Here is a 72,089-nt window from a genome sequence, read left to right on the forward strand (position 1 = left end):
ATGTCAAGCGACAAGGCACTGAGTTTGAAGGTAGGCCTTGAAATACATCCACAGGTACACCTCCAATTGACTCAAATGATGTCAATTAGCCTATCAGAAGCTTCTAAAGCCATGCCATCATCTTCTGGAATTTTCCAAGCTGTTTAAAGGCACAGTCAACTTAATGTATGTAAACTTCTGACCCACTGGAAATGTGATACAGTGAATTATAAGTGACATAATCTGTCTGTAAACAATTGTTGGAAAAATGAATTGTGTCATGCACAAAGTAGATGTCCTATCCGACTTGCCAAAACTATAGTTTGTTAACAAGAACTTTGTGGAGTGGTTGAAAAACAACCAACCAAAAACAACCAACCTAAGTGTATGTAAACATCCGTATGTAAATACAAGATTAAATCAAGTATAGTCTGATAGGTGGCAATATTAGCCTATCATTTTTGAATGACATATTATCACTTGTGAATGATGCCCAGTGTAAGGCAAGAAACAATATATACCTTTTTTTTGCAACTTTTTCAAATCATAGTCCCACACCTCATGTAGCCTAGCCCATAGGCCTATATGTTTTGATAAGGTTTGTATCACAACTAAAGTGGCCAAATATCTTCTTCAAATTAAGCACGTCACTTTCGTTTATATAGATGGACCAAGGCGCAAGCGAATGTAGAGTTCCACATGCTTTGATAATAGTGAAACAAAACAATAAACAATAAACAAACAAACCGGCACTACAGAGGTGCAAAGTGCACTAACTCCAAACACAGTAACATAAACAATATCCCATAACCTACAGGTGGAAAAATGCAACTTAATTAAATTAAACCTAGAACCCCACATAGAAATAATAAACTAGACTAAAACCCCTAGTCACGCCCACGACCTACTCTACCATAGAAAATACAGGCTTTCTATGGTCAGGACGTGACAGTACCCCCCCGTAAAAAAAAAAAAGGGAGGGTTAGGGGGTGTCTAGTGGCGGTGGCGGTTCTGGTGCGGGGCGAAGTACCCGCTCGTCCACCAGCATCGGGGGCGGCTCTGGTGCGGAACGAGGTACCCGTGGACCCAGGCTGAACACTGTGCCTGGACTGGACCTAGATGCCGAGGAAGGCTCCTGCCTTGGAGCGGGACTGGACGCCGTGTCTGGACTGGGCATCGGCGCAGAGGAGGGCTCCTGCCATGGAGCTGGACTGGACGCCATGTTTGGACTGGAGACCGGGGACCGTCACCGGAAGTTCTGGACTGGGAACCGTAGTCGGAAGGTCTGGACTGGGAACTGTAGTCGGAAGCTCTGGACTGGGAACCGTAGTCGGAAGCTCTGGACTGGGAACTGTAGTCGGAAGCTCTGGACTAGGAACCGTAGTCGGAAGCTCTGGACTGGGAACCGTAGTCGGAAGCTCTGGACTGGGAACCGTAGTCGGAAGCTCTGGACTGGGAACCGTCGCAGGAAGCTTGGTGCGTGGGGCCGGCACTGGTGGTAGCGGGCTGGTGACACTCACCTGAGGGCGAGCGCGAGGAGCAGGAACAGGACGCACCTGACTGGGAAAGCGCACTTGAGGGAGAGTGCGAGGAGCAGGCACAGGACGTACCCGGACTGGGGAGACGTACTGGAGACCTGGTGCATATAGTCGTCATCAATGGTACCGGAACTTTAACACTCTTCGCACAGTAAGTGCGAGGAGCTGGCACAGGACGTACTGGGCTATGAAGGCGCACTGGAGACCTGGTGCATATAGCCGGCATCAATTGTTCTGGAACTTTAACACACTTCTCAGGACGAGTACGGGGAGCTGACTCAGGTGGCACCAAACTGACAATATGTTCCTTAGGGCAAAATCCGTGCATCCTCCACCAACTTAACAACTCTCCCATTTCTCTCTCCTCCAAATTCTCCCTCTTCTCCCAGACTGGCTCTGGTTCACTCCTCGGTTTCACCAACTGCTCCATGTGTCCCCCCCAAAAAATTATTGGGGTTTCTGTGGCCTTCCTCCCCGACTTCGTCGCTGTCCCTCCTTCGCTGCTTCCGCCTGCTTCCATGGCAGGCTCTTGTCTCCTGCCATTATTTCGTCCCAAGTCCAGGATGTTCTCTCCCTGATCTCCTCCAGAGACCAGGATACCAACTCCTCCTGGGCACGCTGCTTGGTCCTTTGTTGATGGGATATTCTGTCACGTTTGTTAGTATCGATGGACCAAGGCGCAGCGAATGTAGAGTTCCACATGCTTTAATAATAGTGAAACTAAACAAAACAAAACAATACACGAAGAAACCGTGACTACAGAGGTGCAAAGTGCACTAACTCCAAACACAGTAACATAAACAATATCCCATAATTCACAGGTGGAAAATGCAACTTAAGTATGATCCCCAATTAGAGACAATGATTACCAGCTGCCTCTAATTGGGAATCATACACAAACATTAACATAGAAAATTAAACCTAGAACCCCACATAGAAATAATAAACTAGACTAAAACCCATAGTCACGCCCCGACCTATTCTACCATCGAAAATACAGGTTTTCTATGGTCAGGACGTGACAGCACATTAATCCACTTTACAAGGGGTGCAGAACCTAACTGGCATACATACGCAGCGTGTGAGGTTTACGTTAAGGGAAGATCATTTATCATAAAAATGCACCTTTACAGTAAAAACATTACATGCATAATTGCATTTGCTGTCACTTTTGATAATGGTGTTTTCCCACTAATGGAACATTTGCTCTTATGTCGTGTGTGCATTGAGGCACTTATAATCTGAAGACACACTAATTGTTTATCTACATTTTAAGCTAAACATTCTAATCTGTTGCGTCAGACTCATTGCGTAAAAATGTTTTTGTTGATGCTAGTGGATGTATTAATTTGGAATCTATCACATCCCACAATTGTCCCAGACTATGTTTGGAATATTTCATTCTTGCACAGGATAGAATAGATCAACTTTTGTACTATGGGGGACAGTAGATTGACATAGGCTAGTGCTTTTACTGTTCGTTAAGCCTACTCATCTTGTTGGCTGATGAAAGTAAATGTGGACACATCCGATATCTTCAATATGCGCCTCTGAATTGGATAGGGACTCGCGCAGTTGCGTCCCCAATGTGTCTGTCTTCACTTGTAGCCTGTGAGAAAGACCCGATCACGTGATGGCAAGTCATGCGATTGAGAGGTGCTTCGGAACATGCAGCATGCAGGGAGAAGGGAATTAAACGATTATATTGAGCCCAAGGGCACAACGGCCACTGGCTGCAAAAGGCATGATTTTTTTAGGGGGCATTACGGCCACACAAAAGGGATGCTGCAGGGAAATTGGAGGCATTATCAAGTGCTTGTCAAATTGGGAATGAGAGACTGATGAAGTGTGTACAGCCTGCGAAAAAAAACTAAGAAGAGCTCATGCCTTTCACGCAGCCTTAGAATGTATTAAATATCAAAACATATAGCTCAAAGTTTGTTTCACAACTAAAGTTACATAAGTAACTCTAAATTAAGCATATAGGAGTACCTGTGTCTTTGTTAACCACTCAACACAGAATAGTAGCATGTGCACACTCCCTCAAGTCATTTGAAGAAAATATACTTTCTATTTTATTCAGCTTTGTACAATTGTATTCTTTATACTAGAAAATACTAGAAAATAATGCCACAGAATTCTAAGCAAATCTTGTCTGCTATATGAGTGTAGCCCACAGCCATATGGCATAGCCAGATCAGGACCTAACATAAGGACAGCTCAAAGTATGCTATAAATAGACTACATTTTCTTCATATCATGTTTCTTAAGACCTGTCTAAAATAAAAAATATAATGGATTTATTGGGAAGGTGTAGGGTATATTACATGGATTTATTAGACCTTTTAAAATGTAGATGTTCCGCACGTCTGCATCAGTGGCTTGTAGGCTATGTCTGGAAGCCAGGAGATGCAAAATATGTTTATGTTAATTAACAGTCAATTACCGTGAGATCAGCAGTTATTTAATTGACAATCACCGGCTGACAAGATTTTGTGACCGCCACAGCCCTAGTTGTAGAGATGTTTACTTTTCCTCACGTGAAGAGAGACTGGGGTGAGAATGCAGACATGCAACCTGGCATGTGAAAGAAAGACCTACAGAGACATACACACAGAGAATGTAAACATTAGACCGCAATGTCATTCTCTCATTCTCCCTCCCTCCCTCCCTCTCCTCTCTCTCTGCTCTCTCTCCTCTCTCTCCTCGCTCTTCCTCCCTCTCTCAAAAATGGTAAGAGCAGCAACAGGGTACAGTGTGGGTAATGTCACATCGACTGTGACATTTCTCTCCCCTCCATCTGTCCCCTTTCCTCTCGCAGGAGAAAAGAGCATTTGTGGCCAAACTGATGGAGTGTCAGATGTAAGTTTAGTCTGTAAGAGGTAGTGGATAACGCATTGTTAGATTAGGGTTTGACTTGGCTGAGAGTGACTGATAGATGGTCCGATATGGGTTGAGCTGAATTGGTACTTGTGTTGGCAGATAAAACTGACTGAGCTAATGTTTTTGGGTCTGGGTGACATTTTCCCTTCCTCTGATCCCGGAGCTAAAAGGCAGATGGAAGCCTTGTCAAAGCCAACATCAGATACTCCAAACAGCATGCAAACAACGAATAATTCTGCAGGGAATGATGCCAGTTATCATAGTAACTAGAGAGGCTGCATGATTAGTGTGTGTGTGTGTGTGTGTGTGTGTGTGTGTGTGTGTGTGTGTGTGTGTGTGGACTCTCCTTTGTAAAGCTCTAACAGTCACATACAACTTACAAGCATCAGCAGAATGTTGTTTATGCTGTTAAGCCTATGAGACCAGACTGTTTGTCCTTAAAATGTAGATTCTGTGTCGTGTGTCTGCAGAACAGGGACAGCTACAGTGGGTTCACTTGTTTAGCAGAGTGGCCTAAGGAGAATAGCATAGAAAAAAACTGAAGAAAACCATTAGAAATGTGGGCACTGTACTGCAAAGGGAGGAAACGTTACTTACGGACCTACAGTATGAATACATACATAAACATGTCATCTGTCCAATGATTGAAAGATATGAAAGAGGATAAAAGAGGAGAAGGGAGGAGAGGCTACATGACTAGAGAGAAGTAGAAAAGGGTGAGGCTTCCCATGCCCTCTTGCTCTTGTTTGTGGAGAAAGACTGTAACTTATCACGTTTGTCTGGTTTTAGATGTATTGTTTTATTCATGCAACTCCTGGCACGAACTAAAATGGCTACTGCAGATAGAATAATGATGGTCTAATTCCATTCCCACGCATCCATCAATGCAGTGCTTTGTAAAGCTGTCAGATGGAATGTTGATTTTTTTCATTAAAATCCATATTTGGTGTTTCTCTCTCAAAGGCGTCAGACAACATCTTTCAAAAATGATTACAGAAGCGTCAACAACAACGCTGCACACGCACTCATGCAGGACGACAGGCAGGCAGGCAGGCAGGCAGGCAGGCAGGCAGACACGCACACACACGCACACACACACACACACACACACACACACACGCACACGCACACGCACACACACACACACACACACACACACACACACACACACACACACACACACACACACACACACACACACACACACACTGCAGAGCCTGAAACAGGCCTCTGACAGCCTATAGTAAAGCTGGCCTTCAGGCATTGACACAACAGCCAAGCTGAGGAACTGAATAAATCTATTCACAAACAGTGGGTTGCCACAGACAGTGAATACTATACATTTATTGGAATTTACTCTAACAGGTGCATGTTAAGGAGTCAGTACCTGCCGACTCCAGAATGCAATACAATAGCCCTTCGATACATTTGACTTGCACCACTAAACTACCCTATTTATTCCCTGATGGAGAGTTTGCTATAGAGTAGGGAGTTCCTGAGAGTTGCTAGTTCCTAAGAGCTCCCCTGACAGTGAAGAAAACAGATTATTACTCCATATTGCACCATTTAAGCGTTTTTTGTTTTGGGCTTTTCAGATTTCTCTAGCAGCAGGCAGTGTGTCCTGGGATCAACGTCAGATATGAGAGAGAGTCAGAAAGACTGTACAGTCCTGATTCTGGCAGTGTGTTAGATGGATTCCAGAGAGAAAGAGAGGGGTGAAACGAGGAGAAGAAGTAATGAGAGAGAGAGAGAGAGAGAGAGAAGCTGAGTGAGAGATGGAGAGAGACAGTCACAGAATTTAAACAGGCTATAAAAGTAACTGAAACCTTACTCCTACATTTAATGCTACACACTACTCAAACTACTACTAATTGGTGTTGCTTGAAAGTGCTTGTGTGTGTGTGTGTGTGTGTGTGTCTGTGTGTGTGTGCCCTTGCATATGTGTGTATCACAGAGTGAGAGGTTGATGCTCATATGCTCATTATTTCCTTCCCAATTGCAGAATTCTGACCGTGTCTACTGTCTTAAAACACAGGCAGCCACAGAGAGACTCAGCAGAGAGAGACTCGGCAGAGAGAGACTCAGCAGAGAGAGACTCGGCAGAGAGAGACTCAGCAGAGAGAGACTTGGCAGAGAGAGAGACTCTGCAGAGAGACACTCAACAGAGAGACACAGCAGAGAGAGACTCAGCAGAAAGACACTCAACAGAGAGACTCAGCAGAGAAAGACTCAGCAGAGAGAGACTAGGCAGAGAGAGACTAGGCAGAGAGAGACTAAACAGAGATACGCAGCATAGAAAGATTCAGCAGAGAGAGACTAGGCAGAGAGACACAGCAGAGAGAGACTCAGCAGAGAGACTCAGCAGAGAGAGACACTCAGCAGAGAGAGACTTAACAGAGAGACTCAGCAGAGAAAGACTCAGCAGAGAGAGACTAGGCAGAGAGAGACTAGGCAGAGAGACTCAGCAGAGAGACGCAGCAGAGAGACACTAAACAGAGAGACTCAGCAGAGAGAGACTCGGCAGAGAGAGAAACTCAGCAGAGAGACACTCAACAGAGAGACACAGCAGAGAGAGACTCAGCAGAAATACACTCAACAGAGAGACTCAGCAGAGAAAGACTCAGCAGAGAGAGACTCAACAGAGAGACTCAGCAGAGAAAGACTCAGCAGAGAGACTAAACAGAGATACGCAGCAGAGAAAGATTCAGCAGAGAGAGACTAGGCAGAGAGACACAGCAGAGAGAGACTCAGCAGAGAGAGACACAGCAGAGAGAGACTCAGCAGAGAGAGACACTCAGCAGAGAGAGACTAAACAGAGAGACTCAGCAGAGAAAGACTCAGCAGAGAGAGACTAGGTAGAGAGAGACTAGGCAGAGAGAGACACTCAGCAGAGAGACTCAGCAGAGAGAGACACGAAACAGAGAGACTCAGCAGAGAAAGACTTAGCAGAGCAAGACTAGGCAGAGAGAGACTAGGCAGAGAGAGACACTAAGCAGAGAGACTCAGCAGAGAGAGACTCAGCAGAGAAAGACTTAGCAGAGCAAGACTAGGCAGAGAGAGACTAGGCAGAGAGAGACACTAAGCAGAGAGACTCAGCAGAGAGAGACTCAGCAGAACTACTCAGCAGAGAGAGACTAGGCAGAGAGAGACACTCAGCAGAGAGACTCAGCAGAGACACTCAGCAGAGAGAGACTCTGCAGAGAGACACTCAGCAGAGAGAGACACTAAACAGAGAGACTCATAAGAGAGGGACTCAGCAGAGAGAGACTCAGCAGAGAGACACTCAGCAGAGAGACACTCAGCAGAGAGGGACTCAGCAGAGAGACACTCAGCAGAGAGGGACTCAGCAGAGAGACACTCAGCAGAGAGAGGGATTCAACACATGGTAATTCCACAACCCAGTGTGACAGATGAATGTGACAGAAAAGGAAAGAGAGAGCAGTGGTGTGTATTCATGGAGCCAAGGGTAGCAAGGCTTCCCCAAAACATGTACCAAAAAAACACACCGTAATGTATCTTTCATCTCTCTGTGTTTTCATAATATCACAACACACTGAATGTACACTACATGACCAAAGGTATGTGGACACCTGCTCGTCAAACATCTCCTTCCAAATCATGGCCATTAATAGGAAAGAGCCTTCCCCAAACTATTCCCACAAAATTGGAAGCACCGAATCGTCTATTGTAGGCTGTAGAGTTCAAATTTCCCTTCACTGGAACTAAGGGTGCCTAGTCCGAACCATGGAAAACAGCCCCAGACCATTATTCCTCCTCTACCAAACATTACAGTTGGCATTATGCATTTGGGTAGGTAGAGTTCTCCTGGCATCTGCCAAACCCAGATTTGTCCATCGGACTGCCAGAAGTGTGATTCATCACTCCAGAGAAGATGTTTCCACTGCTCCAGAGTCCAATGGCGGTGAGATTTACACCACTCCAGCCGATGCTTGGCATTGAGCATGGTGATCTTAGGCTTGTGTGCGGCTGCTCGGCCATGGAAACCCATTTTATGAAGCTCCCGATGAACAGTTCCTGTGATGACGTTGCTTCCAGAGGCAGTTTGGAACTCGGTAGTGAGTGTTGCCACCGAGGACAGACCATTTTTACGTGCTACGTGCTTCATCACTCGGCGGTCCCGTTCTATGAGCATTTCTGGCCTTCCACTTGGCGGCTGAGCCATTGTTGCTCCTAGACATTTCCACTTCACCATAACAGCACTTACAGTTGCCTGGGCAGCTCAAGCAGGGCAGAAATTTGACAAACTGACTTGTTGGAAAGGTGGCATCCTATGATGGTGATACGTTGAAAGTCACTGAGCTTTTCAGTAAGGCCATTCTACTGCCAATGTTTGTCTATGGAGATTGCACGTCTGTGTGCTTGATTTTATACACCTTTTAGCAATGGGTGTGGCTGAAATAGCAGAATCCACTCATTTGAAGTGGTGTCCACATACAAATCAAATCAAATCAAATGTATTTATATAGCCCTTCATACATCAGCTGATATCTCAAAGTGCTCTACAGAAACCCATCCTAAAACCCCAAACAGCAAGCAATGCAGGTGTAGAAGCACGGTGGCTAGGAAAAACTCCTTAGAAAGGCCAAAACCTAGGAAGAAACCTAGAGAGGAACCAGGCTATGTGGGGTGGCCAGTCCTCTTCTGGCTGTGCCGGGTGGAGATTATAACAGAACACGGCCAAGATGTTCAAATGTTCATAAATGACCAGCATGGTCGAATAATAATAAGGCAGAACAGTTGAAACTGGAGCAGCAGCATGGCCAGGTGGACTGGGGACAGCAAGGAGTCATCATGTCAGGTAGTCCTGGGTCATGGTCCTAGGGCTCAGGTCCTCCGAGAGAGAGAGAGAGAGAGAGAGAGAAAGAGAGAATTAGAGAACGCACACTTAGATTCACACAGGACACCGAATAGGACAGGAGAGGTACTCCAGATATAACAAACTGACACTAGCCCCCCGACACATTAACTACTGCAGCATAAATACACACCTTTGTATATATAGTGTATCTCACCAGGGAAAGCACCTGAGCGAGCGAAACAGCAACCCTTTGTCTCTGCATATGTACGCCATCTGTCTTATGCCGTCTGGTCATAAAGAGTATGACATTGTTACCGTCCGTGGCATTGAATGCAATGGAAGCCAGCGAGCATTTGGCCTCCCTTGATCATTTTATTTGAAAATAATAGCCAATCAGCGATGAGCTCAACTGTGAATGGTCCTGGTGCACCAAAAAAAGTGTAATGGGAAGCCAGTTTGGATTTGTCTTCACTCCTATCACAGAGAAATACATAATCGATAGAAACAACTTGAATTGTTGCATCTCGTTGTGTCGTTGTCCTCCGGTGGCTAGCTAGCTAGCTAAAAATAGCCCTTTCCTAAATTAGCCATGGATGGAGATAGAGATTTGGACTTGTGGCCATTCTGACCAAACCATAAAATACATTGTGCCCCTGGACTGAGAGGATGGAAGTTCAATATGTAGCTAGATGTATATAGCTAATGTTAACTAGCTGACGTTGCCCATGAGTTAGGCTAGCGAGCAAGCACTTTAGCCAGGTAGCCCAGGACAACAAAAAATTAAAGAGTGTACTGTATGACAGTCATATACTGTTTCTTCAACATGAAAGAGAGGAGGATGGCATTGACGTCTCAGGGTGAGTCAACATGTTTTTATACTTGCACAGACACACACACACACACACACACACACACACACACACACACACACACACACACACACACACACACACACACACACACACACAAACACAAACACACACACAAACACAAATCAGAACCATGGACAGCCACATCACATTTAGCTTACGTTGATTGGACTAAATCATTTTTGGTATCTTTTAGTTGTTACTGTATTAGACTAAGCATAGGTGATTTGCTAATGTTGAGGTTGAAATGGTGCTGCAATAGTGGAGGCAGCTTCTGTTATATTTGCAGTGGTTCTAAATCAATAGTTGTTTAGTAGTCTGAAAATGTAGGAAACATGAACTGTCTTGACCATGCTGTAGGTCATGTAACTGATTGTTACATACAATATACTTTGTGGACTTCACTGGACAGAGGTTGCTCTCCGGTTTTGTGATGAAACAAAGGTGTGGTTGAATTTATTCTGTCACTGAGTGTTCTTATTGTCTCTGCCTTTAGGCCTGTATATCATGGAGGCAAGGCATGTGAACTAACAGGTTATAGAGCAAACAACGCAGTTATTACAACACAGGTTGTAATATGGTCCCCCCCGGCTGGCTTCCTCAGTGATTTTACCACACACCGAGAGAGAGAGAGAGAGAGAGAGAGATAGAGAAAGAGAGAGAGAGAGAGAGAGAGAGAGAGAGAGAGAGAGAGAGAGAGAGAGAGAGAGAGACTCTCGTTACAGAGCTGCCAGTGTCCTTCTGGGTAGTCACTGTGGGTGGGGGTTTGATCAAACACTGTTAGAGAATACTCTGAAATCACAGGGTGTCCTATGCCCATACACAAGCACAAGTACACAGAAAACACACACCCAGACAAAAATATACACATAAGCAAACTCAAAATAGACACACACACAAAGGCTCACTTTTTAGATTGGTAAATGAGTCTAGCGGCCAGCTATCTAAACTTGTAGTTAGCATGGTCAAATTACCGACCGGGGTGGGGCCCATTGATCATTAGTTATCATATTAAAAACTGCAAACATTTGCCTCCACAATATGACAAAATGAGTAGAATTGCATGAAATTAGTTATAAAATTGCTAAATCTTCTGTGCGCCCTCATCAAAGTTGCCCATCCCTAATCCAGACTATTCAAATACAGTGTGACCCAGAACGGACTGCTAGTTTTTGAAATACTGCTAGTTTTTTACTAAACTGCTGTTTTCGCAAGCATGCTCGCTAACGCCTTGATCACACCGATAGTGTCATTGTACAAAATAGTACGCAGCATCATCGGGATATGTGTGAAACAAAAGTTCAACATTCACCTTCTGCTACCATTTCTGTCAAGCTGTCTAGGCCCCGGTGCATAACTGATCAAGAGGACAAGTACAAACGCTGGGATGCTGGTGTTTTAGGCAGAGTTGCAAAGAAAAAGTGATATCTCAGATTGGCCAATAAAAATAAAAGATGAAGATGGGCAAAAGAACACAGACACTGGACAGAGGCACTGTCCTGTGGGTTGCCTCTTCACTGTTGAGACTGGTGTTTTGCGGGTACTATTTAATGAAGCTGACCCCAAACTTTTGAACGGTATATTTTACTTTATTATTTTATTATCATTTTACCATCCCTCCCCCAATTTGCGTAAACTAATGGACAACAACACGTAGAATTCTACTTCTAGCTTATACATGCTATATATATTTTTCGGACACAATATATTTTACAATAGCTATATTTTGTTGGTTTTTAGTCCCATCCTTCAGCTCCACTCAACCCCTCCCATCTATCTCTGTATACCATCCAGTTTTGATTTCTATTTGCCATATATTTTTCAACTGTGCTGTGATGTTTCGCAAAAGTTATGAACCTTTCTATTCTCATGGATTCTACATATTGTAAATTAAAAATGAACATTATTGCTTAGAGTATTATTATATTATTGATCGATTGACTATTACTTTTTAAATCACCCAGCAGTGATATTTGCAGAGGGGGACATAACTTGGCAGGGGCTCTGGGGGCCCTCCCATTTTTGGGGGCATATAAAGCACATTTCCTGAATTTCTACACAACAGAGTAAAGAGGCCATTGTTTCTCCCTGTCCTATTGAAAAACCTACACTCCCGGTTGATATATTATTGAATATACAGTATATTTTAAAACAACCTGAGGATTGATTATAAAAAACATTTGACATGTTTCATGTTTCTGTGGACATTATGGATATTATTTGGAATTTTCGTCTGCGTTGTCGTGACCGCTCTTTCCTGTGGATTTCTGAACATAACGCGACAAACAAACGGAGGTATTTTGGATATAAAAATAATCTTTATGGAACAAAAGGAACATTTGTTGTGTAACTGGGAGTCTCGTGAGTGAAAACATCTGAAGATCATCAAAGGTAAACGATTGATTTGATTGCTTTTCTGATTTTCGTGACCAAGCTACCTGATACTAAGTGTACTTAATGTTTTGTCATGCAATCGATAAACTTACACAAACGCTTGGATTGCTTTCGCTGTAAGGCATAATTTCAAAATCTGAGACGACAGGTGGATTAACAAAAGGCTAAGCTGTGTTTTGCAATATTGCACTTGGGATTTCATGAATATGAATATTTTTAGTCATATTATTTGACTGTGGCGCTATGTTATTCAGCGGTTGCTGTTGACAATTATCCCGCTTAAGGGATGGGTAGCGTCAAGAAGTTAATCTGCAGTAATTTATGTCTGACATTATGAACATGATTGGGCATTCTAACATATCTGTATCCATTCAACATCATCAATAGCATCTCCCAGGTTTTCCTCACATTTTTTTTGTAAATCTTTTGTGTCATCGGGAAAAGCCTCTATCAAACGTTGATACAGTTTAGAGATAAACTTTTGCGGTTGGTCAGACTGCCTTAACCTCTTGAACCTCTGGGGGCAGTATTTCATTTTTGGATGAAAAATGTTCCCGTTTTAAACAAGATATTTTGTCACGAAAAGATGCTCGACTATGCATATAATTGACAGCTTTGGAAAGAAAACACTCTGACGTTTTCAAAACTGCAAAGATATTGTCTGTGAGTGCCACAGAACTAATGCTACAGGCGAAACCAAGATGAAATTTCATACAGGAAGTGAGACAGATTTTGGAGGCGCTGTGTTCCAATGTCTCCTTGTATGGCTGTGAATGCGCAAGGAATGAGCCTACACTTTCTGTCGTTTCCCCAAGGTGTTTGCAGCATTATGACGTATTTGTAGGCATATCATTGGAAAATTGACCATAAGAGACTACATTTACCAGGTGTCCGCTTGGTGTCCTCCGTCGAAACTATTGCGTAATCTCCAGGTGCGTGCATTTTTCCATTTTGAACAGAGGAGAAACCAAACTGCAACGAGTGATTTATCATCGAATAGATATGTGAAAAACACCTTGAGGATTGATTCTAAACAACATGTGCCATGTTTCTGTCGATATTTCGAGTTAATTTGGAAAAAAGTTTGCGTTGTAATGACTGAATTTTTGTTTTTTTTTCTTAGCCAAACGTGATGAACAAAACGGAGCGATTTCTCCTACACAAATAATCTTTTTGGAAAAACGGAACATTTGCTATCTAACTGAGAGTCTCCTCATTGAAAACATCCGAAGTTCTTCAAAGGTAAATGATTTTATTTGAATGCTTTTCTTGTTTTTGTGAAAATGTTGCCTGCTGAATGCTAGGCTTAATGCTATGCTAGCTATCAATACTCTTACACAAATGCTTGTGTAGCTATGGTTGAAAAGCATTTTTTGAAAATCTGAGATGACATTGTTGTTAACAAAAGGCTAAGCTTGTGAGCCAATATATTTATTTAATTTCATTTGCGATTTTCATGAATAGTTAACGTTGCGTTATGGTAATGAGCTTGCAGCTATAATTACACTCCCGGATACGTTTTTTTTTCTTAGCCAAACGTGATGAACAAAACGGAGCGATTTCTCTGCTTCAACTTCAGTAGCCTACCTATCCTAGTTTGGCGTGAGAATTCAAGTGCTCCTAGTAATGTGTGGTCTCAATGAAATAGACTAGGCTGCCTACATGGTCGGAGAATCACATGGCAGTTAACTTAAATAGGATTAGACTAGATTAGTTTACTGCAGTGTCTGTAAATAAATATTGACAATGAAAAGAAATGGAGGGCGCTCAACCAACGTGAGTCAAAGTGCAAACAAAAAATGTGATCAGGATGGAAAAGGAAAAGGCGCACATAAATTAGGCTTTTCATTTTCAATAAGTATGGATTATCCATTTATTTGTCTGTGTCTGCAAATCGTCCTCCTCAAAGGTAGGCTATATCCTATAGGACTATGCAAAATGTAGCAAGTGTCTCTGTCATCATTCATGCTGCCTCAGTTCAGTAGCCATACCTGCGAGATCAGGTGCGCGTGTGGTCTCAATTAAATAGAGTAGGTTATGGCCTATGTATACATGAGGGGAGGTGCATGGGACAGTTTTCTTTCCAAGGAAATGTACTTCCCATGCTGGCCCAGCCAGCCTTCCAGAAGCGTTGCCTTCACACAGTCTGTCAGCCCGCTCAGTGGTGTAAGTGTAAACCTAAATCCAGTTGCTCCAAAATTCCTACCCGACCGCTCAGAGGCGTCCCTGTGGTCCTAAATGACACCGTTGCCTTGTTTTGGAAGGGGGGGGGGGTTCAAAATGTGGAGGGGACATGTCTCCCCCGTCCCCAGTGAAAGTTGCACCCATGGATCACAGCATGGAGTTGACACTGAAACCTTCACTGCACTTCATCCAGAACACAGAGGTGACAATTCCAGAATCAGACAGAGAGAGATGGAGGGAGGAGGGAAAAGAGAGAGAAAGAGACAAAGACTTGATCATGTTCTTTTCCATAAAGATTTAATTTGTACTGCCATACTGGCTAGGCCATCTGTCAATAGCTTTATTTTAACACCAACCATCATGGGGAGACATCCTCTCTAAATATATCCCTTTTCACTTCTCTATGATGTATTCTACAGTGGAAAGGATTCAGGATAAACACACACACACTGACACACGATTGACTCTGACTCTGAGAAATGGTCTGTGCATCATTTTTACTGTCAGAGCTGCCATAGCAACATTAGTGGGCAGAAGAGTTGAAAGGGAAAGTTTAGGAGTGTTTTTATTCTGAAGAATCTCCCCTTGTTATTCTACTGGGCTGTAGAGCAATGGGAGGGTTTTAACAGCAAGCATCAAAACGCACATAGAGCACAGACATGTACGTGTCAGTAGGGCAGGTTGTGTGTTCTGTTTTACATTTTCAACTTCACTTCACAGTCTATTCACAGCTTATTATCATACCTTTTTACTCTACTCTATCTTATAAGCTGCACACATCTTTTTACCTAGCGTAACTTTTACCCTTACATTCTCACCCTACTTTTTACAGGCTGGTACACACTCATTTGATTTGCCAGGAACATCTCCTGTAATGTAAGAACCTGGTGTCTGAGTCCTTTTTCTCAAAAGTGCGAGAGCAGTAAGTGATGGAGTCTATTCCCTCCCACACTGCCACACAGCTGTGCTGTGTTAAACAGTGATAGGCTGAATGCAGAGAGAGAGGGAGAGGGAAGGATGGAGAGAGAGAGAGAGCAGTCCCATGCTGATAGTCTTCCTCTGTAGGTGATGTTCTCATCCCCTTACCTCCGGCATTCCACTGTGCAGGAGCAGCATCTGCTAGAAGTCTCAGCACTCTCAGAAATTCACACACGTACTGTACACACACACATACAAACAGAAAGATGATGCTGAAGCATTCCTCTCGGGTAAAGGTACACCAGACAGCTCCCAGGCATAGTGCAGAATATTTCTAAGATGCTCCAAGCTCCATGTTACAATATAATTGATATAATAAAGTGATTGGTTTATTTTGTAGAATAGTGTAAATACTACAAATATTATAAATTAATATAAAGACGGTAAAGCGACTCTGCACAAAGTCTCCACTAGAGTGAGTTGTTTCACTGAGATTCAGGGCTTTATTTTCCTCTGTAATTCTGTAATTTACCTGTCTTACATCAGCATGCTTGCAATCAGATGGGAGGGGTGGGAATATTTGTGGCGTGTCCTTAAAAACATGATCTAAAGTGCACATTTCAGTCAGCGCTTGTAGGAATTTTTAACCTCTACCGGACCCATTGCATTTCTGTTCAAAATGTTGTATCAAGACTACCCAAATATGCATCATTTGTTTATTCATAACTTTTTATGTTCAACATTGTGCACTCTGCTCAAACAATAGCATGGTATTCTTTCACTGTAGTTGCTACTGTAAATTGGAGACGTAATCAAACCCACACATGCTGATGTTTCAGATACTCAACTAGTCTAAAGAAGGCCAGTTGTACTGCTTCTTTAATCAGCACAACAGTTTTCAGCTGTGCTAACATAATTGCATAATTGCATAATAGCCTTTTAAAATTATCAACTTGGATTAGCTAACACAACGTGCCATTGGAACACAGGAGTGATTGTTTCTGATAATGGGCCTATGTACGGCTATGTAGATATTCTAATAGTCTGCAATAGTCATATACAACATTAACAATGTCTACACTGTATTTCTGATCAATTTAATGTTACCTGATCACTGATAACGATGAGACAACCTATAGGGAGGAGGTCAGAAACCTGGCCGTGTGGTGCCAGGACAACTACCTCTCCCTCAACGTGATCAAGACAAAGGAGATGATTGTGGACTACAGGAAAAGGAGGACCGAGCACGCCCCCATTCTAATCGACGGGGCTGTAGTGGAGCAGGTTGAGCGCTTCAAGTTCCTTGGTGTCCACATCACCAACAAACTATCATGGTCCAAGCACACCAAGACAGTTGTGAAGAGGGCACGACAAAATATATTCCCCCTCAGGAGACTAAAAAGATTTGGCATGGGTCCTCAGAGCCTCAAAAAGTTCTACAGCTGAACCATCGAGAGCATCCTGACTGGTTGCATCACTGCCTGGTATGGCAACAGCTCGGCTTACGACCACAAGGCACAGAGGGTATTGCGTACGGCCCAGTACATCACTGGAGCCAGGCTTCCTGCCATTCAGGACCTCTATACCAGGCATGTCAGAGCTAAAAATTGTCAAGACTCCAGCAACCCTAGTCATAGACTGTTCTCTCTGCTACCGCACGACAAGCGGTACCAGAGCGCCACGTTTAGGTCGAAAAGGCTTCTCAAGAGCTTCTACCCCACAAGCCATAAGACTCCTGAAGAGCTAATCAAATGGCTACCCAGACTATTTGCATTGCCCCCTCTTTTACACTGCTGCTATTCTCTGTTTATTATCTATGCATAGTCACTAACTCTACACGTACATATTACCTCACTTACCTCGACAACCGGTACACACTGTATATAGCCTTGCTATTGTTATTTTACTGCTGCTCTTTAATTATTTACTTTAATTAATTTTCTTTTTTTCTATTTTTTTTTACCTAACACATTTTTCTTAAAACTGCATTGTTGTAAGGGCTTGTAAGTAAGCATTTCACTGTAAGGTCTACATATCAGGGCACAAGGCGAGATGCAGACACAGGAGGCAGATGGTTGGAGTTTTAGATGTTTATTGATCCAAATGGGGTAGGCAAGAGAATGGTCGTGGACAGGCAAAAGGTCAAAACCAGATCAGAGTCCAGGAGGTACAGAGTGGCAGGCAGCCTCAACGTCAAGGCAGGCAGAATGGTCAGGCAGGCCGGTACAGTGTCCAGAAACAGGCAAGGGTCAAAACCGGGAGGACTAACAAAAAGAGAATAGAAAAGCAGGAGCACAGGAAAAACACACTGGTTGACTTGGACATACAAGATGAACTGGCACAGAGAGACAGGAAACACAGGGATATATACACTGGGGAAAACAAGCGACACCTGAAGGGGGTGGAGACAATCACAAGAACAGGTGAAACAGATCAGGGTGTGACACTAAACCTGTTGTATTTGGCGAATAAGAATACGTTTATTCTAACTATATTTATTACAAACCAGATAAACACCAGCAACTTTACAAATGGTACATGTCTGACAGGAATGGTATATAAATTACTTTTGGTCTGAAATGTTTGTGATATCATAAACACTATCTTAGAGTTCGTTTAGAAGTGCTTCAAAAGTTTATTTAGCATTCCCAACTCAAACAAGTTAAGAAATAAAACCCATCCATTCTTGAGGCAAAATGTTGATGAGTACAGTACATGGCGGAATACCTTTCAACAATTCATAAATATAATATTTGTGAACAACTCGTTCATACAAAGTTAATGATCAGATTTATGATCAAAGGTTTCAGTCAGCGAGTCTGCTAGTCAGCGAGTCTGGAGCTTTGAGTCATCAGAGAACACTAACTCAATATTTTAAAGGAGAAGTAAAACTACATTAAAAAAACTGCATCCAAAAGTCTATTTTTGTCACATCTGCTCCTGCAACACCCTCTACTGCTCATCCTGTGTCTCCTTGACCCGCCGCCACTCCCCCAGTTCTCTCTCCCTCTCCCTCTCCCTCTCCCTCTCCCTCTCCCTCTCCCTCTCCCTCTCCCTCTCCCTCTCCCTCTCCCTCTCCCTCTCCCTCTCCCCTCTCTGTGTGTGTGTGTGTGTGTGTGTGTGTGTCTGTGTGATTGTGTGGGCAGAGACAGGTGTCCTGGAGTCAGAGCTGACCCCCTCCAGCTGCAACCTGTTCCATAATCAAGACCACTACAAATATACAGTCCTGCCACTTCCATACTGCCAGATCGTAATCTCTGCTCATTCCGCCCACTCTGACTCTGGTCCCTGGCTCCAGTTCAACGTCTCGTCACCCTGCTACTCTGTCCTGGATTCCCCACTCTACTACTTCCTTGGATGCCCTCTGGACCTGCTTACCCTGTCTCAACCCCTGTCGCTCCAGCCTCCGCACCTGGTTTCCTGCAACCCACCTGAGCTTCCCCTGGCCTGCACTCCATCTTCCTCATGTTTAAATACATTCCTTGGTTACTTCATCCCAGTCCTCTCGTCTGAGTCTGCTCTTGGGTTCTCCTGTTCCACTCTGTGTAAAAATGTCCATTACCCCCTAAAAACCAGCTCTGGACGGTTTACATCAAAATCAAATGTTGTTTCTGCCTTGATCTTCTTCTCTCAAAGGAGTGCCAATGTACATTTCAAGTTCTAATTCTGCGTAAAGGAAGTAAATGTAAATCCTTTTGTGTTAACAAGTAAAAATCTGCATGGAATTAAAAATCAATCACTTAAAAATGAAAAAAGTTTGAATGCTGCTCAGCTCTCCCTTATCTCCTTTCCTATTCTCTCACTTATCCCCCCTTTCCAATCTTATCATCCTTCCCCATCTCACATCCTCTCCTTTTCTCCCCTCATTTCTTCTCCTCTCTTATGTGCTCCTCCTATTTCCTTAGCTCTTCTCATCCTCTCTCTATCTCCCTCCTCACCTCTCCTCTGTTCTCATTCTTCTGGGCATGGCTTCAGTGGGTTTTCCTCCACCCACAGAGAGTTGGCTTGTTTCTTGTTTCCAGCTGAACCCCGCCTCTTCAGCTTGATTGACAGCATCATGATGACAATTGCCAGGATACAGACAAGAGGGATGAAGATGAGTATAACTAATCCAGTGGGGAATCAGACAGCAACTCAGACTCAAGTTCTGGAGAGGGAGAGAACAGAGGAAGGTAAGATAAAAACCAACACATTGTGATTCAGTTGTATTTGTATAGTCCGACATCATGGACTCATAAATTATGACATCATACCTATTGGTCGTCATACAGTGAGGTTGGCTCTGCCTGATTGGTTGGAGGTGCTACATTCCCAGTTGCCGTCATGACTGTACTTGTACTGATGCACATGGCACTGGTGAACTCCACTGTCATCCTGACGAGCTCCCTGTAGACCCAGCAGAAAGGTACGATGAGTGTTCCTGGAGAAAATCAGCCTCCCCTTCTGGGCCTGGAGCCCTTGGTTGTCATCTGGGTATTTCAGGGTGCCATCATGGCCTAGAATCACCAGGGGAACCCTGTGAGAGGAGGAGGAGCCATGCCTCATGTAGAACCAGGTGAGTGCGTAGAGAGAGGCAGGGTCACCTGAGGTCAAACTGCAGGTCAGCTCCACCCGCTTCCCCTCTCTAACCTCCATGTCCAGATCTGTCTTGTTAACACTGAGGTCACTCACTGGGAGAGAGAGACATAGAGACAGAAAGAGAGAGACTCAAGACAGAGAAACTGCAAATTAGCACAACAAGATACTCTATAGATCTGATATACATTGCATGTTCTTCTACCGATGCAGTATTTTGTTGCCTTGTCATCAGGATAATTCACCCGTCTCTTGTAGGCGGAGTTCCATAGCTGCAGAAGAGGACATGAGCTTGTACCATACGCCGTGAGGATCCTGTAGCCACTCCTCCACCACACAGTAGTACCTCCCCCTGTCCCAGCTACGGGCTTGTCGGATGGTTAGTTCGAAGCTCCACCTCTCACGTCTTCTCATACTGATTCGCTGTTCTGTGCCTAATTCCGCCCCTAGTGTTATCACTGCATCGCGGTCTGAGCTGAGGACGGTCTGGTTCCCCACCCCCTTCTTCTGGGCCAACCAGGTGACAGCGAAGCGGGATGAGTTAGAAGTTGCCTTGACAACGGAGCATTCCGTCTGTATGACTGCGTTGATGCTCTGATCCAGAGGGGAGGGGCTAGAGGACAGGGCAAGTACACCCTCTGGAAGCGAGAGAGAGAGAGATAAAGAAAGTGTGATGGAGGCTGAGACCCTAACCCCAGGTTGACCTGTAACCTTTGACCTTACCTACCTGGAGTCTGGACCAACACAGCCAGCAGGTTGGAGTTCTGCGGATTCCTGTGTCTCCCTTGCAGGAACACTGAGATCACACACTGATAGCACCCTGCCTCCCTGCGGCTTGCTCTGATGATGCGGAGGATGTGATGCACCTCCCCCTTGCTGGTGGTCACCCTCAACTGGTAGTTACTCTGGTCGCCGCGCCACATGATGTCACCAGTGTGCAACAGTGTCAGGATGTTGTCCGGGGCCGACCCCCCCTCGCGCTGCAGGCTCCACGTCACAGTGATCGGGAGGGAGGGCCCTCGAACCCGACACACACCAGCTCCACCTCAAACCCCCCTGTCACCTCAATACTGCGACTCTTCAGGTCCACCCTTATCAGAGACTCTGCAGGCCGAGGACAATGCTGACATATCACTGATGACAACTGTCAGGTTTTTTAGGGCCAACTCTACTAGTGGCTGTAAGGGCAAGGAGATTCAATCGAATCCATCTGACATGTGAGACAACAGTGGTCAGCCATAAAGTTATTGATTTCTTCACAGATGATGTGGGAGCTGAAAGCTTACCTCATGCTACATGTCTCAGTTAATATACCAACACTGTCTCCAATAACTTGAAGAATTAATCTGTGCCGAGTTAAATTAAATATGAATGGAAATCAATGAGGCCAACAAATGTTTAGTTTTCACTTTTCTGTTATGTTTGTCCACCAGACACTCTCTCTCTCTCTCTCTCTCTCTCTCTCTCTCTCTCTCTCTCTCTCTCTCTCTCTCTCTCCCTCCACGATGCAGTCTTGTGATTGGCTGCTGGTTTTCTTGGCATTACCATTGGTTTCCGTGGTCCACTCGGATACAGTCCACTGATAGGCTCCTGCGTCAGAGGGCTTAACCTCACTCAGCTCTAGGGTGAATGTGTCTGCTGTGGGACGCATGGTATGAACGTTTCGCTGCCCCAACTCTGCCCCCGGTTTCATCACACCCATCCGGCTTAGGTTGGTGACATTACTGAAGGTGCCCATTGTCGTGGAGGCTGATCTGTATTTCCAGGTGACGGAGAGCTGACCCTTGACCCCGCTCACTCTACAGGCGAGTTGTAGCTCGTCCCCTTCGTCAACGCTCACCTTCTGGTTCTCCATGGCAACGGCCAAACCTCTCACTGAGAACTGAAAAAAAGAAGGTGCTGAGTGTGAGAAGTGTTTGTGTGGTACATGTGTAATAACAGAGGTCAGAGTCAGGTCAATGCACAAACTAAAGTTATTGAGGATATTGAGGTTCTGTTGTTGCTTGATGTAGCAGCCATTTGGGAAGCTGATGAAACACCTACAGCATTACATTGGGTGCATTTATAGTGTATCGGTTTTGTCAAGTCGCCTTTCAAAGTCAAAATGTGTTGCATTATGGGGATAAAACTTCTCCCACCTGTGCCTACATGTCAACTGCTTGAACTTCACAAAAACCATGTGATCAGTTGACAGCAAGTTTCTGCAGCTGCTCTTAACCAACTGCATCCTGTACACAGCCCATCCTGTACACAGCCCATCTGTAAACAGCACACCCAACTACCTCATCCCCATATTGTTATTTTTTTGTTGTTGCTCTTTTGCACCCCAGTATCTCTACTTGCACATCATCATCTTTACATCTATCACTCCAGTGTTAATGCTAAATTGTAATTATTTTGCCTCTATGGCCTATTTATTGCCTTACCTCCCTAATCTTACTATATTTGCACACACTACATAGATTTTTCTATTGTGTTATTGACTGTACGCTTGTTTGTTCCATGTGTAACTCTGTGTTGTTGTATGTGTCGCACTGCTTTGCTCTATCTTGGCCAGGTCACAGTCGTAACTGGGAACTTGTTCTCAACTGGTCTACCTGTTTTTTACATTTTTAAAATTTATTTCACCTTTATTTAACCAGGTAGGCTAGTTGAGTACAAGTTCTCATTTTTAACCACGACCTGGCCAAGATAAAGCAAAGCAGTGCGACAAAAACAACAACACAGAGTTGCACATGGAATAAACAAACGTACAGTCAATATAAATAAAGGTGACATAAAATAAAATAAATAAAAATCCTGCAGCCATCGCCTGCACTGTGGGAAGCTCTATTGTCAACCAATTATTACAGTGTTTTTGCTGGACTCACACAAACGTTACCAAAGACGTGGCTGGAACTGGAACTAACTTTGCAGCAATTTCATGTATACAGTGGGTATATACAAATGAATGAATATTTGATACCTGTACAGTACAGTTTGTCAGTGTGTGATACGAAGGCTCTAAACTGGTTATTTCGACATTGTAGAGAAAAACCTTCATAAACAAAGACAGCTACGTGTGTTCACACCGCCATATTGATCTGAGCCTTGCTGTTTGAAAACCACTACAGTGGATGCATCTCCCCTGTCGACGTCTGTCTGTACTCATCTTCAATAGCTTTACAACGCAAACACACCCTCTAACTCTGACTCAAGGCCTGATGACTCATCTGTAGTTCTGATTTGGATTTGCGTCTTACAAGATTACTCACTTGTAGCTTTGATTCTGATTGGCTTCTTACTAGATTACTCACCTGTAGATTTGATTCTGCTCAGTGTCAGGTCACACACCTATAGCTCTGAAGGTGATAGGCTCGGTGGTTGACTCCTGGCTGGGTCCATGTGTGAAGACCCCGTTCCTATCCCTCTCCTGTGACCAGGCCCTGCAGTGGTACACTCCCTAGTCCTGGGTTCTGACGGGCCGCAGGGTAAGCAGGTGTGTCTTCTCCTCCGTCCGCACAGTTCTCAGCTCGCCCCCGCTCTCTCTCCCACCGTACTTCGGCCCCACAGACAGGACGCCAGTTGGCCCAATCTGGGCCAGTTCCTGGTTGTCTTTGACCCAGGCCACAGAGAGAAAATGTCCTGCAAGGCCCTAGGCATCCACAATACACTGCATGGCCAGCTCCTCCTCCTCCTGGAGCTGTGCTTTGAGCACGGTCATAAGTACCACCATAGAGCCAGAACCCTGGTCGGGAGCCGCCTCTGACAGAGAGAGACAGAATTTCACTCACAACTACTTCTCAGACAGAAAGGAAACTCATCACTCATAATCACCTCTGAGACACAGGAAACCCTAAAACAGAATTTAGTTACAGGAAATCGGACAAAAGCAGGACTGGACATTCGTGTATAAGTCCTCTTAACCCATAATTCCTCTGAGCCAAGCACAAGCACAAAAGCATTGCATGGATGTGTAAACATAATTGGGTCCAAGGCTAAGGCTGGGAAGCAAAAAACACACTGAGGTGTTTCTCACCTATGGCTTTGACCTCCCAATGTGGTTGCCTGTGCGTCTTTATGGGAGATTGGGTACCAGCTCAGGTCTGGGTCTTGGATCCACTCCTGGGCATGGCAGTAGATCCTCCCTGCATCGGACAGCTCAATCCTGGCCATCTTCAGCCTGTATGTGACCTCCTCCAGCTTGTCCAGACCAATGAACCCTGCCTGGTACCGTCCCTCAAACCCCTGACCCAGACTCACCGTCAAATCACAGTCCAGAGAGATGATGGGGCGGGGCAAGGCCTCCCCGTCTCCATGGAGATACCAGGTGACGGACAGGTGGGTGTGCTGGAAGGTGTTGCTGGAAGCGAGGCATTGCAGGGTTAGGGCACCCCCCTCTGATAGGCTGAAGGAAGCGGGGCCAGTGTAGGAGGTGGTCAAGGTGTCCTTGATCCCTATGGAAACAGGACTTGAGGGATGGATATCAACACTACAGTAGGCAGGGGTTAATGTGATTGTCAGATTAAGTTCAAGTAACCAGAGTTAGTTAAGTAATGGTTTGTGAATTATACAGATATGGCAGACAAAGAAGGTATTGTCATTTAGGCAGTAAAAAATAACATTACCCTTCAATGTGGCATTAGCATTGTACGTCCCGTTATATTCTAACTCTGAGTTTGGGGTGTGGCACTCATACTCGCCCTCGTCCCCCTCCTCCAGACTCTTCATGTGGAAGAGGACCGAGGTCACTGACCGGCACTCCAGAGTGATGCCACCGCCCCTGACGCGGACGCCGTACACTGCCATGGCATAGTTGTTGTTGTCTGTGCTGATGATCTGGATTTCACAGGTGGGTCTGTTTGGCTTGTAGATGGAGATTCTGAAGTCCTGCCGGGCTGCCTGCCGGGTTAGAGAAACCACTCACGTTGCAGGACATGAAGAAAGGGTAGCCAATCACACGATACAGAGGGCCAGACTGCACCTCCACAAGCACTGTAGCCCCGCCTAGATGGAGAACATAAGAAAAAAGAGGAAGATGATATTCTCAGACAAGTATTTCTGGCTTCAAGCGTTTTTCATGGTTTCAGTCTGCACTGTCCTCCTCTTGTCAATAAACTAAGAAAACTGCATTCATTTCGCCAAAGTTATGTCTCAACTGTAGTAGTTTGAGAACAGACACAGCTCCAGCTCAGACTAAAACCTGCTGTAGAGGAGGTTTGAATGTGCTGCAAATCAAAATGTGTAATAACTGCTGCAACATTGCCATCTGACAGAAATCATCTTCCAGGGTTGTGTTCAATTAATTGTTTTCATAGCGCCTGTTTGATGAAAGCAGAAACATCATGTGACTCATTCCCAGTAGACGTTGGCTGTTATGCCAAGGCTATTTCATAACATTTCATCAGCAGACCAGCCATGTAGAAAACAGGTTTTAGAAACACTGATTTAGAACTGTGGCCATTTCAACAGTCCACCCCATCATCTGATAAAAGGACACTAAAATGCAACTCAACACTTTTCACTTTGCTAATAGTAAAAGAGAACTGACAATCTGCACAAACTTTTGTTTCTTTAATATGCATATACATTTTTCACAAATTGATACAGGGGACTGTATAAAATGTTACATATTACATTTCTATGTACTTTAATGTGCATAATGTTCTTCTTTATTTTGCAAACTAAAAGGTAACCCTGGGTGGAGGGGTGTGTACACCTGATGGTACTCTTACCCCATTGGATGAGTCCACTCAAGAAGAACAGGAGACTGGTCCTCCACTGGTACTGCTTGACGCAACCCATCCTGCCCCAAATTGACCAACACGCCAGGCCAAACTACACACCAAGCACACAGCTGTATCAACTACACACCAGTAGAAGTTATCTGAAGTCAGACACCACCGCCGTACCTAATCTGTCTGTCTGTCTGTCTGTCTGTCTGTCTGTCTGTCTGTCTGTCTGTCTGTCTGTCTGTCTGTCTGTCTGTCTGTCTGTCTGTCTGTCTGTCTGTCTGTCTGTCTGTCTGTCTGTCTGTCTGTCTGGCTGGCTGTCTGTCTGTCTGTCTGTCTGTCTGTCTGTCTGTCTGTCTGTCTGTAATATGTGGGTTCTTGTAATATTGCTTTTTCTTCTTCCTAAAGACAGACTAAGAAGAAGCAAAATATGTGGTTAGAGGGACAACTGAAATGAACAGAACACGCAGGCACTATGGGGACAGATACAATGGAAACACATGCATATTAAACGGGCATACTACTGTAAGTGTGTGTGTGTGTGCCTGTCTGTGTGTGTGTGTGTGTGTGTGTGTGTGTGTGTGTGTGTGTGTGTGTATGTGTGTATGTGTGTGTGTGTGTGTGTGTGTGTGTGTGTGTGTGTGTGTGTGTGTGTGTGTGTGTGTGTGTGTGTGTGTGTGTGTGTGTGTGTGTGCGTGTGCGTGTTCGTGTGCGTGTGCGTGTGTGTGTGTGTGCGCACACCTGTGTTCTATATGCCGTCTGAGTCTTATCACAAAGGCTCAGAATAACATTACAGAGAGAAGATGCCTATATCAATCCATTACAGCCCCATTGTAAACCAATCTCAGTATTATTATTGCACCTGTGTCTCAGCATGAAATGATCCAAAACTGTCATCACATCAACATTGATCTGACACTGCCATCTAGTGGAAAACGGGAAAACACATTGTGAGAAAACGGCATGATGATACGACATACTACGACATGCTACTATAGTTTAGTGAGCTTGGGCTGCATGGCTAAGTAGTGCAACTGTGTGGACTTGAACTATTACTGCAGCTGCTACTATTCAGACTGCCTCAATGCTGAATGAGACAATAACTTACTTGTTCACAAGGGTCATGAAATGGAAGATAGGCCCTGCACAGATTATTACATCTATAATGAAACAGTAAAACCACAGGGGGGATATGGCAAAGGGTACAACGCAAAGCAGAGTGCGTGCATGCATGTGTGTGCGTGCATGTTTGTGTGCGTGTATGTGTGTGTGCGCGTGCATGTGTGTGTACATGTATGTGTGTGTGCGTTTGTGTGTGCTAGGTAGAGTAAGAGAGTGTGGAGTTGTCCAACTGCCAGTTCTAGGAATTGGCAGTTGAGGAAGGGATCTAGAACAGGAACGATGTTTCATCATGTACCACATAACATCCACCAATCACAAAGCACCAGCACCAGGAACGGGAAGTATTACAGAGGACCTGACAGGAAGAGATGATAAACACACTCACACACACTGTTAAGTTCTGTGCTGTGGTGAATGTGCGTTCAAGGGCTGGTGTGTATTGTCTCCATTCTCTGGGAAAAGTATGCAAAGTTGTGTGTTGAGTGTGTCCCGCAGTATGTGCGTGTCTGCGGAGATAGGAGTTTGTGTTGTGTGTTGTTAATGGGGCTCTCATTGTGAGGATGAGTGACTCGCTGGAGAGGACCACCGACACCCCTCTGCCTGGGCCCTCAGAGAAAACCCCCAGAGAGGGCTCTGACCCTGGCGAAGAGGGTGGAGGGGGTGATGGAAGTGGGATGCGTTGGGAAGATGGAGGCCTGTCTGTGGAGCTTCAGAGGGGGATGGAGACGCTTCGTGTGAGTGGAGAGCTGACCGACGTGACTCTGCGAGTTCAGGAACAGGACTTCCCCTGCCACAGAGCTGTACTCGCCGCCGCCAGCCACTACTATAGGTACATACACACACACTCTCTTCCATAGCTGTAGAATGACCTCAGATGTTTATTTCACAACTTTGTCAAGCTATAATGCTTAGAGAACATTATGTGTGTGTCCAGGGCGATGTTCTGCAGTGGTCTGAGAGAGAGTCATGAGAAGCAGGTGGAGATTAAAGGGGTGGACAGTGAGACCATGAAGACTCTACTGGACTACACCTATACCAGCCGAGCCACCATCACACACACCAACGTCCAGAGAACACTGGAGGCCGCCAGCCTGTTCCAGGTGAGTCTACTAATGCTAGCGTAACGCTGTGTAAACTCTATATAAATACTGTATAAACACTATTAAAAACTGGGTGGTTCGAGCCCTGAATGCTGATTGCATGACAGCTGTGGTATATCATACCACGGGTATGACGAAACATTTATTTTTACTGCACTAATTACGTAGGTAACCAGTTTATAATAGCAATAAGGCACCTCGGGGGTTTGTGGTATATGGGCAATGTTCCCCGGCTAAGGGCTGTATCCAGGTACTCCACATTGAGTCTAACTAAGAACAGCCCTTAGCTGTGGTATATTGGCCATATACCACACCCCCTCTGGCCTTATTGCTTAACTGAAACACCAGAGAAATGCAGCAGAAACAAATCATATTTCAGCCTTTTTCCTTCATCTTTGTCATTTTATCTCTCCTCCTCGTGTCTATCCTCTGTTTCTGTCAACTCATAACACAACCTTAGGGACTTTTAAATAGGTGAGTGTTGAATATGTAAATCCCGGTCTTCCTCCTTTTGGAAATAGTGCATACAGTCACAAACTTCATCATATTTCCTACTTATTTGTCATCAGACAGAAGATGACTCTGAATCAGGTGACAGTTGAGACAGGGAAGTGAAAGTCATTCTTGTTGTTTACTCTCAGGATCTGTTTTCCACTCAGGCCAGAATTAGGCTCACAGCTGGATGACAGGGTGTGTGGGTGTATGTGTGTGTGTGTGTGTGCGTGTATGCATGACCGTATGCATGAGAGTGTCGATTGAAGTCAGACAAAAGTGAATTAGATTAAGTTCGATAAAAAATATTGTCTGTCATCTTTATTTCATCTCTTGCCTCTCTGTCTGTCTCCCCTCTCTGTCTGTCTCCCCTCTCTGTCTGTCTCCCCTCTCTGTCTCCATCTTCTCTCTCCAGTTTCCTCGTGTAGTGGAGGCCTGTGCAGGGTTCCTGGCTGACTCTCTCCAGCCAGAGAGCTGTGTAGGTGTACTGCGTCTGGCTGAGGCCCACTCATTGCATGCACTGAGAGACAGGGTCCAGGACTACCTGGTTTCAGAGTTCTCCAGAGTGGTTCAGCATGAGGAGTACCTGGAACTGCCAGCGGGGGCGCTGCAGAACGCTCTGAAGAGAGATGACCTGGGAGTGACACGGGAGGAGAGTGTGTTTGAGGTGTAGTATACATTTCATTACCTTAAAAAAGCCATCACTTTCTTGCCTTTCACAAGATTTTTCATTTACTTTATGAGGAATGCAAAAATCCATCCATCCATCCAATATTTACTCTACTATAGGCTCTGATGCGCTGGGTGCGAGCAAAGGAGGAGGAGAGATGCCTCCTACTAGCTGGTCTTCTGTCATACGTGCGTCTGCCACTGCTGGAGCCGGCTTACTTCCTGGAAACGGTGGAGGCCGACCAGCTGATTCGCCGCTGTGACGAGGCCTTCACCCTACTGCAGGAGGCCCGCACCTACCACCTGTCAGGCAACGAGGTGTGTGTGTGATCATACTGGTACCCTGTTTGTGTTTATAAATGTTAGTTTTGGGTTGGTGTGTATGTGATTTTTGATGTGTCTCTGTCCGTGTGTGTCTGAGTGTGTGTGTAGGTGGTCACGGAGCGTACCAAGCCTCGTTTACAGCACTACCTATCTGAGGTGTTCATGATCATCGGTGGCTGCACCAAAGAGGAGCGCTTCGTTGCCACTGTGACCTGCCTTGACCCTCTGCGCCGCAGCCGTCTGGAAGTCGCCAAGCTGCCAATCACAGAGATGGAGGAGGAGTCCCACAACCGGAAGTGGGTGGAGTTTGCTTGTGTCACCTTCCGGAATGAGGTGTTCATATCCGGTGAGTGATGCAGCTAGTTTAGTTAAATTCACATCTGAGCATTTGTCCCTGAGAGCATCTTTACTAAGATGGAGCGACGATATTGCTGGAGGCCATTGTGTGGGATGTTTGCACAATCAGCTGTGGTTTCCTGGGTGAGAGTGCTGTATTTATTGGATTTCTGTTCATGGGAGGGGTTAGTACCATAGAGAATGATAGAGGACTCTTCTTTGTATCTGTCCCATTATGGCATCTTTGACCGCATAGGAAGCGCCATGGAGGCCATCTCCATTTTGAAGTCGTCAATTTTCTTCTTCTACTACTTCTATGAGTTGGTAAATGAACTGTAAGGGTGCATACTGTCACCAGGAGTGTGTTGTTTGAACAGGATTAAAGCCAAGTTTGGTTATTTACTGACACCATCAGTTATGGAATGTTCGCTCACAAATATAATTAATTGGCTGATCCCTCCTGATGACCTGAATGGAATTATGTGATTATTTCTTAACCCATAGGTTAAGGAAGTCCCACCCAGTTGATTATTTCAAAATGGTGACGTCCTCAATGGTGCTGCCCATGCTTAAACTGTTTTTGGGGATCTAGAGTCCTCTATCATTCTCTATGGTTAGCACTCAATGGCTATGTTTCATTCCAAAAAGTTGACTACCCCAATCTTGCATCCTATCTTCCCTCACTTTCTTCTCCTTGTGGATCTGAGAAAAGGGGTAAATGTAAGCAATAGCTCCACTTAGTTTCTGATTCTTTACTTATTATATCCATCCAGTCCTATCAGATCTATGAAGGAGACAGAGCAAGCACAATACGGGGTGCTAACTTTTTGGAATAAATCCAGAACAGCTGTGGTATTCCTCATTCACACACCATTGGGATTGTACACAGCCCCATATCCAGAGACAATGAGACATGAATCATTTTAGAATACCAAGGTGCCTTTTTTCCTAAGGCAAGTGCCGCTCTATTTTGTTCCCTCTTCTAAGTGAAATGTCACAGACACCTAGGTTAAGTCCTAACATTAGGGCCGTGCACAAACCTTTCACGCGGCAGGTGCTTAAACTGAAAAAAGGGCATATGTGTGGATATTTTAGTATATAGTGGTTAGCTAGAGTCTAGACTACCTGTGTTGCTGGTGCCGACTGAGGAAGGGATGGAGTTGGGTCGGAGCGAGGGTCATTGATGCAGCCGCTCCTCTCTGTCTTTCTGCCTCTCTCTGGGGCGTGTATCGACCAAACAGACTGAATATTGATGATGAAGTAAATCAAGTGTTATCAAGTGTTAATCAAATGTTATGCTGCTGTGGCAGTACTGTTGATATTTAAACTATAGCTAGCTACACACACTCTACCGGAGATCGAATCTCAAGCCATGCATGTTTGTACACCGGGCAGGCACAATCTTAGTACAGGGCAGACTGGGAAAAATGTGCAACCTCTGTACTGGCCAGACCAATAGGCTCAACCAACGGACGAGGTAGGGGTGGGGGTTGGCAAGCTTGACGGCGTCACGGCGACTTGCGGACAATGGGTTTAGAACAACAATGACAAAACAATGATCCCACTTCCCAAAAGGGGACTTGGCGAGTGAGATGGCAAAGGTTAATGTGCCTGCCTAACGTGACTTTTCCCTGCCAAATTCCCCTCCCTTACTTCAACAAACCATGGTTGTTCTTATAGGTCAACTGCTGTTTCTTTTTCACTCTCACTATTATCTTGTTGCTGCAGGAGGAAAAGAGACACAGCACGAGGCGTGGAAGTACAACGGTGCCCTGGACAGGTGGATCCCCATTGAGCCCCTGGTGACTGGGCGCTGGAGACACAAGATGGCGGTTCACGGGGGGAAGGTGTATGCCCTGGGGGGGTTCGATGGGACTCAGAGACTCACCAGCGTGGAAGCCTACGACACATTTCACAACCGCTGGACACCGGTCAGTCAGTCTGTCTGTATGTATTATATGGTGTGATCACTCCAGTCATTCTGCATTGGAGCGACTGTCTGATGAGACATGTTGTTACACAAGATATCTGACAAATAGAGTTTCATAAGACACACACATAAACTGCTCTGATACATGTTCCAGGCCCCGCCCCTCCTGTTGGGCGTCAGCTCATTCGCTGCAGCAAGCTTCAATAAGTGGATCTTTGTGATCGGGGGAGGGCCCAACGGGAAGCTGGCCACTGATAGGCTGCAGTGCTGGGAGCCAGGGACTGAGAGCTGGGGCCTGCGGTCGCCCATGCCCATCGAGGCTAAATGTACTAATGCTGTCACCTTCAGGGAACGCATCTATGTAGTTGGTCAGTGGATTAAACCTGTTCTACTCTCAGTTCACCTGTGCAATCATATTGAGTGTGTTTGTGTGTGTGTCCATTTGTGTGTCAGTGTGTGTGTATCTGTTGTAACAATCCTCCTCTCTTCCCAGGCGGTGCCATGCATGCTCTGTACTGCTACTCCCCCCAGTCAGACAGCTGGTCTATGGTGACCCGGCTGGGCGAGAGGGCGAGCTGCGCCATCGCAGCCTGTAACAACAAACTATTCATCACTGGTGGGCGTGACGACAAGAACCAGGTCATCTCCACGGTGATGTGCTGGGACCCAGTCACAACCACAATGACAGAGGAATGTGTGTTACCGCTTGGTGTCTCTCACCACGGAAGCGTCACACTCCACAAGTCCTACACGCACATACACAGGATAGCACCTGCAACCGTGTCGGTGTGACAGAGAGCTGGGAATATGTGTGTGAGAATGAATGTGCGGAGAAAAACATAGGTGGATGAGGAGCATGGACTGTGTGTGGGTGTCGGCTTTTTTACTTAATGTAAGTTGTCTGTGAAATAACTAAATGTAATGCTGAGTTTAGTCTCATAACATTTTTAAAAGTGTAATATCACATACAAACCGGTACCACTAAATACATCTAAAAATGACATTTGCATGAGTTGACTTTCTATCTGTATTGTGGGAGTGTTCTGTCAGAACACAGAGGCATCTATTCATGTGCTGAATTCACACCCAACCCACGGTTTTCACACCCACATTACCCAATTATAACCTCTCTGTCTTTCACAGCAGATGTACAGTTTGTGGTTATTATGGTTTCATAGCTACCTTGAATCTACGCACTCTTTCTCTTCTCTCACTAACACTTCTCTTTTCCTACTAGCACTGACTTTACTGATATTACTTAATTGAGGAGAAATGTGACAGTGATATGTGGTTTTCTCACCTAGCTATCTTAAAATGAATGTAGGGATCATAAAACGTATTTACCTCATGTAACATTAGACTTGAATTTTCATGCCAATTTTCGTGCCCGGGTTACCTGGGAGAAAATTAATTATTCTCGGGATGGAACATTTGTAAAATCCAAGGAAAATATTCAACCCTAATATGAACCATGAGGGGCAGGCATAAGTGACACTGGACTAGCACAGACACCACAGTCTTTAAGGTGTCTATAGCTAGGTTTCCATCCAATTGGCAACAGATTTCTATGCAAATATTCTCAAATTTGCATATAAACAAAATATGAGCATGTCAGGGTTTCCTTTAAGAACATTTGGCGCCGAACAATGTGACAACGAAGATTTTAATTTACCAGACATTTGAGAAATGTACTGGACATCCATATTCAGATCCGACTTGGCGCAGGCAGCACCATCTATAAATTGGCCAAATGAGCCACATTTAGAACCTAAATGTCCTTAAAAACAGCCTATAAGAAATTACAAAAACACTGTGTCTTGTGTTTAGATGTGTAGCATATGCAAAGCTTTACAGACTATTTTTGTTAGTGTTTTTTATAATACTTTCCTAAAAAAATGATTGTTTACCTCAGGTTCCGCTGTTGAGATTTGAGCACTAAATGCTTCAGGGCATTGCATGAATATACTGCAGACCTATAGACTTAGGTGTCCACTGTATGATATTAATATAAAAGATATAGCCTATGTAAAGGAATAGAAGCTTAGGACTATCCCCAGAGAGATAGAGAGATAGGAAGAGAAGTTTTAGGCCTATCCCCAGAGAGATAGAGAGATAGGAAGAGAAGTTTAGGCCTATCCCCAAAGCGATAGAGAGATAGGAAGAGACGTTTAGGCCTATCCCCAGAGAGATAGAGAGATAGGAAGAGAAGTTTTAGGCCTATCCCCAGAGAGATAGAGAGATAGGAAGAGAAGTTTAGGCCTATCCCCAAAGCGATAGAGAGATAGGAAGAGACGTTTAGGCCTATCCCCAGGGCAATAGAGAGATAGAGATATGGTATTGGCATGTGGCTCTAGCCAACGGCTTGAAGATACATTGCAGGCATAGCCTACTACATGAGATTATTATGGACAAAAGTGCAAGATAATTTTTTTTGGTCAAACGGCGGCCAAGCATCGATCGTCATGTCACCAGAATAAGACCCTCCACATTTATTGAAAGGAGCATCAACCTCCTCACTGTGCACTTTCACCACCCTGTGAAGTTCATCATAACTTATTTCATCTGTAGCCTAATAAACTGCATGCTAATGTGGTGACATTTTTCATCTGACATATTGGGTACTTTACTCACATAAAAAGGTTGAATTGAAAACGGGTTAATGTCAAGACTTTTTGAGGATGCTGGAATAATATTTCAGATGAACTTGTGCAAGCCTACAGGATATTTTTTTATATAGCCTCTTCAGAATAAAACATTGTGACTGGTTGTGTTTATGCCACATATAAAAGGAAATACATTTAAAAAGTTCAAAAGTAAAATTATAAATATTTAGGTTATATTGAAGTGTTAGATTCTAGGTGCGCGAGGAATAGCCACTCGGATTGGAGAGGAGGATGAGCATGTGTTAAGATTTCCTGAATAACTGGGCCTGCCGTGAGCACACTGCATGTGGACACATTAGGACGACTTGGGAGAATGATGATCTGAAACAGACAGCACATTCAGTATCAGAAGAAAAAATACCGCCAGACTTGTCTGCTATTATACTGTAAACTGTTGAGAGTAGACCCAACTGATCCAAATCGAATGAAATATTCAAATCACAGGGCTTTTAAGCCATTATTCAAATGGCATTTTCACTGCAGCCTAGACTAGAATTTTGTACTCACTTGAAAAAGATAATACAATTATTCATTGCATTGTGGTGTTGCAGGCTACTATAGTCTAGGTAGGGTAATTGTCCCTAACCAAGATCAATAAAGGAGATTTTCAAGCTGTGTGTTTCATATCTTCACTGTTCTTTCATGCACAATGATGCTCCTGGCATCCGCTGCCTATCAGCTTTACCTATTTGTGCTTGTCGATTCTTATTGAAAATTGATGCAGCTTTGAATGCTTTTATGTGTGGTATGATCGCTAGTTATCCTATTGCAGATCTTGACAAACGATCCACCTACCACTATTGTCACTATGAAGGGTTGATAGAGTGCAGGATAGACGTTAGACTGGTAGACTATGGTGACCCGACGTATAGTAAAAGTGATAAAAAAACGTAATGCGTAAGGGAAGTACCAAAACACCTTGATTATAGGGGAGAAGCACGCAAGCAGATGAGAACATTTTAATAGGATGGAAGAAGTTATATCGTAAAAATGCAAAAGAACAAATGTTAACCAGGGAAAAAGGCACTACTCTCCCTTGTGCTCAATAAAAAGACACACAACCCTCCCCAAAGCAAAAAAATAAGTTTGACAACCCTCCCCTATTTTGGATCCCCTCTCCCCCAGTAATTTGCCATCTGTCCCTTGACGCATTCATCTTAAAGGCTCGGTGTAGTCAAAAACCCTATTTGTCTATGTTTTATATCTATTTCTACGCTATAAGGTTGGAATAATACTGTGAAATTGTGAAAATTATGATAATGTCCTTTTAGTGTAAGAGCTGTTTGAAAAGATCGCCTCAAATTTCAGCCTGTTTTAGTGGGATGGAGTTTTGGCCTGCCTGGTGACATCACCAGGCGTTACCGTTTCTTAATAGATCAATAAGAAAGAGAGTTCCAAGCCTCTCTGCCAATAACAGCTAGATAGTTTTACTCTCCACACACCCAAACAGTCCGAGCAAAATTCTTGCTTGAGAAATTGCTTTTTGCTAAGAATATGTAAATGTTTTACCATTTTCATTTAAAACAATCACAGTAAGTCAGAGGTAGCACCAATGGTCTGGGGCCTGTAGTTTTTCCTGATCTGGTAACCTAACCAGGGAAAAACTTCTGACCTTGTACGGTATGACGTGATTCATCTGTTTAATATGGGCTACGAAGGGGATTAGGTCAGATGGTTTTAAAAAACTCAGTCAAACTGTAGCAACCTTGTACTTGTACTTGTTCATATACAGTGCATTCGGAATGTATTCAGACCCCTTGAATTTGAATTTGTTACGTTACCGCCTTATTCTAAAATTGATTAAATCATGTTTTCCCCTCATCAATCTACACACAATACCCCATAATGACAAAGCAAAAATGGGCTTTTATCATTTTTAGCAAATGTATAAATTTAAAAAACTGAAATATCATATTTATATAATTATTCAGATACTTTACTCAGTACTTTGTTGAAGCACCGTCGGCAGCGATTACAGCATAAAATATTCTTGTGTATGATGCTAAAAGCTTGGCACAGCTGTATTTGGGGAGTTTCTCCCATTCTACTCTGCAGATCCTCTCAAGCTCTGTCAGGTTGGATGGGGAGCGTCGCTGCACAGCTATTTTCAGGTCTCTTCAGAAATGTCAGATCGGGTTCAAGTCCGGGCTCTGGCTGGGCCACTCAAGGACATTCAGAGACTTGTCCCAAAGCCACTCCTGTTGTCTTGGCTGTGTGCTTAGGGTCATTGTCCTGTTGGAAGGTGAACCTTTGCCCCAGTCAGAGGTCCTGCAGACGTGACGCTTGGCATTGAGGCCAAAGAGTTCAATCTTGGTTTCATCAGACCAGAGAATCTTGTTTCTCATGGTCTGAGAGTCCTTTAGGTACCTTTTGGCAAACTCCAAGTGGGCTGTCATGTGCCTTTTACTGAGGAGTGGCTTCCATCTGGCCACCCAACCATAAAGGCATGATTGGCGGAGTGCTGCAGAGATGGTTATTCTTCTGGAAGGTTCTCCCATCTCAACAGAGGAACTCTGGAGCTCTGTCAGAGTGACCAGCCAGTTCTTGGTCAACTCTCTGACCAAGGCCCTTCTCCCCCGATTGCCCAGTTTGGCAGGCCGTGCAGCTCTAGGAAGAGTCTTGGTGGTTCCAAACTTCTTCCATTAAAGAATGATGGAGGCCACTGGGTTCTTGTGGACCTTCAACGTACCGCAGACATTTTTTGGTTCCCCAGATCTGTGCCTCGACATAATCCTGTCTCTGAGCTCTACACACAATCCCTTTGATCTCATGGCTTGTTTTTTGCTCTGACATACACTGTCAACTGTGGGACATTATCAAATCAAATCAAATAAAATTTTATTTGTCACATACACATGGTTAGCAGATGTTAATGCGAGTGTAGCGAAATGCTTGTGCTTCTAGTTCCGACAATGCAGTAATAACGAACAAGTAATCTAACTAACAATTCCAAAACTACTGTCTTATACACAGTGTAAGGGGATAAAGAATATGTACATAAGGATATATGAATGAGTGATGGTACAGAGCAGCATAGGCAAGATACAGTAGATGGTATCGAGTACAGTATATATATATATGAGATGAGTATGTAAACAAAGTGGCATAGTTAAAGTGGCTAGTGATACATGTATTACATAAGGATACAGTCGATGATATAGAGTACAGTATATACGTATGCATATGAGATGAATAATGTAGGGTAAGTAACATTATATAAGGTAGCATTGTTTAAAGTGGCTAGTGATATATTTACATCATTTCCCATCAATTCCCATTATTAAAGTGGCTGGAGTTGAGTCAGTGTCAGTGTGTTGGCAGCAGCCACTCAATGTTAGTGGTGGCTGTTTAACAGTCTGATGGCCTTGAGATAGAAGCTGTTTTTCAGTCTCTCCTGTAGACAGGTGTGTGCCTTTACAAATCATGCCCAATCAATTGAATTTACCACAGGTGGACTCCAATCAACTTTTAGAAACATCTCAAGGATGATCAATGGAAACAGGATGCACCTGAGCTCATTTTCGATTCTCATAGCAAAGGGTCGGAAGACTTATTAAGTATATAAGGTATAACTGTTTTTTAGTTTCAATTCATTTCCAAAAAATACAAATAAAATGTTTTCGCTTTGTCATTATAGTGTATTGTGTGTAGATTGATGAACATTTTGTATTTAATACATTTTAGAATAAGGCTATAACAACAAAATGTGGAATGTACATTGCATTCTAAAACAGACCAGTTCTACAAAGTATGGGAACCTTATCTAAATTACCTAGAACCTGAGGTATCAGCTATTATGCTGCAAGGATTCTCTTAGAATGGCGGGGATCTATGTATTTCAGAACTACACTGTACGTTCCATGTGTGGAACCTAACCTCTTGGTTTAAACTGAGCTTTTTTGTTTAATTTCTGTTTGTAAGTTTGTTTAAAATCTATGTATTGAGAGACGCAATGATGGTGATGGGGTGAGAGAAGCACCGAGCGGGAAGAAGAAAATGGTGTACGTATGTATGGGTGTGTATATGTGTGTGTGTGCGTGCGTGTATGTATGCGTATGTGTGTGTATATGCATGGGTATATGTATGTGTGTGTATGTATGTGTATGTATGTATGTGTATATATATGCACGTAGATATGTGTAAGTGGGTGCTGCTTTTCTTGTTTTTGTTCTGTGTGCTTTGTCTCTGTTGTTGTATCTCTTAATATGGGTGAAAATTGTGAAATTCCAATAAAAATACTGTTACAAAAAAACAAAATGTGGAAAAAGTCTAGGGGTCTGAGTAGTTTCCGAATGCACTGTAAATGATATATTAAAGAAGGACTAGGGGTGTTTCCAATACACTAGCCCATTAATTCCCAACCAGGGGGTACTTGAGAAGACTCATGAGACCATAGGCCTTCTGCTAAAATGCACATGAGGGGGAACTCCGGGCAGAGCCAAATTCTGTTGGTGGTACAGTAACCCAAAAAAGGTTGGTAACCACAGCCCTAGCCTAAGCGGAGTCGCTAACATCCGGTTTTCAGGGATACAATATTTTCAACCTAGCTTCCATTTTCCATGAAAAACGGAAGTGGGGACTTCACTCTGGTGTCTTTCTACTCCTGCTACGTTAGGTTACCTATACACAGACACAGAGAAAGCAACATGATTGGACAATACAACTCAAATGGCTGAGCTTGCTTTATGCAGGTTTGCATCTTGTAGTCCTGCCATTTGTAACTGTAGGCCTAATAAAACATTTACTCAAAGTCTATATCAACTATTGTGCTTATTCATACATTCCAATTAACCTGTTTGCGATAGGCCACCTTCTCTCAATTTCTGCCTGAAAACATACCCTAATCTAACTGCCTGTAACCCATTTGAAAGGAAACACTCTGAAGTTTGTGGAAATGTGAATTGAATGTAGGACAATATAACAATAGATCTGGTAGAAGAAAATACAAGGAAATAAACAGACGTTTTCTGTTTTTTATTGTTGAAGCGTCGTCTTTCAACTGAACAAGAACAGCCAAACATTCAGATAGGATGCTGGGGATGATTTTAATGAAGACCATAAGAGGGCAACAGTATTCGAGCAAAGTTTCAGACAGATATCATCAGGAATGAGCGAGCTACATGACATTGAGCATGTAGTCACCCAGGTGTCCCACACAAGTTGCCCAAATGTACCCAAGTGGCTGAATTGGTACAGTGATACATTTTGATGCAAATAACTATATACAAAATACTAAAATGTTATTCTAACACCCCCCCCCCAAAAAAAAATATTTACATTTAAAAATATATATATATTTGAAAATGTGAAAAAATTAAAAATAACAAGGGTAACTATTTACACACTTTCAATATATAATGTACAATATTGTGAAGACCCTCAGTCCACTACACAATATTGTGCTGCTGATGCCATAGCCCATAGCAGTCTCTTTCGGGTATAAAACAGAGGGTCACTGAACAAGTGGTGCAGCAAGCTCCCAGATGAGCAGCTCCCTGAAGACTAGCTGTGAGATGGGGGGCTGTCCACAGCTCTTAGCCATTTCCTTCTGCAGGATGAAGGCATTCACCACAGCAATGTCGATAAAACAATGTCTTGTACCATTTCGTTGTCTTGTGGAGAACATTGTAGTAACCTATCAGGGCGTCTGACAGGTCCACACCTCTCATGCCCTTGTTGTAATCCTTTATAGCTGCAGGAATGGGGACATTTTTGGTGGTCCATGCCCCATTAGCGTCCTTCACACGTCTGACGACGTGATCGCCACTGAAGGACTTGTGGATAGTGGTGCACATGACCACCTCTTTGGTATCCATCCACTTCACAAAGAGCAGGCCATCTTGGTGAATCCATCTCCTGGTACCCCGATCAGCCCGCTTAGGCATTTCGTTCACCTTGGTTTTCAGAAAGCCCACTCTGTTGGTCCGAATAGTGCCACAAGCCCACACATCCAGCTTCCTCTGGTCTGTAAACAGGGTAGGGCCTATGTAGAAGTTGTCCACAAACAGTTTGTAGCCCTTCCCCAGCAGTTGAAAATCTAATAACTCCATAACGGAATCATAGCTAAGTCCCTTACCGGTCGCACAACTGCTCTTTCCCTCAACAACAAAAAAATTGCACTTGTGTGCACACGCAGAATCATCCAAAACAAAACGTTTGTAACCCCATTTAGTTGGTTTGTTACGCATGTCTTGTTTTAGGCAAAGTCTGGCCTTTGAGGCTACCATCCTCTCATCTATGGAAAGGTTCTGGGCAGGCTGAAAATAGGTTTGTTTTGGTAGAGAGTTTTTATTTTGCAGAGCCTATCAAACCTTGCTGTGCCTCGCTTCTTCTCGTTGTCCTCATCAACTTCTGGGTCACTTTCATGGTTTTTAGCTTCACAAGACCCATGTAAATGACCATTGATAGGTAACAAAAAAGATCTGACATGGAAATGGGCTTCCATGCATCTTTCTTGCCTGCCTGCTTCTTAGCCCCATACTTATTAGTGTTAGGCACCAAGGAATGAACAACTGACAAGGTGAAAAACAGCTGACAAAGTTGAATGGGGCTGTACTTTGAGGTCATGTCCAGCTAAGGTCCTGGTGGCCTTTTCAGTCTGAATGTTGGAGGAAGTGGCTCCACATACTCCTCCAGCACAGAGTGCGAATAACCCTCTGCCTCTCTGTTTGCAGGTTTGTCTCTTCCCCACCTCTGCTTCTTTGTCACTGACTTCACACCTCTAGATGGCCAGGGAGGGGTAGGTGTGGAGCCAGAGACAGCAGGGGTCCAGCTGGATGAACCAGCTTCAGTGGGAGATGGGCATTTTGGCAGTGGGGGATCCCAGTCAAAGACAGCACCATACACAGAGCAGTCTTCCCAATCAATCATATTTTTTAGACCAGAGGAAAGAGTGCCTCCTACTGGCCCTCCAACACCATTTCTAGCACATCTGGTCTCCCATCCAGGGACCAACCCTGCTTAGTTTCAGAAGCAAGCCAGCAGTGTGATGCAGGGTGGTATGCTGCTGGCATACCACATACATACATACATGCCTACATACATACATACACCCACCCACCCACCCACCCACCCACAATGTAGAGCCATGTGTACTTTACACATTGCATTACACATTTCATTACTAATTGTATTTATATATATATATGGCAAATAAAATACAAATATCTCCAAAACAACTCAAAAGAATAATATGTGATATTATTAATTTCAAACAATGGCATGAGAGGTACTTACCAGTCCAAAAGTACATCCTCTCCGTGCAAAAACATCTCTTCAGTTTGTGAGTCAAAACTGTTCTCACTATCTGACTCATCTTGAAGTAACTCAGTCACACTTTCCCTATCAATTTCGTCAATAATATCGTGTAGATCTGTATACCTAGACTTTGCCTTTGTTTTTCCAGATTTAGTCGCCATAATTCTTCAGATAAAATAGCGGAAAATGCTCTCGAAACAATACTGCTATGCGTAACCTGCGTGGCTGCTTCAGGTAAAATTTTCAATGGCGAATGACTGTCTTTATGCTCGAGTTTCAAACAAGGGCTACTCTTCCCGGATGTAACCATTACATATTGCCATGTATCTCTGTTCATTGGCTGTCTACCAAGCTAGATTTCAAGACGATCAGTGGCCATTGGGCTGAAATACAGTCAATCAACGAAGCCCTGGTCATATCATTGGTGCGCAATGAGGTTGTTGTTTGGTGTGTTCAAAGCAGTTCCTTTCGGTCAATACGTCCCGCGAAAAGAACCATGAAGTCTGGTTGTGTTACAACCAGAGGATTGCAATGAAACCAACCATGACTGGATAAACGTACGTTTAGTGTGAGTAATTACATCGAATGTTTCGTCGAAAGTTGAAGGAGACGGAATTCACAACAGAAGCCATTTACAAAATGTTTCCTGTTAGGCTATAAAAATGGATTTTATCGAACAAAATGACCCTTTATTGTGTAGCTTGGAGCTTTTGTATTGCCAAAAGAAGAAGATCTTCAAAGGTAAGTGATTTATTTTATTGCTATTTCTGACTTCTGTGACTCCTGTGCTTGGATGGAAAAAGTTTATTATGCTTTTGTAAGTGGGGCACTGTCCTCAGATAATCGCACATTGTGCTTTCACCGTAAAGCCTTTTTTGAAATCTGACACAGCGGCTTTATTAAAAAGAAGTAGCTGTATAGGCTGCTACATTTGCATCAATAGTTTGAATAAAAGAAATTGAAAACGATGTGACGCTGCCACAACTGATTGAACAGTGCTGTGGCAGCCCTGCAGAAAGGCACTTCATTGTTTGCCAGAAGTTATTTGACATTGAGAAAAAAACGTCTGATATTGGACTTTGTTAACCAGTTATGCATTAGGGGGCGCTATTAAAAATTTTGTATGAAAAACGTTCCCGTTTTAAACAAGATATTTTGTCACGAAAAGATGCTCGACTATGCATATAATTTACAGCTTTAGAAACAAAAACTCTGACGTTTCCAAAACTGCAAAGATATTGTCTGTGAGTGCCACAGAACTGAATATAAATATTCCTAGAAAATATACCTGTTCATGAAAATCACAAGTGAAATATATTGCGACACAGCTTAGCCTTTTGTTAATCACCCTGGCTTCTCAGATTTTCAAAATATGCTTAACAGCCAAGCTAGACAAGCATTTGTGTAAGTTTATCGATAGCCTAGCATAGCATTTTGTCCAGCTAGCAGCAGGTAACTTGGTCACGGAAATCAGAAAAGCAATCAAATTAAATCGTTTACCTTTGATGAGCTTCGGATGTTTTCACTCACGAGACTCCCAGTTAGATAGCCAATGTTCCTTTTTTCCAAAAATATTATTTTTGTAGGCGAAATAGCTCTGTTTGTTCTTCACGTTTGGCTGAGAAATCGCCTGGAAATTGCAGTCACGAAAACGCCGAAAAATATTCCAAATTAGCTCCGTAATATCGACAGAAACATGGCAAACATTGTTTATAATCAATCCTCAAGGTGTTTTTCCAATATCTATTCGATAATATATCCACCGGGACAATTGGTTTTTCAGTAGGACCGATTGGAATAATGGCTACCTCTGTATTTTACGCGAGAATCACTCTGGGAGCCATCAGGTGACCAGTTGCGCAATGTAGCCGCTTACGGGTATTCTTCAACATAAATGCGTAAAACTACGTCACAATGCTGTAGACACCTTGGGGACTACGGAGAAAAAGTAATCTGGTTGATAGCCCATTCACTGCTCAATAGGGACGCATTGGAACGCAGCGCTTTCAAAACATGAGGCACTTCCGGATTGGATTTTTCTCAGGCTTTCGCCTGCAATATCAGTTCTGTTATACTCACAGACAATATTTTTACAGTTTTGGAAACTTTAGAGTGTTTTCTATCCTAAGCTGTCAATTATATGCATATTCTAGCATCTTGTCCTGACAAAATATCCCGTTTACTACGGGAACGTTATTTTTCCAAAAATGAAAATACTGCCCCCTAGTCACAAAAGGTTTTAAAGACATTGTATGATCCCAAGCCCAAAACAATCCCAAATGATTGTGCCATTATCCAATAAAGCCTATGATAGGCTACTGCAAACTTCAACACAACAGAAAAACATAAAAGCCCATAGATGTAGCTATGCTATCTTGGGTAAATACATTAAAAAACCTCCAGTAAGATATTATTTTTGACTGTATTACTGTATTGTATTATACTGTATCATGTGGAATGGAATTATACCCCTCTTTCAAACGATGAACCTGGGACAGAACATGTGATGCTGGTGCAGAACATGCGGCCAACAAATTTACAATTATAGGCTGGCGAAATTTGATTAAAATTTTGAATATATAAAATGCACGTGATGTATATTGTATCATTATACAAGAGACAGAGGCTATAAATGAGTGGTGTAACTGATTCAGGTTTGTAGGCCTCCTTGCTCTGCCCACAAATTTTCTATAGATTTGAGGTCAGAGCTTTGTGATGGCCACTCCAATACCTTGACTTTGCAATGACTTTGGAAGTATGCTTGGGGTCATTGTCCATTTGGAAGACCCATTTGCGACTGATTTCTTGAGATGTTGCTTCAATATAGCCACATCATTTTCCGTCCTCATGATGCCATCTATTTTGTGAAGTGCATAAGTCAGCAAGCTTCAATAAGTGGATCTTTGCGATCGGGGGAGGGCCCAATGGGATGCTGGCCACTGATAGGCTGCAATGCTGGGAGCCAGGGACTGAGAGCTGGGGCCTGCGGTCGCCCATGCCCATCGAGGCTAAATGTACTAACGCTGTCACCTTCAGGGAATGCATCTATGTAGTTGGTCAGTGGATTAAACCTGTTCTACTCTCAGTTCACCTGTGCAATCATATTGAGTGTGTTTGTGTGTGTGTCCATTTGTGTGTCAGTGTGTGTGTATCTGTTGTAACAATCCTCCCCTCTCCCCAGGCGGTGCCATGCATGCTCTGTACTGCTACTCCCCCCAGTCAGACAGCTGGTCTATGGTGACCCGGCTGGGCGAGAGGGTGAGCTGCGCCATCGCAGCCTGTAACAACAAACTATTAATCACTGGTGGCCGTGACGACAAGAACCAGGTCATCTCCATGGTGATGTGCTGGGACCCAGTCACAACCACAATGACAGAGGAATGTGTGCTACCGCTTGGTGTCTCTCACCACGGAAGCGTCACACTCCACAAGTCCTACACGCACATACACAGGATAGCACCTGCAACCGTGTCGGTGTGACAGAGAGCTGGGACTATGTGTGTGAGAATGAATGTCCTTCCTGCAGCAAAGCACCCCCACAACATGATGCTGCCACCCCAGTGCTTCACGGTTGGGATGGTGTTCTTCGGCTTGCAAGCCTCCCCCTTTTTCCTCCAAACATAACAATGATTTTATGGCCAAATAGTTATATTTTTGTTGCATCAGACCAGAGGACATTTCTCCAAAAAGTACGATCTTTGTCCCGTGGGGCAGTTGCAAACTGAATTCACTGTATCACAATTCCATTGGGTCAGAAGTTGACATACACTAAGTTGACTGTGCCTTTAAACAGCTTGGAAAATTCCAGAAAATTATTTAGAAGCTTCTGATAGGCTAATTGACATAATTTGAGTCAATTGGAGGTTTACCTGTGGATGTATTTCAAGGCCTACCTTCAAACTCAGTGCTTCTTTGCTTGACATCATGGGAAAATCAAAAGAAATCAGCCAAGACCTCTGAAAAAAATTGTAGTCCTCCACAGGTCTGGTTCATCCTTGGGAGCAATTTCCAAATGCCTGAAGGTACCACGTTCATCTGTACAAACAATAGTACGCAAGTATAAACACCATGGGACCACGCAGCCGTCATACCGCTCAGGAAGGAGACACGTTCTGTCTCCTAATGATGAACGTACTTTGTTGCAAAAAGTGCAAATCAATCCCAGAACAACAGCAAAGGACCTTGTGAAGATGCTGGAGGAAACAGGCACACATTTTGTTACGTTACAATCTTATTCTAAAATGGATGAAATCATTATTTGTAGCTCCGTCAGAGGGACCCAGCCACACTGAACAATCGGGGGAGAAGGGCCTTGGTCAGGGAGGTGACCAAGAACCCGATGGTCACTCTTATAGATTAACACAATTCCTCTGTGGAGATGGGAGAACCTTCCAGAAAAACAACCATCTCTGCAGCACTCCACCAATCAGGCCGTTATGGTAGAGTGGCCAGACGGAAGCGACTCCTCAGTAAAAGGCACATGACAGCCCACTTGGAGTTTGCCAAAAGGCACCTAAAGGACTCTCAGACCATGAGAAACAAGATTCTCTGTTCTGATGAAACCAAGATTGAACTCTTTGGCCTGAATGCCAAGCGCCACGTCTGGAGGAAAGCTGGCACCATCTCTACAGTGAAGCATGGTGGTGGCAGTATCATGCTGTGGAGATGTATTTCAGCGGCAGGGACTGGAAGACTAGTCAGGATCGAGGGTTCGATCATGACTAATCAAACCAAACTGTGCAGAAGCAATTTGATGAATTGAAACAGACATCTGTTACAAAACACAAAAAAAAGTTGAATGACATTCTATACTGATTGGTGTTGAAAACGCAAACCATGATATTGAAGTGCCCAAAGTCGGTATGTTTTGTTTATTGGTTGTGTGATGCATTAACACAGGAACCTGTTGGTGGAAAATTTGTTGCATATATTTTATATAATTATAAATATGACATCAAAATGTTGAAAATCTGATTTCCCCCTAACTGATCATTGTCTGCAGCCGGCTCTGATCGTAGTGTAATGAGACAGGCAGAGAGCGTGAACCCTCAACCTTCTGGCCAATAGCCCTGCGTGGCATCGACGGTCCCCCCAGTAAATTTCGATCTGTCCCTAACTGTACTTGTAAGTCGCTCTGGATAAGAGTATCTGCTTACTGACTAAAATGTGAAAGTGTCTCTCTCACATGCTCTCTCAGACACATGCACACACATACTCATTTCTGTCTCTGCACTGCTCACTCCCACTCTTGTCCAAAGATGAGTGGCAGTAGTGTAACTGCAGAGCATGCTGTTTATTTGTCTTGCAGCTGTGGTAAAGATCTCTATATACATTCAGGGGAATCAGTCTGTTCAGTGCAGTGAAGGGACAGGATGTGGTATGTGTCTGAGACTGAACTGTGGCCCCAGTTTACTGAACATTGAGTTAGAACAGAAAGACCCCAGGAACACAAACCACACACACAATAGTCAAAATCTTACAGACTTAGAAATCTAGTATTATATTACAGACAGCAAACACAAGTTGACTTAACACTGAGTTTAATTTCTGAAGTATCAAGTACCATTAATCTTTAAAAACAAACACCTAAAGTACAGCTCACTGATTATGATGCTATAGATGTTTTAAAACATGCCATAGTTCTAATGCAATTCTAATAAGGTCAGGTTGGAGGAAGAAAAAGAAGAGGAAGAGGAAGAGGAAGAGATCTGACACATACACATAAGTGGTGAAGCACTGCTCTTTATTTGTAACTGCTGCAATCAAAGTTTGAACCATTGTGTGACTACCCCCCCCCACACACACACACACCTAATTCCTGTGGTTCCAGGGTCCTGTCCGCCTGGGAATCGGTATGGGCGGTGCATCATCTGGTTTAGGCTGTGGAGACCTGGGTCGAGGCACTGGTCTAGAGTTTTGGGTGTCCTGTGACTGAGTTCTGTTTTTCGGCCGGGTTCGGCTCTGGGACTTGTGTGGGTGATGGTGGTGGTGGAGGGATGCTTGACGCGTGGGCTGGGTGAGGGGCGCAAGTCTCATCTCCTCCTCTTCTACATGGGGAACATCAGAGATTAGGATTCATGGGTAAGGGAGTTAGATGTTGGTAACTACATGAAATGTGAGTAGCCTTCTGTTTTATCATAGTACTTCTTTATCATAGTACTGTTTTATCATCATGTAGATAACTGCTGTGTTTTTATTCATGTGTGTTCAGTACCTTTTATGCGACTCGCGCGCCGCCTGCGGCTCTGGCAGACACACACCAAGGTGATGACGAAGAGGATGAGGAGCAGACTACCTCCACCAGCCAGAATCGCCACCATCAGCCATAGCTTCATCCCAAACAAGAGCACTGTAGAGGAAGAATCCTCTGCAGAAGAATCATCATCATCATCATCATCATCATCGTCAGAAATGTTTATTTCATTTAGTCTCTCCTACACACCTGCACATTCAGGGTTAACATCGTCACTCTTCTCTTCACTGGCTTTGTTACTCACTGTACACATGTAGAGGTCTACAGATTTCAGCATTGCCTTGGTTATTGTCAGAGTTTTGTCAGTGGATCCTGTCAGTGTTTGTCTGTTACGGCTCCACACCACGTTAACATCCACAGAGTTCCCCACATCGCACCTCAGACTGACAGATGCATCCGTACAGGTGTGTGTCAGACGTGGCTTAGACACAGGCACTGAGAACACAAAACACACACTGTAACGAGGACATATTTTCCCTAACACTGGCTACGTGCGTACATGCATATGTATGCTTTCTGTTTGTGTAGCCTACTTACAGAGCACACACAGATGAGTTGTTTTTTCTAACATGAGTTTTCCCGCGTTGTCGTAGATGGTGACCTGGTAAGGCCCTGTATTATTCAGCTGTAGGTTAGTTAGTAACAGAGAACCATTCGGTGTGGTCTGGGGTTTTGGCTTAGTATTCTTCCTGGTGTCGTAAACTATCTTATCGTCATGGGACCACCGTAAGTGAAATGACTGTCCAAGCAACTCCAGGCCATGGTCAATCACCTTGTTCCTCCCAACAGCAGCATACATAGTACACTCCTCGGCACCTAAACATACAGTGAAATGTACATTTTAACATCAGATACAGCTGGTGATGACTTTTAAACTGTCAGAAAAAAAAAGATGCTTAGTAGAACCATACAGGGTTCTTCGGTTTGTTGCAGAGGGTTCTATCTAGAACCCTCTATGTAGGATTCTTCAAATAACCTTCTGTTTATGGTTCTACCTAGAACCATTTTATCATCTAAAGGTTCTTTCTAGAACCATCTATGAAGGGTTCTCCCGAGAACCCTTTTATCTTTGGAGAGTTCATCCTAGAACCCTCTATGAACCGGCCTTATTACCCTTTAAAATTACATTACATATATAAGGCCTTTCTATGAGGGCCTAACTATACCCTAATACAGGGGTGTTAGGAATCTCCTGGTTTACAGGCCACATCAGGACTGCAAATCACACTATGCTGGCTTGCAAAGTGATGTGTAATTCCTATTGGGATCCAGCCAGAGTTAGGATATCCAACAAGTGGAATTATTAATCACCCACAACCTGCATTCAGAATGACTGCCAGGGTAGGGAATTTTAAATTGAGACTCTCTCAATCATCTAAGCATGAACAACCATCTCAGTACCGGGTGCAATAAATCTAATTACTAACAGATTTGATTTGTTTATTTACATTATTTATCTTTGTGTTGCATAAAATGAATCAAACAATCTATACAAAAACACAGATATTACAGTAAAACAAACAATTCTGAAAGTCTCCCTGCAGTAGAGCATGCTGGGTAATATTATAATATGGTTATATGTAGAACCCTTTGCCTTACAAAGAACCCTTGTGGCCAAAATAGCTTTTTCCACCTGAGGAACATTGCCAAGGTGTGGCCATTTCCCTCTCAGGCTGATACAGAGAGACTCATCCATGCTTTTATTACAAGCAGGCTTGACTACAGTAATGATCTCCTGTCTGGTCTACCCAATAAAGCCATTGGTCAACTGCAAAACATACAGAATGCTGCAGCATGGGTACTGACCAAGAACAGACAGAGAGCACACATTACATTGGTTTTATGGTCTCTGCAATGGCTGCCTGTGAGTTTTAGAATTCATTTTAAGAGTATTCTATTGGTTTTTAAATCAATCCACGATTGTGCACCCCAAAACATGTCAGACATGCTCTAAAGTTATGTACCCAGTAGGTCCCTCAGGTCCTCTGGTACTGGCCTTTTAACTATCCCAAAGCCTACGACCAAGAGGCATGGAGAGGCAGCCTTTAGTTACTATGCCACCAGCCTCTGGATTAGACTGCCAGAGAATCTGAGGAGGGCCGAAATCTTAAAACACATATTTTTTAGATTTGCCTTTCCTTAGGGTGCTTTTGAGAAATGTAGTGTTTATTGTTATTATTTTGTTTTTTTATTTGTTTTGTAGTAAATATTCCTGTTTTTATTGTCATTGTTTGTCATATTTTATTTTCTTCCTGTAAAGCACATTGTGATGTATTCCATGTCTGAAATGTGCTGTGTAAATACAGCTTGATTTGATTTGATTTTACTTGACTTTCAAAAAGGATTCTTCTGATCAAAATGGTTCTTGGTAGAACCCTATCCCTCCGCAAAGAACCCTATCCCTCCGCAAAGAACCCTAATCCCTCCGCAAAGAACCCTTTTGGAACCATTTTCTTTCTAAGAGTAGTGTCAGAAAATGAGTGAGCAGAAAAAGGGGAAGGTGTATTTGAATTACTAATGACAAAATCATTTCAACTTATACACAGAAAATACTGTAAGTCTACATACTAAAGAAGAGGTTAGTTAGTACAACCCAGAATATATGATATGGCAAATTTAAGTTCAGAGGATTGAGAGGGGTGTCGGTAAGAATCATCTTACGAAGCACCATCATTTCTATTGTCTATCTAGGTCAAGCATAGAAGCAGGGATCAACAACAAAAACTGTAGTTTTAATGGAAATATCACAATGACATCAACTAAGTGAAATGGTTATTATTTCATATGATCTTTTTCATTTGATGTGGTCCTGAGAAGTAGGCTAAACTGAAAACAGCCAAATCAATTATTACACACTTAGGTTCTGGTTTTCTGTCCAGTGGATAATGGATCACTGATTAAAAATAAGACCAGATCCATGTCTTGTTTTCTTTTTACACTTTTTGAAAAGATTTAGAAGGCAAATGAATGATTTCTTTGATTTGTAGTTTTACCCAAGGCATCACCCTAACCAAGCCAGGCTAATAGCCTTAAATCCAGGCCGTAAAGGGGGACAGAGTGACTTAAACTTCACCATGAACACAACAATATAGATCCAAACGAAAATATATATATATATATCTGATTCTAATTCTTAACTCACCTGCAAACCCCAGAGCGAGGAGGATGAGAGATATTAGCATCACCACTGACATTCTCAAGGAGTGATTGCACCTGCTCCAGACTGTGTCTGTGTGTCTGAGCGCTCTGTTCATCATATTTCTGAGCGAGGGGACATCCTGTCTGTGTGTGTGTGTGTGTGTGTGTGTGTGTGTGTGTGTGTGTGTGTGTGTGTGTGTGTGTGTGTGTGTGTGTGTGTGTGTGTGTGTGTGTGTGTGTGTGTGTGTGTGTGTGTGTGTGTGTGTGTGTGTGTGTTTCAGAAATCAGTCTAGAGATCGTGGTGTGGATCACTTGACTCATGAGTTCATTTGAGACCATGGATATGATGCAAAAATAAGTTTTAGATTGTTCTGTTATTTAAACATGATCGATGTTGCTGCCATGCTGTTTTATTTCCTGTTTTGCCAAATAAATGCAAAGCCTGCCCTATACAGTGTGTCTCCGCCCTTCCAGGATTGTCATCCGTGGGCGTTTAACACCCTTCTGTAGCTAGTTTTGAAGGAAATGGCAGTCCAATGTTTTTTTTATAGTTATCATAAAGTTTTGGGCTTATTTTATTGGTAAGTAAGCTATACTTTTGACCGGTTATTGATTTGTAACAAAGTCAATTGTCCATGACGTAGACATTGCTTGACACAGACATTGCACATTGTTTCATGAGCTGGCGCCTCTGCTTAGGCTGGTTCAGTTTATTATTAGTCATTCAGTAATAACATGTCACATTTCTAGATTATGGAATGACGCCAACAAAACAAGAAACCCAACCGTGACGCTTAGGAGGGCTAAGTGCCACTAACAAAGATAACTACCCACACTAAAGGAGGGGAAAAGGGCTACCTAAGTATGATTCCCAATCAGAGACAACGATAGACAGCTGTCCCTGATTGAGAACCATACCAGGCCAAAACATAGAAATAAAGAAACATAGAAAACAAAACATAGAATGCCCACCCCACATCACACCCTGACCTAACCAAATAGAGAAATAAAACAGCTCTCTAAGGTTTGGGCGTGACAGTGTTATACAAATAAACTAATATTTTTGATAAGAGAATTATGTTCTCCAGGTACATCACCCAATTTAATTATATTACTCTCAGTCTGCCAACCAGAATTTGTAAGATCCTGGTGGAATGAAACAGGCGGAGGCCCAGCTAAATAGTCAAAAAGGTTTATTCACGGGAACATTCTGGACAGTGCACAGTACAAAGACCTTCATTTTATACTGACTTCTCACACCCACACATTCACACAACAATACACACACACATACACACAAACAGGATACACACAAACAGACGCACACACATACACACAAACAGACGCACACAATGTCCTGCTACGCACACATTGTCTGTCTCACTACCCAGCCGACAGAGATTTGTGACCTTGTCCTTGAGACGTACTCCCCGTTCTCTCCCAAATCTCTAGTCAGGTCGGCACCAAGCTCAGACAGTCTGTGTTTAAAATACCGTAAAGACATTGTTTTACCCTAATTCTGACTAGGACTACACATTAATTGATTATGATTTTATACATTGTAATCAATTCCATACAATTATATGTTTCAGGGCAGAATATTCTAATCATTCAATTAACAGATAATTCTCAACTAACAATTTTATATTTGAGATTCTTCAAATAGCCACCCTTTGCCTTGATGACAGCTTTGCACACTCTTGACATTCTCTCAAACAGCTTCACCTGGAATGTGTTTCCAACAGTCTCCAACAAGGAGATCCCACATATGCTGAACACTTGTTGGCTGCTTTTCCTCTGCGGTCTGACTCATCCCAAACCATCTCAATTTGGTTGAGGTCGGGGGATTGTGGAGGCCAGGTCATCTCACACAGCACTCCATCACAGTCCTTATTGGTCAAATAACCCTAACACAGCCTAGAGGTGTGTCATTGTCCTGTTGAAAAACAAATTATATTCCCACTAAGCACAAACCAGATGGGATGGCGTATCACTGCATAATGCTGTGGTAGCCATGCTGGTTAAGTGTGCCTTGAATTCTAAATAAATCACTGACAGTGTCACCAGCAAAGCACCTCCACACCTCCACACCTCCTCACCTATATTTCCCACCTTTACAGTGGGAAATACACATGTGGAGATCTTCCGTTCACCCACACCGCGTCTCACAAAGTCATGGCGGTTGGAAACAAAAATCTCCAATTTGTAGGACAGATTTCCACCGGTCTAATGTCCATTGCTCGTGTTTCTTGGCCCAAGCAAGTCTCTTCTTCTTATTGGTGTCCTTTAGGGGTGGTTTCTTTACAGCAATTCAACCATGAAGGCCTGATTCACACAGTCTCCTCTGAACAGTTGATGTTAATAAGATGTGTCTGTTACTTGAACTCTGTGAAGCCTTTATTTGGGTTGCAATTTCTGAGGCTGGTAACTCTAATGAACTTATCCTCTGCAACAGAGGTAACTCTGGGTCTTCCTTTCCTGTGGCAGTCCTCATGAGAGCCTGTTTCATCATAGAGCTTAATAGTTTTTGCAACTGAAAATGTAAAAGTTCTTGACATTTTCCGTATTAACCCGTATCTCTTTGCTTATTTGAGCTGTTCTTACCATAATATGGACTTCTGTCTTCTGTATGCCACCTCTACCTTGTCACAACACAACTGATTGGCTCAAACACATTGAGAAGGAAAGAAATTACACAAATTAACTTAAGAAGGCACACCTGTTAGTTTGAATGCATTCCAGGTGATTACCTCATGCAGCTGGTTGAGAGAATGTGAAGAGTGTGCAAAGCTGTCATCAAGGCAAAGGAATATTACATATTCAACCACTGTAAAAAATATATTATTGGGTGAATTGAAATTGACTCAAAAGAAAAACAAACAAAATATACGTAATAAAAAAGAATGCAAGTCGTTTCAATGATTTGCAACACCATCATAGTGTTTAGGAGCTTTAGAGGGAGGAAATGTCTCCAAAAGAGAAGGTATCTAAATATGCACAAAACACAACTAGTGTTTTCAACCTTTTCCAGTAGTGCTCCCAGACCCTGGCAAGGTGTTTCACAATAACTGACTAAATGGTGTTACAACACACTATGGAATGTTTCAATAATCCAGCAAAGTTAAGGTTTTGTCTCCTTCACATAGGTGGCAGCTCAGTTGCCACTAGTTTTGGTGTTACACTACAAAGCATATATCACACTGCTTTGAGTGTACAGCAGATAGTATGGTATAAGCATAGGCCTACGTTTAATAGGAAACATTTGATTAGTTTATTTTACTACAGTTTAAAGAATATGTACTCTCTCCAAGTAGCGTGGTCAGGGACAAGTTAATGACTTATCAAGGTACAAGGTCTACACTACAATCCCTGTGGCCAGTGAATGTTGACTTGAAAGCAGTGTGGGCTATTGAAGAGAACAGTATGGTGGGAAATTAATAACTGTAATTATTGGAATGTCTGACACTGTTGTCACCTGAACTGTCCTCAGATCAGCGGTCTCAAATGGGAAACACAAGCCTAGTTAGTACTGTGCATAAGTCACATAAGTTAGTGAGTGTTTTCACCTGATCCTCTTGTTTTTGTGTCCAGTGAAGGGGACCAGGTTATCTGCAGTATGGTGGCCTGGGTAGAGAGATCAAGCTGACCCCCAAGATCTCAGAACAGCGTTATGAAATCCTATGGAAACACAATGGAAACAAGGTGGTGGAGTTTGATGGGAGCCAGAATAGAGTGTATGGCAGGTATAAAGGCAGGACTGTCCTGGACTGGGGCTCTGGAGAGCTACAGTTGAAGTCGGAAGTTAACATACACTTAGGGACTGGGGCTCTGGAGAGCTACAGTTGAAGTCGGAAGTTAACATACACTTAGGGACTGAGGCTCTGGAGAGCTACAGTTGAAGTCGGAAGTTAACATACACTTAGGGACTGAGGCTCTGGAGAGCTACAGTTGAAGTCGGAAGTTAACGTACACTTAGGGACTGGGGCTCTGGAGAGCTACAGTTGAAGTCGGAAGTTAACGTACACTCAGGGACTGGGGCTCTGGAGAGCTACAGTTGAAGTCGGAAGTTAACGTACACTTAGGTTAGAATCCTTAAAACTCGTTTTTCAACCACTCCACAAATTTCTTGTTATCAAAGTATAGTTTGGCAAATCGGTTAGGACATTAGTACTTTAGTACTTCGGTTAATACTCTGTACATGACACAAGTACTTTTTTCAACAATTGTTTACAGACAGATTATTTCACTTATAATTCACTGTATCACATTTTCAGTGGGTCAGAAGTTTACATACACTAAGTTGACTGTGCCTTTAAACAGCATGACGAAATGAAGTCATGGCTTTAGAAGCTTCTGATAGGCTAATTGACATAATGTCAATGTCAGTGCCTCTTTGCTCAAGCATCATCATGGGAAAATCAAAAGGAATCAGCCAAGACCTCAGAAAATAATTGTAGACCTCCACAGGTCTGGTTCATCCTTGGGAGCAATTTCCAAACGCCTGAAGGTACCACGTTCATCTGTACAAACAATAGTACACAAGTATAAACACCATGGGACCACGCAGTCGTCATACCGCTCAGGAAGGAGACGCATTCTGTCTCCTAGAGATGAACGTACTTAGGTGCAAAAAGTGCAAATTAATCCCAGAACAACAGCAAAGGACCTTGTGAAGATGCTGGAGGAAACAGGTACAAAAGTATCTATATCCACAGTAAAACGAGTCATATATTGACATAACCTGAAAGGCCACTCAGCAAGGAAGAAGCCACTGCTCCAAAACCGCCATAAAAAGCCCGACTACGGTTTGCAACTGCACATGGGGACTAAGATCGTACTTTTTGAAGAAATGTCCTCTGGTCTGATGAAACAATAATACAAATGTTTGGCCATAATGACCATCGTTATGTTTGGAGGAAAAAGGGGGGAGCTTGCAAGCCATTGAACACCATGAAGCACGGGGGTGGCAGCATCATGTGGTGGGGGTGCTTTACTGCAGGAGGGACTTTTATTTAACTAGGCAAGTCAGTTAAGAACAAATGCTTTCAATGACAGCCTAGGAACAGTGGGTTAACTGCCTGTTCAGGGGACAAACATCAGATTTGTACCTTGTCAGCTCAGGGGTTTGAACTTGCAACATTCCGGTTACCAGTCCAACGCTCTAACCACTAGGCTACTCTGCCGCCCCTGATGGACTACACAATATAGATGGCATCATGAGAGAGGAAAAGTATGTGGATATATTGAAGCAACATCTCAAGACATCAGTCAGGAAGTTAAAGCTTGGTTGCAAATGGGTCTTCCAAATGGACAATGACCCCAAGCATACTCCCAAAGTTGTGGCAAAATGTCTTCAGGACAACAAATCAAGGATTTGGAGTGGCCATCACAAAGCCCTGACCTCAATCCTATAGAAAATTTGTGGGCAGAACTGAAAAAGTGTGTGCAAGCAAGGAGGCCTACAAACCTGACTCAGTTACACCAGCTCTGTCAGGAGGAATGGGCCAAAATTCACCCAACATATTGTGGGAAGCTTGTGGAAGGCTACCCAACATTTTTGACCCAAGTTAAACAATTTAAAGGTAATGCTACCAAAACCTAATTGAGTAAATACTAATTCCAACTTATTGTGGGAAGCTTGTGGAAGTATGTAAACTTCTAAATCAAATCAAATCAAATCAAATTTATTTGTCACATACACATGGTTAGCAGATGTTAATGCGAGTGTAGCGAAATGCTTGTGCTTCTAGTTCCGACAATGCAGTAATAACGAACAAGTAATCTAACTAACAATTCCAAAAAACTACTGTCTTATACACAGTGTAAGGGGATAAAGAATATATACATAAGGATATATGAATGAGTGATGGTACAGAGCAGCATAGGCAAGATACAGTAGATGATATCGAGTACAGTATATACATATGAGATGAGTATGTAAACCAAGTGGCATAGTTAAAGTGGCTAGTGATACATGTATTACATAAGGATGCAGTCGATGATATAGAGTACAGTATCTACATATGCATATGAGATGAATAATGTAGGGTAAGTAACATTATATAAGGTAGCATTGTTTAAAGTGGCTAGTGATATATTTACATCATTTCCCATCAATTCCCATTATTAAAGTGGCTGGAGTAGAGTCAGTGTCATTGACAGTGTGTTGGCAGTAGCCACTCAATGTTAGTGGTGGCTGTTTAACAGTCTGATGGCCTTGAGATAGAAGCTGTTTTTCAGTCTCTCGGTCCCAGCTTTGATGCACCTGTACTGACCTCGCCTTCTGGATGACAGCGGGGTGAACAGGCAGTGGCTCGGGTGGTTGATGTCCTTGATGATCTTTATGGCCTTCCTGTAGCATCGGGTGGTGTAGGTGTCCTGGAGGGCAGGTAGTTTGCCCCCGGTGATGCGTTGTGCAGACCTCACTACCCTCTGGAGCCTTACGGTTGAGGGCGGTGCAGTTGCCATACCAGGCGGTGATACAGCCCGCCAGGATGCTCTCGATTGTGCATCTGTAGAAGTTTGTGAGTGCTTTTGGTGACAAGCTGAATTTCTTCAGCCTCCTGAGGTTGAAGAGGCGCTGCTGCGCCTTCCTCACGATGCTGTCTGTGTGAGTGGACCAATTCAGTTTGTCTGTGATGTGTATGCCGAGGAACTTAAAACTTGCTACCCTCTCCACTACTGTTCCATCGATGTGGATGGGGGTGTTCCCTCTGCTGTTTCCTGAAGTCCACAATCATCTCCTTAGTTTTGTTGACGTTGAGTGTGAGGTTATTTTCCTGACACCACACTCCGAGGGCCCTCACCTCCTCCCTGTAGGCCGTCTCGTCGTTGTTGGTAATCAAGCCTACCACTGTTGTGTCGTCCGCAAACTTGATGATTGAGTTGGAGGCGTGCGTGGCCACGCAGTCGTGGGTGAACAGGGAGTACAGGAGAGGGCTCAGAACGCACCCTTGTGGGGCCCCAGTGTTGAGGATGAGCGGGGAGGAGATGTTGTTGCCTACCCTCACCACCTGGGGGCGGCCCGTCAGGAAGTCCAGTACCCAGTTGCACAGGGCGGGGTCGAGACCCAGGGTCTCGAGCTTGATGACGAGCTTGGAGGGTACTATGGTGTTGAATGCCGAGCTGTAGTCGATGAACAGCATTCTCACATAGGTATTCCTCTTGTCCAGATGGGTTAGGGCAGTGTGCAGTGTGGTTGAGATTGCATCGTCTGTGGACCTATTTGGGCGGTAAGCAAATTGGAGTGGGTCTAGGGTGTCAGGTAGGGTGGAGGTGATATGGTCCTTGACTAGTCTTTCAAAGCACTTCATGATGACGGATGTGAGTGCTACGGGGCGGTAGTCGTTTAGCTCAGTTACTTTAGCTTTCTTGGGAACAGGAACAATGGTGGCCCTCTTGAAGCATGTGGGAACAGCAGACTGGTATAGGGATTGATTGAATATGTCCGTAAACACACCGGCCAGCTGGTCTGCGCATGCTCTGAGGGCGCGGCTGGGGATGCCGTCTGGGCCTGCAGCCTTGCGAGGGTTAACACGTTTAAATGTCTTACTCACTTCGGCTGCAGTGAAGGAGAGACCGCATGTTATCGTTGCAGGCCATGTCAGTGGCACTGTATTGTCCTCAAAGCGGGCAAAAAAGTTATTTAGTCTGCCTGGGAGCAAGACATCCTGGTCCGTGACTGGGCTGGGTTTCTTCCTGTAGTCCGTGATTGACTGTAGACCCTGCCACATGCCTCTTGTGTCTGAGCCGTTGAATTGAGATTCTACTTTGTCTCTGTACTGGCGCTTAGCTTGTTTGATAGCCTTGCGGAGGGAATAGCTGCACTGTTTGTATTCAGTCATGAATACAGTTCTGACCCACTGGGAATGTGATGAAAGAAATACAAGCTGAAATAAATCATTCTCTCTACTATTATTCTGACATTTCACATTCTTAAAATAAAGTGGTGAATCCTAACTGCCCTAAGACAGGGAATTTTTACTAGGATTAAATGTCAGGAATTGTGAAAAACTGAGTTTAAATGTATTTGGATAAGGTGTATGTAAACTTCCGACTTCAACTGTAACTATCAAAGGTCTCACTGATGCAGGCGGTGGATCCTATGAGTTAGAGACTGTCATCAAGGGAGGCTGCAGTACTCACAGCTTATGGTGGAGGTTATTGGTAAGTGCGTGTAATGTTACAGTCTATAGGCATGCATGTGAGGTTTGTGTGTAAACATTATCAGTGGCGATTTTAGCTTGTAAATCTTGATGGATGCCAGAAAAGTCACTACACAACACTAAACATACATTACTTGCACTATAACGGTGACAAACTGTGTCCACAAACTGTTAGGTCCTACATAAAGCTGTCCCAACGGAAGAGCTTTCTTTTCAGCACCACGGAGTGAATTCTTACCACTGCTAAACCTGGCTATCAGGGGAGCTTGTCTTGCAGCGAAACAGTTCATTCAGCCTCATTTACAGCCTTTAAAAAATAGAGCTGATATGGCTGACTTGCTTAAACACGTGGTTTCTACTGACAATTGAGATGCACTAACTATGGCATAAAGGGGCGCCGAGCGGATAAGAGGCAATCCGTCATTTCCATTAAGACATTAATGAGCGAGCTAGAACGGACGTGGTCAATTTAACTATTTGTTCAGCATTTTTTAAATGTACAGAGACAGAATTCAGAACATTGGCTGTTCTTACAGTATTCTCCCTGTACACCAAGTCCGAACCGTAGGCTAAGTACAGGTGGCATATAAGCAGAAAATTAAAGCTCTTACAATATTCAATGATGCCATTTCTCTAAAACAGACTACATGTGCACCACCAACAGCTATCAGCTTACTAACCAACATACACTTAGTATTACTTTCTTAGCTACAGTATACATACTTTATCTCCCTGGCATGTTACATCATTTATGCAGCAGCATACAATACATTTTTGAACTCACCTTGTTGTGCTGTGCTCACATGAACAGGAAGGTGGTGTGGCGGTCCATCGTTGGAAACTTTTGTAATCAAACTTTGTTACCCGGTCCACCTGGTCATGCTGCTGCTCCAGTTTCAACTGTTCTGCCTGCGGCTATGGAACCCTGATCTGTTCACCAAACGTGCTACCTGTCTCAAACCTGCTGTTTTCAACTCTCTAGAGAGAGCAGGAGCGGTAGAGATACTCTGAATGATCGGCTATGAAAAACCAACTGACATTTACTCCTGAGGTGCTGAACTGTTGCACCCTCTACAACCACTGTGATTATTATTATTTGACCCTGCTGTTCATCTATGAACATAAGAACATCTTGGCCTGCCTCCCGGGTGGCGCAGTGGTCTAAAGGCACTGCATCGCAGTGCTAGCTATGCCACCAGAGATTCTGGGTTCGAGCCCAGGCTCTGTCGCAGCCGGCCGCGACCGGGAGGCCCATGAGGCGGCGCACAATTGGCCCAGCATCATTCGGGTTAGGGAGGGTTTGGCTGGCAGGGATATACTTGTCTCATCGCGCACTAGCGACTCCTGTGTCGGGCTGGGCGCAGTGCACGCTTAACAGGTCGCTAGGTGTACGGTGTTTCCTCCGACGCATTGTGCGGCTGGCTTCCGGGTTGGATGTGCATTGTGTCAAGAAGCAGTGCGGCTAGGTTGAGGTTGTGTTTCGGAGGACGCATGGCTCTCGACCTTCGCCTCTCCTGTGCCATGTGGGAGTTGCAGCGATGAGACAAGACTGTAACTACTACCAATTGGATACAATGAAAAAGGGGTAAAAAAAAAAAAAATAACATCTTGGCCATGTTCTGTTATAATATCCACCCGACACAGCCAGAAGAGGACTGCCCAATGATGCTGGCCCTCATAGCCGGGTTCTTCTCTAGGTTTCTCCCTAGGTTCTGGCCTTTCTAGGGAGTTTTTCCTAGCCACCGTGCTTCTGAACCTGCCATGCTTGCTGTTTTAGGCTGGATTTATGTACAACACTTTTTTTTTCAGGCTCTCCCTGTATATTTTGCGGTGACGTAGTGTCCCCAGGAGTGAAAGAACACTGAGCCAATCACGGCACAACTAGAGAACATTACCAACCCCTATGCTTCGTATTTTCCACTGGCTGCACCACCTCCACAGAAAGCACTGAGCTAGATTGAAACACCTGCATTTTGAAGCTGCCTTACTCAAGAAAGCAAAAAAGAGACCATTTGTATGCAGCTTTATGTATTTAAAAAATACATGTTTTACAAATTGATATGTGACACATATAAATGCCAATATAACATGCAAAACAGGCAACAACAGATGGAGCTCAAAACAGGTGAGGCTCCACATTATATGTGCAGTGCATTCGGAAATTATTCAGACCCCTTGACTTTTTCGACATTGTTACATTAGAGCCTTATTCGAAAGTGGATTCAATCTTTTTCCCCCTCATTATTCTACACACAATACCCCATAATGACAAGGCAAAAACAGGTTTTTAGAAATGTTTGCAAATGTATAAAAAAATACAGAAAACCACATTTACATAAGTATTCACTCTTTACTGAGTACTTTGTTAAAGCACCTTTGGCAGCGATTACAGCCTCAAGTCTTTTTGGTTACGACGCTGCAAGCTTGGCACACCTGCAGTCAGGGAGTTTCTCCCATTCTTCTATGCAGATCCTTTCAAGTTCTGTCAGGTTGGATGGAGAGCTTCGCTGCACAGATACGACTGTTAACTCATGTGGACATGATTAAAAGTCAAGTAAACAGTAACTTTCATTTTGGAGTTTATATCATAAGCTCATAGAAAGGGTAACACATTTAGAGGCACTGCTGAGGGTAACACAAACATTATCAATGGAAATCAAATGTATCAACCCATGGAGGTCTGGATTTGGAGTCACACTCAAAATTAAAGTGGAAAACCATACTACAGGCTGATCCAACTTTCCCTAACAAGGGAAAAATCTGTGGTTCTGCCCCTGAACAAAGCAGTTAACCCACACCTTGTTTCCTAGGCCGTCATTGAAATAAGAATTTGTTCTTAACTGACTTGACTAGTTAAATAAAGGTCAAATATTGTTAGGTGATACACATGAAGCTCAGGCTATTGTGGTAAATATCTTCTTGAAGCGGCTGAGAAGTGGAATAACATTTCAGCGGCTGCTTGGCAGGTACCGTGACATATTTATGATCATTACACTGGTGCACCTTCTTCTGCTGGGGACAATAAAAGGCTTCCTCAATCTAAAATGTGCAGTTTTGTCACACAACACAATGCCACAGCGTGTAATTGGCATGCTGACTGCAGGAATGTCCACCAGAGCTGTTGGCAGAGAATTTAATGTCCATTTCTCTACCATAACCCACCTCCAACGTTGTTTTAGAGAATTAGGCAGTACGTCCAACTGGCCTCACAACCGCAGATCACCACGCCAGCCCAGAACCTCTACATCCGGCTTCTTCACCTTCAGGATCATCTAAGACCAGCCACCCTGACAGCTGATGAAACTGAGGAGTATTTATGTCTGTAATAAAGGTCTTTTGTAGGGAAAAACACATTCTGATTGGCTGGGCCTGACTCCCCAGTGGGTGGGCCTATGTCCTCCCAGGCCCACCCATTGCTGCGCCCCTGCCTAGTCATATAAAATCCATAGATTAGAGCCTAATGAATTCATTTCAGTTGACTGATTTTTTAAAAAGAATTGCAACTCAGTCAAATCTTTTAAATTGCTGCATGTTGTCGCGTTTATATTTTTGTTCAGTACAGATGTTCCCTGTGATACAGTCTAATAAATGGGGAGCACATGAACAGCAACAACACTGGGGCACATTGTCCTCCTCAGCTGTCACAAACTGTGACTCGGTTCACTTGGCTCTCAGCTGTGTGAGATAAGTCATCTTTTTGCAGGCCAGGAGTGTCCGTATTGCCTCTCCCCACTAACCATTTGTTTAAAGAACTCAGCCATACACTTCTTGTCAGTAACAACCACATCATCAACATTAAAGGACATGGGCAGCTGTGAGGAGGGTTATTATCCGGGTCTTTCACAGTTTTACATAACTTCTTGGGGTTAGACCCACAGAGAGAGAACTGCTCCTAGCCTTCCAGGATAGTCTGAGTGCACTTATTTCTCATTAGCCTAAACAACAGCCAGTCAGCCTGAGTATTTGTGCTCCGAGCCTTTAGCCAAATGGCGTTCAAGGTGGAGTAACTCTGATAATGTAGGCATACTTGTGTTACTTTTCTGAGTCAATTCAGGTAACATTCATTGTCTTATGTTTGTGTCTCTTTCCCCTTAATGTTTTTTTTTTCATGTGCCAGACACATCATTTCATTTATTTAAATCTATAGTTTGGTAAAATAAGGAGTCTATTGCTTCTGTCCTTGTTTTGTTTTCACTTCTTGATACCTGGTAAATAATGAACAGCCATGGATAACCACAAGGTGAATAAGGTGAAGAAACAGTCCATGTCAGCCAAGACCATCTTTTTAAAGAAACACAATTTATTTAAATCTCTTGAGTAAAATAAGTAGTTTTGTTCTGTTGACAAGATAATCCAGAAAATAGCGATAAACAGCGCCACACTCAGGCAGAAAATGAAATGTTCTATTCTCAGCCAGGCCCATCTTTTCAAAGACACAATTTAATTCAATTTAACTCGATTCAAGCAATCTCTATTGAGCCCCACCTACTTAGCAAAAAAAACAATGTTTTTATATTTTTTCTGTTGCCTGTTTTGCACGTTATTTTGGCATTAATATGTGTCACATATCAGTTTGCAAACAATGTGATTTTTTCTTTTTAAGATAATTGAGTTAATAAAGCCACATAGAAACATGGTCTCTTTTTTTACTTGAGTAAGGCAGCTCCAAAATGCAGGTGTTTCTGCCTAGTTCAGTGCTTTCTGTGGTGGTGATGCAGCCAGCAGGAAATATGGAGTGTAGGGATTGGTAATGTTCTCTAGTTGCACCGGGATTGAATCTGTGATCTGTCACTCATGGAGACACTATGTCACCGCAAAATCTATGGGGAGAGCTCGAAAAATTCAAGCCCCTTTGGTGCTGCCATAGAGTTACATTAGAAGTGCCCATCCAAGAAGGCTCAAGGTCATTTGCCAAAGAAATGACTTCAAATCACGTTATATCTACGGTAACGTTGATTGGACTGATCATGACAACATACTTTCAAAATCTTAGCTAACAAGCTAGCAGTCATCATTATGAATCAAGTCAACAATCTACTGGCAAATCATTTTCAATCATTGTCATATGAAGAGAAATTATGAAGAGAAATTATAGATAAAACGTATCGGTGCTCATTGGCCATTGGACATAAACATTACACAACAAGTTGGAAATCGCAAACTCAACAATAAGCGGTTTGAAAGGAATCAGTGGCTAACTGCAAGTGTTGCAAAGCAATCACTAGCCTGCTATTCAGTGGAGTGGGTGTGTGGTCCAAGTCTGGGTTTAAGGGTCTCTTTTCCAAACTTAAAAGGATAAACATTCAACATTGGCCATGCTGTCAATCCAGCATGATTTCTGCCTCGTTAAAAACTACTGGAAACTCGGAACTGGGAAATCTCTGACGTCAGTGAGTTCAAGACAACTGGAAAAAATGAGCTCTGACTGGGCAAATAAGTTTTGAACGGTCATTCAACTCGGAATTCTAAGTTGGAAATTCGGGCCTCTTTCTGAGCTCCAACCTGAAGATCACTGATGTCATGATTCGACCTTGTTTCTGACCTTGTCAGAGTTCGCAGTTTAATTTTTGGCCCTCAAATGGACAGTGACTGAGCAGTTCCTCTTTTATGCACCCTCTGTGACAGTGTACAGTGATAATAACCCCTTGACATACTAACTACAGCGAGACTGAATGCCACCAGTCATCTGTGGGTGGCGGAGCTGTCTAACTTCAATCTCACACTGAAGTATCATCCTGGAAAGGTAAACACTGACGCAGACTTTCTGTCACGTTCTCCTTTGCATGCTGAACATTACATGGGAGAATGCACAGAGAAGAACTCACGTGAGACAGTAAAATGTATGATGTTGGAGACGACTTATGGTAGAGAAATTAACATTAAATTCATTAAATTAACATTAAACAGCTTTGGTGGACATTCCTGCAGTCAGCATGCCAATTAAACGTTCCATCAAAACTTGAGACATCTGTGGCATTTTGTTGTGTGACAAAACTGCACGTTTTAGAGTGGCCTTTTGTTGTCCCCAGCACAAGGTGCACCTGTGTAATGATCATGCTGTTTAATAAGCTTATTGATTTGCCACACGTGAGCACAACATAGGAGAGAAATAAGCTTTTTGTGCATATGGAACATTTCTGGGATCTTTTATTTCAGGTCATGAAACATGGGACCAACACTTTACATGTTGCGATATATATTGTTGTTCAGTATAGTAGGAACTGCACCATCTAGTGGTCAGAACCTGGTAATATCAGGATGTAGGACAGGACAGAAATCTAACAACTTCAATAACAAATTTCTCTGAACAGGGAGAAGAAAAACATCACCAACCAAATACACTGAGAATGCATTACATAGGATGAAGAAACAGTTCCTCCGACTGCAGCTCCATACTACTTATGAGACATAGAGAACTGATACTATACTCTCATTCTTGGGGTGGAATTGGCGTGGGGTGTGGGGGGTCCATGGGTGGCTTTTCACAATCTCTTTGGATTCCTCATTTCTTACTCATAGTTAGAAACAAGTTTTGTCCAAATCGGATGTTACGTACTATATTTATTTAATGTGATATTAATCTTTTAAATTAAAATGGCCAATTTGGGTGCACTCAATTAGCTTAGTTTCTCAGAGATCAAATGATATTTCAACAAAATAATGTTGCAGTAAAGGTTATCTTATCTGTTTCTAACTACAGAAATTATTTAAAAACAATCTGAGATGGTGGGTGTCATGGCTTGCTAAAATAACATAGAATGACCCCATTGGCTCTGGCAACTGAATAATGTGCAATACTAACATTAAAAAAATAAACTGTAAAGGCCTTGTCACGCATAATCCATTATTTCATAACTTATTACAGTACAGCGATATGAAATTAAATGCATCTTTCAGGAGTGATCTGAAATTGACTGTAACACCCTCTTTGTACCAGTAGGGGTAAGTGTTCCATAGCATTTTCATTTACGACGCCACTGTTATTTATGACATCACATTGTTATTTCAGTGTAGATACGGTGCTGTGATAGTTGTTGTGAATACATACAACAAAAATGTTTGTCTGTTTATGTTTGATCATTTTTGAGTGTCATCGCATAAAGCCAATTCCTTTGGTCAGAGAATGAGAGAAACTGGTGAACTACAAAAATCAACACCCTTAAAGGTCGGAAACACTTTGCTTCCAGACCAATGCCAAATTTGACCAGACCATTTAAAGAGGTCTTATTCTAGAACTCATCAGACACAATCAGATAAACAATATCTGATCAATGATTATGCATAAATCCCAGCTACAACACATGGTTAATTGTTTTCACCTTATATCCAAAGCATGCCTGTCTGTTTGTGTTTCATACCAATACTGACAGACCAAGTAAATAATTTCTTAACACAGTAAATTTCTCATAACCCAAACAATACACAAATACGCAATTCAGCCTTTAAAACAGACTGCGGCTCAGTAACTAATGAAATTAATACTAAAAGAGCACAAAAAAGAACAAGAGAACAGGTTCATCTCAAACAGAATGGCCAACTGGTTTAGATTTCCAAAGGGAATAGGTATCTTTAACGGTCAGACCTGATAAGTTTAACCCCAGAGTCAGAGAGGGGCCTCTGGTCTGCTACCAGCTGACCCCTGGGTCCAGAGCACTCGATGAGAATGAACACTATCGGGTTTCTGTGGTTTCACAACAAATACCGGGGGAATTTTATTATATTGAATTATTCTGGAGAAGCAGAGCTGGGCTGGAGGTGGAGTAGGGGTGGCTGCTACTGCAGATGGGGGTCATGATACAGTTATTCAGAGATCTTGTTGCTGTCTTGCAGGCAGCAGGGGAGCTCTGTTCCTGTGTTTCATACTCCTGACTGGGATTGCTGTCTATCTCCCCATGCCTCCCTTTCTACTTCCAAACTCTTACTTTAACACTCATTTAACACTCATTGTTTCCCTCAAAGGCGACCCCTATGGGAGGAAGGACGGCACCATCCATGAGGTTACAACACACTGACATGATTCTCTAGTCGAAAAAGTAACATTTTCTAGAAATCTAATTCAAGACATAAGAGAAGGCCTGCCCACAAAAGCCCTATGTCTCCCACAAAAGCCCTATGTCTCCCTTTTCTACATGAGTCCCCATTTTCTCCCCATTTTCTCCTCCACATCATGTGTTGTTGGAACCTAATGTTCTCCCAGACAGGGGCAATATTTGAGTTTCCCCTTTTATAGTTTGGTTCCAGTTTGGCTCCGCTGCTACTGGAGAGAGAGAGAGGGTGAGAGAGAGAGAGTGAGAGACAGAGAGAGAGAGAGAGAGAGAGAGAGAGAGAGAGAGAGAGAGAGAGAGAGAGAGAGAGAGAGAGAGATAGAGAGAGAGAGAGAGAGACTAAGAGAAAGAGCGTGATTGGGACACCTTCCAAAACAGTCCTTTATAACAGGTTGATTAGCATGCTGGCTTGTTTAAATTGCCTCCTGGAAGGCTGATGTGGAATCAAACAATATCCTCTGGCTTTAGACTCCATACCCCCATAGCTTCTCATTTATTTTAATGCAGCAGGGTTAGATAGAGAGGCCTGCCTGGCACCACTCTACTCGGGAGGCTGGCTGGCTGAGCCCAAGGAGGCCAGATCAGGGTGGTTTATGATGAATCAATTAATATCAGTTCAATAAAAGTGGCTGTATGAATGCCTCTTTTTGTGCACCGGTTTACGGTGATAGAGCAAACTCTGTGCCCATGGTCATTATGTGAATGAATCCTTTAGAGTGGCCGAGACGCCATAATGAAATAATGAATAAAACTCCTTTCCCATTATTGTCCCGGACCTCAATTAAGGCCTGATTTGTCTCCAGATCCGTTTTTTATGGGAATACCAGGAGTTAATAAGAGGGAATTGTTCAGCGAAGTTGTTATCACTTTGTATTGGCTGTGTCTGTCTTCCAGGATGCTGTTGGGGTTTATTACTGTATTTGGACCAAGCCCAATCCATATGCTCCATTCCGCTGTTAACATTTGGTCATCTTGCAACATTTAAGAGGGCCCAAGGCACACACACTTAAGTACCCAGGGCAGTTACAAACATTGCGTTCTTCTTTCCTGTCCGCGAGGAGAGGAGAGGAGAGGAGAGGAGAGGAGAGAGGGAGAGGAGAGGAGAGGAGAGGAGAGGAGAGGAGAGGAGAGGAGAGGAGAGGAGAGGAGAGGGAGAGGGAGAGGAGAGGAGAGGAGAGGAGAGGAGAGGAGAGGAGAGGAGAGGAGAGGCTCAGACAGTGTTAGCGTTGTTGAACTTCTTCACTTAACTTTTACAATTGGGCCACTTCCTTAGGATGCAATAATACCTTCCTTGAAACCATTTTGCTTCTTTGACAAAGCCTTTCTTTAAAGACTATGCTTTTTTCTGAACCTTAAACACTGGCAGACATGGAAGGAGACAAACTAAATCAAATTCTAGAATCATTCTCAACACTTTCCTTTCAGTGACATGTTTCTACATACCTCAGATCTCTCCTTCTAGAGATGTAGGATCTTAATTTGATCACCCTGTTGTTGCACAGCAGGAAATGCAAAATCGGTCGAGGTTTAAAAAGACTTCAAAAGTTAGTAAAAAAAAAAGTTAGTAATTTCCAATTTCAGACTTGATTTGCCCTAAAAATGGATCAACCCCTACCAAAATGTGAATTAATCCACACAATAATTCACATTTCCTGTTGCTGCAAGATTATTTTACTGCTGTGATAAACTGGTCAAATTAAGATTTTACACACCTGTACTTTGCTAAACAGGTCCTTGTTGGAGCCGATTTCTCCTGCTGCCATGATTTTCTTCATGACTCGTCTAATAGGAAACTTAATTTGAGGATGTTAACATAAATCTGTTTGAATTAAACACTGTCTATTAAACACAACTCTGTTGTCATTTTCGTATTTGGAGACATATTTTGGAGACCACAGTGTAAAAAGTGTGTATCAGACCTCCAGGTTGAACAATTGTGGTCGGCGATGCAGTGGCATACTAGGCTGATAAAGCCCCTTTGTGTGAGCCTCATCCTCATGGCAGATCCCTTACCATCCAGAGACCAGGTCTAACCATAGTAGCCCGTCTCAAAACATCCCTCTGTGGCTTTGGCTGGACTTTGATGTCATGGAGACTCATTTGTGTCGGTACTACTTTCTCTGTCAGACAAACCCATGGAAATATTTCTGCAAGAGGAGATGTTTACTGTAAACCCAATTTGAAAAGTAAATAATACCGTTTTTTTTTGGGGGGGATCGACTTTGAGACCAGCAAAAGTCTCAAAGTCTTTGTGTGTTTTCATGTTGGTTTCATACAGGCATTCATTTTAAAAAATGATTTCCATGTGTGCCCTCTATTTTTTATTAACTGCTGTACCAATAGGGACCTTGAGTGGTTCATCATTTGTCCAGTCCATTCAAATGGACAGAGCAGACAGATTACGGAACCATGTAAAAGCAACACACTCCTTAATATCTAAGATGCATAACGGCTTTTGGCAACCGGTTTGAAACTCTTTTATGAGTTTGAATTCGATTAAGGTCCATGCGAATTTATGTGATTTTAGTTTATCCTTGAGGGAAATCAGTGTCATTTAGAGCAAATGAAAACCTGCTCTGTACAGACGTCCTTATGACAGAGAGACAATGGAGTTTTACTGAAAACATGTCTCTCATTTAAATATTCCCATGCTATCACAAGCCTTCCACAAACTCATCATCTGGTTTCACACTATTCTGTTGAAGACCATGAGGACCATCTGATTTTATTAGTCATAGATAAACTCTGTTCAAATTGTTCAATTCCCTGGTGCCCAGTTATAAAAAGAGTTAAGTTGTCACAGAGAGCTCATGTTTTCCATTTGCTCGCATTTTTAGACAACGGGCTAACCATTTGTAATGAACTTTTCAGAGGAAAATATGCACTCTCCTCTTCAACAATTGAATATGTATCCTCTCAACGCCCCATAGAGACAATATACTAGGAAATGGTTCTGTTTTTGTTTTGTGTTGTCATGCGTGTGTATTCGTGTAAATAGATTTAGAGTTCAGAGCTTTGTGGGTCCTTTATTTGAACAAGCTGCCTGTCAATGTGCCATGCTGAAATATCTCTGCTTGTGCACTCGCAGACCTGACACGATTCTCATGTGACAAAATGGAAAACACTCTCGCTGCGTGCTGCCTCCTTCATAAGCCAATCCAAACAAAGTAGACTTTCTTCATCTCTGAGTTGGTAGATGGCAAGACCACCAAGGGAAACAGCTCACTTGTCTATGACATCAGTTAACATTATCATTGATCTGTCACTCTCTCTCTCCTCTCCTTCACTCAATCTCTCTCTCTCCTCTCCTTCACTCGCTCTCTCTCTCCTCTCCTTCACTCGCTCTCTCTCTCCTCTCTTTCACTCGCTCACTCTCTCCTCTCCTTCACTCGCTCACTCTCTCCTCTCCTTCACTCGCTCACTCTCTCCTCTCCTTCACTCACTCTCTCTCTAAGCCCTCTATCCTTTACTTCTCTCTCGCACACACTTCCCATTACTCACTCTTCCCCATCAAGTCACTCGGTTAAGGAGACTCAGACTGGGTCTTGACTGTAGAAGTGGTAGCAGAGTCTCAGGATAGAACAACGGTGCCTGTTCTGCATATTCCCATACCACAAACTGCACAACAATGAGGGTCTTTGTCCAAGACTGTGAAAAACCACACATCACCTTCACTTGACTTTAATACTTAGCAGGCATCCCTGCTGATAATCGCTGGAGAAAATGTGTTGGCATTCTCTCTCTGGGTAATTTAGCCAACCTGATGTATTTACAGCAGCTGTCCACACCAATAGGATGGCATGGCTCTCACCCACCAGTCACCACGGCCTACTGTAGCGCCTCTATGGACAGCAAGGACAGTGATCACAGCTATTACTAAATAAACATTTCCAGATTGCAAGATTTTGTTATTGCACACACTTTCTGTGGGAGTATAATTTTCTGGATGGCAAAGAAATATAAAAATATAAAACTCTGAAATAGTTTCCGAATGTAGAAATCTGTTGGTGTTTAGGCTGAAAATCTGTAATTATTTCATTTTTGAATCGATATCTACACACTGTAGATAGCAAGTAACTAAAGTCTCCTGTCCCTTTTGACAAAACAGAGGTCATCCCAATAGGACATTGTTCCTTGGTGCATTGCTGTTATTGGTTATCTGAGCCAGTGCTAATGACTTAGAGGCAAGGTCGCCATTGAACATTTAGATTCATTTGACCCAATTTTCATATCAATATCTGACCTGCTCTACTATTCAATGGGGTAGCTACATTCCATCATGACTGGATACAGGTGAAGACCTGGCTATGAGCCTGTTGTGGTATGTTCCTCACTAATTAGTCTTAAATATCAAACTCCAAAAGATGAGACACAAAACAAACGGTTTTGCTTTCTTGTGGTATGAGATCTGGAGCCGGGACATCTCAAAATGTTCTCCGTATGTAAGGGACCTGCACTGGCTCTTCTGCTGTAAAACGGTATGTTAGATGTTCTCCGTATGTAAGGGACCTGCACTGGCTCTTCTGCTGTAAAACGGTATGTTAGATGTTCTCCGTATGTAAGGGACCTGCACTGGCTCTTCTGCTGTAAAACGGTATGTTAGATGGTCTCTGTAGTAAACTAACTAATCACCTCTGGCATGTTTTTGCTAAATTAATATCTTGGTAGAGGAGGGGTGATGACTACAGCAAGAGAAAAATGGCAGACAGACTTACTGCACCATAA

General features: G+C 43.3%; 2 protein-coding genes and 1 pseudogene across 2 annotated transcripts; 1 reads left to right on the forward strand and 2 right to left on the reverse strand.

Moving 5' to 3' along the window:
* Positions 1-19,475: 19,475 nt before the first annotated feature.
* On the reverse strand, positions 19,476-25,943 carry LOC112225032 (annotated as a pseudogene).
* Positions 25,944-26,579: 636 nt separating this feature from the next.
* On the forward strand, positions 26,580-32,844 carry klhl6 (kelch-like family member 6). Its single transcript, XM_024389434.2, has 8 exons — positions 26,580-27,821; positions 27,927-28,092; positions 29,000-29,251; positions 29,374-29,571; positions 29,686-29,923; positions 31,642-31,844; positions 31,998-32,211; positions 32,337-32,844. Exons 1-8 carry the CDS (start codon positions 27,553-27,555, stop codon positions 32,633-32,635), a joined length of 1,839 nt encoding a protein of 612 aa, XP_024245202.1. The 5' UTR covers positions 26,580-27,552; the 3' UTR covers positions 32,636-32,844.
* A 14,443-nt stretch (positions 32,845-47,287) lies between these two features.
* On the reverse strand, positions 47,288-51,260 carry LOC112225454 (T-cell surface antigen CD2). Its single transcript, XM_024389435.2, has 5 exons — positions 51,159-51,260; positions 48,554-48,832; positions 48,206-48,451; positions 47,978-48,130; positions 47,288-47,810 (listed from the first exon to the last, which is right to left on the reverse strand). Exons 1-5 carry the CDS (start codon positions 51,208-51,210, stop codon positions 47,575-47,577), a joined length of 966 nt encoding a protein of 321 aa, XP_024245203.2. The 5' UTR covers positions 51,211-51,260; the 3' UTR covers positions 47,288-47,574.
* Between the last annotated feature and the right edge of the window lie 20,829 nt (positions 51,261-72,089).

The sequence above is a fragment of the Oncorhynchus tshawytscha genome, linkage group LG26 (genome assembly GCF_018296145.1).
Source record: "Oncorhynchus tshawytscha isolate Ot180627B linkage group LG26, Otsh_v2.0, whole genome shotgun sequence".
Lineage (NCBI taxonomy): Eukaryota > Metazoa > Chordata > Actinopteri > Salmoniformes > Salmonidae > Oncorhynchus > Oncorhynchus tshawytscha.

What these genes read in the sequence shown, in the direction of transcription:
- LOC112225454 (XM_024389435.2), bottom strand. Translation starts at nt 51,210, where the DNA reads ATGTCAGTGGTGATGCTAATATCTCTCATCCTCCTCGCTCTGGGGTTT. An exon ending in CCTCGCTCTGGGGTTTGCAG is followed by an intron (nt 48,833 to 51,158) that starts GTGAGTTAAGAA and finishes CTGTATGTTTAG; the next exon opens with GTGCCGAGGAGTGTACTATG. An exon ending in GCGCGCGAGTCGCATAAAAG is followed by an intron (nt 47,811 to 47,977) that starts GTACTGAACACA and finishes TTCCCCATGTAG; the next exon opens with AAGAGGAGGAGATGAGACTT.
- klhl6 (XM_024389434.2), top strand. Translation starts at nt 27,553, where the DNA reads ATGAGTGACTCGCTGGAGAGGACCACCGACACCCCTCTGCCTGGGCCC. An exon ending in ACCACCTGTCAGGCAACGAG is followed by an intron (nt 29,572 to 29,685) that starts GTGTGTGTGTGA and finishes GTGTGTGTGTAG; the next exon opens with GTGGTCACGGAGCGTACCAA. An exon ending in TTCACAACCGCTGGACACCG is followed by an intron (nt 31,845 to 31,997) that starts GTCAGTCAGTCT and finishes TACATGTTCCAG; the next exon opens with GCCCCGCCCCTCCTGTTGGG.